Source organism: Schistosoma haematobium, chromosome 3 (assembly GCF_000699445.3).
Source record: "Schistosoma haematobium chromosome 3, whole genome shotgun sequence".
NCBI lineage: Eukaryota > Metazoa > Platyhelminthes > Trematoda > Strigeidida > Schistosomatidae > Schistosoma > Schistosoma haematobium.
The window spans coordinates 26,852,770-26,924,858 of NC_067198.1; the positions used below are offsets into that span (position 1 = coordinate 26,852,770).

Below are 72,089 nucleotides of genomic sequence, written 5' to 3' on the forward strand. Positions count from 1 at the left end.
AAATAATATTTAGTGTTTTAATAAACTACTCTCCACCTACCTATACATTTGGTAAACACTAGTGAAAGGCTGTAACATCTAACATTCATATGTAGCAACTGGTATTTAGTGCTTATTAACTTCACTTATGTATTAGTAAAAAGTAACAATATAATAATTGTGTCGTACTCTACTTCAAGACAGTTTTCTATGATTATGATAATGATATTTCTTCCCATTGAAGACTGTACCAAAATTTATGAATCTAATAGATCTTCGATAATTTACATATTTTATTTATGATTTCATTCACAAATTTTGTGGATGACTGATTTTTCAAAATCTTACAGTAATTCACTCTTCAGTGGTTTAGAAATAACTGATCTAACACATAGTCAACAAATATTTAAAAACTAAGATATTTTGTAAGCAGCATTATTGTAGTGAACGTTTACTAACATAGTTTAATCCATCGATTAGTTGTTAGTGTCTGTCTTTATCCCGGATCAAACAGTATTCACATAACGAGAAACGCCTCAGTTCTATTATGGAAGTGATGTCAATAATTTTAAGAGAAAGTATTTTTCTAGGCATACGGTGTAAATCAATATTCTATTCTTAGTGTTGGATATTCAACAGTATGATTTGACGTTCAGTGTAATGATTACGAATGAAAACTAATTATTGAAACGGATTTGCAAAACAAATCGACATATGAAAGCGTTCATTTCAGTTATATAAATCGTGGAATTCACAGTTTTATCTCAAGTTTTGTTTAATTGTTCAATAGTAGCAAATCTCTATACTTCCTCCAATTCGCAGTAATTCAGTGAATATCAGAATCATGCAAAACTGAAAAATGTACAAGCTTAATCTATTTTCAAATTGTACGGAGGTTATTGTTTTTGGAAATATCATAATGTCGTGTGCATTAACTTGAAACATTCAATTGTCTACGTTTGGGTAACAGTTCTTCTGTGACTTAATAAATTTCGTTCCATGTGTTTAGTCGATACCCTCATTCATTTAACTGTCATGATGTTAAAATTTTACCATTGTTTGGTGTTCTTCAAGACCTAATATAAGGTATTTCTAAGAACATATTAAGTTCTAAGACTGACATTTTTTGAGGCGAACCATCGATGTCTTACTAAAAACCAATCTTTTTTACCATGCTTTTTTCGTATAATTGCGTAAACAACTACCGCTTATTCAATCGAATCCCCAAAAGGTAAAATGTATGGTCAGTACACCTGATGTTTCTAAAATAAATCTTGATGATTTTCTTTATAGGTGAAGAAATAAGTATGTTTTCAAAGTCTTCTAACTGTTCCTATGCTATACTAGAGTTCTAATATATGTTTACACCATACAAGATCTAACCGTAAAAGAAGATTTTAACCCTGAATTGTGGTATTTCTAGCTCATAAATTAACCATTTTATACTTTAAAGTTTAATAATATGACAGAAATTAGCATTTACTGACATTTTGAAATCTCCAGATATTTCATTCAATCAGGCAAGTTAGTTCATATGAGATACAAGTAAACCAGATGTAACAGGAAATCAATTCTGTTTATTAAGATTGATAACCCATTGCTTCATTTCTTTCAACAATCTAGTTTTTAATAATTTGAGTAGTCAAACACAGAATAGTGTCCTAATATTATTGCTCTAAACAAGAAATATATGCGTCTTGGATTAGACTACATGTGTGATTAAGAGTGTGCCATGGCGAAGAATAGCACAAAATATCAATCATGTATATAATGATTTTCGATGGTTTGACAAACGATGAAGGTTGCGGTAACAAAGTACCATAAAATACATATGTCCTTTAAAAAAGTTCCATCTATTCAACAACTCAAAATAACTAGTTTATCAGTCCAGAAGTATGGTTTAAGAGCTCTGAACGTATTCATCTTAAACATTATTATACATATAATTTGTTCTCCTATTTTCAGGTTTAATAATTAGCAGTATCACCAAATATCTTTTGATAGAGAATCCATTAGTTCAAAAAATAAATAACTAGAACGATAAGAGAACCAACATCTGGGATCAAGCTTTTTTGTATACATTATAAAATAGGTCTTACAAAAGAAAGGATACGTTTTTACTATAAACATGAATGAAGCAACAAAAAAAAAAGAAATTATCGTTTCATTTCTCTTTAGTAATTAAAATGTAACAGAAATGCAACTCAATATATTTCGATTAATATAACGAATTAATTAACAGGCTGCATAATGAAGAGTGTTTCACCATCAGTATTGTATCATACTCTCACATTTATAGTATGTTTCACTTGTCAGTAAATACAATTTATGAATAATGATAGTGAATGAAAAAAATGTTCATGAATGAATAGTTCAATTTAGAATCATTTACAGAATAAATAAAGTATTAATTATTCTCTTCTAATATCATGTATATTATCCCTTTTTTATTATTGTAACTCATAGGTCTTGTTGATTTGTTTGTTTTTATAGATCAATTAATAATATTTTTAAATCGATTTTATGAACAATGAACAAATATAATGACAACCGAGAAGTGTAGATAATTACTATTTACAAAATCAAACAGTACAAATTGTTAATTGTACGGAGTTAAGTGTTAAATATTCTATTGGCTTTGTGATATAAATTTGTTGATGTTTTAGATTTATTTATATTTCAGACATTTTTATTGTATGTAGTAAGTGATCAATAAAATGTTCAATGCATATACTTTACGGTGTACTCAGGTGTAGTAGTAGCTATAGAGGTGGTGATCGCTAAGCTATTGGAATTATTATTATTATTTACGTTACTACAGTCGATTTCTTTAACACTAGATAATGGAGTATATACATGAACTAAAGATAAATTGACTGGTTGTTTGTCATAAATATCATTCATTGCACTATTTAACCAAATCGATTGTGTTATAGGAATAAAAGACATAGTTGTTGTTTCAAGACTGTCACCATTTCCACTATCTTGACCAAGCGATGTGAGACTATTTCGTTTTGACTAAAATCAGAATAAAAAAGAAACAAAGAAAAATATCTATGTATCAAATTCACTTTAGTGTTATAATACTATAATAATGTTAAAAAGGTTTACATGTAAACAAAATACAAAGCCATATTTACTAAATGGCAAAGTGGGAATTTTCACTATATTGAAATCCATATTTATGTTATATCCCGATGAGAACAATGAATGGTAACTTTTGGGACTCAAATATGGAACAATACTATACTTATAATTTTATCGTATAATTGATAAATAACTGTAGTGCCAGTCATTATTTTAAGCCCATATACCTTATTCTAGTTTTTGGACGAAGCATTCTATTCATTCTACTTGAGTCATATTTTGACCTTGTCAATTATTCGCTTGTCAGTCTTGACTGTTTTTATATGAGCGTATATGTGTGTACACTTCATATCCCATGACTCATCACATGTCTGTAGCTTTATTTTGTCTGACTATAAATATTGAGTAACGCTTGACTAAAATGGAGTTGGCTTCCCAGCCATCTTCCCTGCGTGTCATTTTGGTTTGCTCTGTTTCAATCGCTTCATATACAAAATATATGTATTCTCAAGTCAATTCTCGTTATTCGACTTATTTAATTCCGTTATTGGATAACGCGATTTAAGTCGACGATGATATACGAGAATAGGCGATAACAAACATTTATACGATCTAAATAGGAATCAGATCACGGGCCACTAAATAACTAAACTATTCATATTCGTATTCCTTTAATCATAAGCTTTATTCTGATTTATGAACTGTTATTATGCGATTTACCATTCTTGAATTATGCCCAATTACTACCAAGTACTATCTCCCACATTCACAGCCACATTTGGCCAAATCCTGTACAAATGTTGTTTCCCATTTTATGATACGATGTGGTCTTTCTGGTTTGTATATAAACCTAGTATATTTGAAATAAATGATTGATATTGCAGAGGTTGTAATTGGTGTTCTGGAGTTAACAGGCTGGCTGAGCTAGTTTGTAAGCAGGACGGATAAGGACTGTAGACTGCTCGTAGTTGTTTTCTGCGTCATTGGTCCGATTGATAATTCATTGTTCTTTAATTGGTGGTATCATTATATTGTACATTATCAGGGAATACAGGCCACAAGTTATGTCAATTTCAGTCATTTTTTGAAGATAAAATTAAGATATCTGATTCTTATTGATAACATCTTAAAAACATTGTGAAATACTCTGGCAATCAAATGATAACAGGTCTTGTCTGTGTATTACTGAGTAGTAACAGACTAGAAGAAAACAACTATTGAGGATTTAAACTAAGTTAATTAGATAAAATAATGATAAGTGAGATAATTACAAAATCAATCCATCATATCTATGTGGGTAATATGTTTTAAGACATGAATCCTCTACAGTAGTCTACAATTTACAATTCAGTTTCTTATGTAGTCATATATGGATAAGAATAATATAGATTAGGCAAATTTACAATACAGATTGGTTATGTCGAGAAATGAATAGACATTTTATAATGACAGCATATTGTTCAATTTATAAAGTGGTTTTGATTATTTAAATTATAATATCATTAATACCTATGATACTATCGTAGGATATTTGCTTGTGTTTATTGAGTTTTTAATTCGTTAAACATGTAATATCAATTAAATAATTTTCATTAACAATTACTTGTTGTAACATAAGTTGTAACCATAGTCATTTGTTATTATATTGATTGTAAAAGTGAGTACGATGCAAAGAGACAATTGATTATGCCTTGTACTTTCAATAGAATAAAATCAATAGTTAAATACGTAAATATTTTAGTTACTGAAAAACAGTTAGAATCATTGAATGAGTCAAAGATAATAAAATGAAAAGACTAGATGGAATAAAATTGAGAAAGTTGAAACATAAATCATTTTGAAGTGGATGACCAACATAATAATAATTAATGATAGTAATACATACATAATAAAAAGAAAAAAAAGAATAAACTAAAAGTACAATACGATTTACTATTCTGTGTGGTAATGCATAGTTCCGGATTAGGCTTCAATTTGTAATCAATATTTCAATTCATTTTTTCTATATAACTCAGTAACATGAAAAAACTCGTGTTTGACTGAACGGTATGTTGGAAGGATATTGAAATTTATTTGATTATAATCACTGGTACCAGAACACTCTACTGTATTTTAATTATTTAGTAACATACTAGATATAAATAGGTAAGAAATCACATACACGTTAGCTGTTAATTGCTTGACAAAGAGAATGATGTTATCAATTTATTATTTCCTTATGGAAGTATTCACACAAAAAAAAAGATATTCTCATTATTTTAATACAAATAATTACACATTGTTTATATAAAGTAAGAAATTGGAATTGATTAAATGTCAATTTCTATGGAATCTACTGATTAGGATGTGTTTAAATATTGTTTAGATCTCAATTAATTACTATGCACAATTTTAAACTGTCGGGAATTATAAAATTATGTAATATAAGATTTTAAGTCCATCTGTTTGGGTTAATTTACAAAATTTTCTATGTCGTCGTATCGTTGTAATTATTGTACATCTAATTTTTAATATATTGATTGAAATTAAGCATATATACCATTGGATCTCGACTTAACCATCTAAAGGATAAGGATTTGTGCTCAAAACGGAAGGCTCAGGGTTCGACTCCCAGCTACGATTTCGTGAGTACCTACAGCTAAGGAGTCCAATGCTAGGACAAAACGGCTATTTAGCTTTTCCATGTTTTTAGTAGTATTTTTTAGCTTAGATCAGTTAGTTATCTTAATGAAAATATTTAAAGCTTCCTAATTATGGCTATTACTTTTGTTATTCTCTATTGTAACTTGATACTGTTTAGGAATATGTTTTTATGTACTGTTTTTAGCTTTAAGCTATTCTTAAATTATAACCAATGATGGATGGTTGCTAGCAGTGGAATCCAAGGCGCGAGTTCCGTCCTATTTAGGACTCGTCAGCCGGATGTACCTGTATCCTAGTGTTGATGTTTACTCCACCACTCGAATCCAGTACTGTTCGCTTCAAACACCATCGAGTTATCCACTTAGCTACTGAGTTCTGATAGACACTAGCTTATGTAATGGGATGAAGAGTGAATTTATTTATTTGCTGAAAAATTATTATTACCTTTGTTTTTACTATTCATTTCTCAACATAAATATATAACTTGATTAATTTTCATGTGTTACATATTTACCTTCACGTGTACCTACTTTTGTGTTTAAAACTGTATTTCGTTAAAAATTTTACCTACCAATATACAGGAAGTAATAATGCGTTTCCAACATAATTCCTGACAAGTGAAAAACAACCTGGTTGTCATTAATCGTGAGGAAACATGGAAAAATACTACTCATCACACTGTGCTGAAGTATTTGTGATAAATAAAATTAGCTGAAATTATTTCACAATAGTATATAGATACGTAATATGCTATAACAATTTGATTGGCATATAGGATGAGAGTAGTATTAAAAAACCGCTTACATTCATGTATCACGTTTATGATTAAATTACGCATTAAATAATAGTTGTCATTTAACAATAGTTCAAATATCCTGTTATCTATCACTTTAAAAAAAAGATTTATTGTATTATATAGAATACAATGGAATATATCCGATTAATCATTGATTACTTAGTCAATTATAAGAGATGAATCACATGAGTACCTGAAATTTGTCATTCATTGAAAACTTCATAGCTATTCACAGTTTTAATTTAATACTTGACCATACTCTTCAAGAATATCGTATAATTGGTAAGTTTCGATAAAGCTGACATTACAAAACGAAATATAATTTTAAAACAAAAGCACAATGAATAGACCCATGTCATAAAGGGAGAGCAACCTTTACTGATAAATATGCATACGACCTTCAATAATTAAGTCTATTCAATGTTCTGCATAGATTAACCTACATGAAACTTTGTTCTTATTCATGATCACAAAAATCTGGAGTAAAAACATGATTTATTACATTTGACAAAGTTCGCTGTAGAGTAATAATCACAATGAAATTGTTGTAACTGTATTTGGATGTGAGAAGTTAAAATACAGACAATTAAAAGCTTGTAAATGAAGGATAAGCAGCGACTGATCAATTTAGTACATATATCTCTTTTATGTATTTGATGATGTTGATGTTCAGATAGTGAAAACTTTACATTTAAACCATCCTCTCAGAGAAAACAATGCTTCCGACAAAGTTATCCTAAGTCACAAATATTCCACTTCATCTCACAAATGATCATCTCGTTAAAGATTTTAAACAACAAGTAAACTTTATAGATTTTTCTGACGACTCATAAGTTTACGTTCAACCATGGATTATATCGATTCTAAATTACAATTGATATTTTGAGTTGAAATTGTTTGATATTTTACCAGAATTTTTTCTCTTTTCTCCTTTTCTCTTTACTTCATTTATCTCTTTATTATGCCATCTATCTTTGGTGTGTTGGGCATAGGCTACCAAGATTAAATTTCATGCTACATAAGTAATATTTCAGTTAATTCGATACAAAGTTATTAGTCAATTTGATAATTACACATTGTACATCAAATTAACATTTTTCTTTTAAAAGTTGCCTATTTAGTAAATTAGTCAAGCTATTATTTGTTCACTTATTTGTGATGTATACTTATCATAAGACTTAATCAAATTTAAATAATTCTCTATAGATAAAACAGAAGCATCATATTAACAGGAGAAAATGGTAATTTTTTCATTAAAATCATGAACCGATTGATGTTAGACCACCATTGAAAAGTCGGGAGCACTGGACGGCCGTTTCTTCTTATTGTGGGACCCCTCAGCAGTGTGCATCCACGATCCCGCTCACGGGATTCGAACCCAGGGCCTTCAGTCTGGCGCGCGAACGCCCAACCTACTGGACCACTGAACCGGCATCCAATGGTGTTAATATCTAACCTCAAACAATCCACGAAATTGCGTGACCATCTTCCATTGTGCTGAGGTAGATACCTGTCTCTACCCACGAGCGGGATCGTAGATGCGCACTGCTGAGGAGTCTTACAACAGGACGAAACGGCCGCCCAGTGCTTCCAAGTTTTCAATGGTGGTCTAACATCAATCAGTTCATGATCTCAATAAAAAACTTAATAATCTCCACAACCCCTACACTGAAAAGGATAATCATTCAACTAAATAATGAACAAATCAAATAAAAACACAGTAACAAATAACAATAAAATAATTTTACAAATACCTTTCATTTTAAATAAATTATCTCAAATAATTAATTGTTATAAGAATTTAAAATTTGGTAATAATCTATAGAATGATACAGCAAGAACCTGGAAAGTTAAGATGAAAATGTTGTTGTTCAATTGTCAATTAATATTGTTCAGTCATAACAAGACTTTTAATTCTTACTAGAAAATTTATTGAGAAAGATTAAAATCTTAAGTTAAATTAAGAAAGTTAATAATAAATTTTAAGTCAATAATGTAAACCTACTATTCATAAGTTAACAAAGAAGTTACAAATGTTACATTTCATTAGTTATAAAAATGTTAATCGACGAATAATCAATGTTTATCAGAGTTAATTAGTTTAAATAAAGAGATACACAAATTGAAAATAGGATAGAAACATACTAAAGTTAGAGAATATTTTTAAAGGGTTCCAGATTGACTGAAGTTAAAAGTACAGATCAATGGACTCTGATCAAGCAGCTGAATGCTGTAATGTCGATTACAGTACCTAAATATCTTAGGTTCCACTCCTTGTATGTTAATTAAAATACACTATTAACAAATATCAAGTTTAACGGAAATAGTCACTCATTATAGCTTAGTTTACAATAGCTTATTGAAAGTGTCTGAAAGTTCCGAATTGAGTGATTTTACCAGTAGTATACTGATACTGAGTTCACTTTATAAATCATTGTACAGTGTAGTTTGTGAAAAAAGTAACTTAAAACTCATTCTCTCATTCTAATATTTATAGCAGACGTTTTAAAACAACTAGTGTTTGTTTCTAATAACGTGCCCTCTTTCTCTTCAGTTCAATGCTAATAATGATGATTATTATCAAAAGAATAGAGCTATAACAATCAATCTAGCATCCATCATTGGTAATAGTCGGCATTAGTATATGTGATTTTCTGTTATATTCAATTGTTAAAAAGGTAGTTGTGGTGAACAGGCTGCACGCCTCGGTATACATTCTGTTTAATCATTTATACTGTCTATGATTTTATACTACAATTATTATGCAATCTACGCAATTAGATGTTTATATAGACCAATTATCAAATATTGTTTTGCCTAACAAGTTGTTTCCTTTATATAACACTTAAAAACATTTAACCATCTGTTATATATAATTTTGAGGCTTATTTGCTAAAATGTCATTTTAAATAGACTTCCTCTCAAGGTTTACGTTGATTGTGACTCATCAGCAAAGCATATCTGCAATTTTCAGTAAATGAATTTTCTCTCATTTATTCAAACTGAAGTCATCTCGTACGACACTCAAAATTACAGAGCCATTTGTTAATATAACTAAACTTATCAACTAATATATAGCTACATGAAAGGTAACAAAATACATTGAATTCATAGTATTCTGTAAACATTATTAGTTCCTGTGCTGTTCAGATTGTTGAAATGAACAAAAATGTATGAAATAAATGAATTAAGATCAGTTTTTCTATAATTTTTCTCATTGAAAATGATGAAATTGTTGAATATTCTCTTAAAACCTATTGAATACAAATAATTTTGGAATTCCTCTGAAATTAGAAAGAAATTACTTCTGTTTTATTTGTAGTATATAAATATGTGTGCATAAAGCGAAAATTCCAGATGACCATTTAAATTTATGAGGAATATCTGTATACATGAACATAATACATATTGTGAATACATTTATCATAGACGTATGTAATTCTCTTTGACTTCATCTTTAATTTCTTACACGTTAAACACAGTATTTTATTGTGTGTTGTAAGCATTAAATTGTGAAATGTTACATAATTCCCTATTTTGATATCAGAGTAAATGATGCCAAAAATTACATCATAACAGCTAAATAGATTAGTTTTATTTTCGTAAATTTAAAGCAGGTTGTAGCGATCGATTAGATATTTGTGAATGTAAATGTTAGTTTTTTTGTTTTGTTTGAATACTGAAGTCATAAGTAAGTTTGTTCAACCATGAACAAAAAAACTATCAGTATAGGGGTTGTGGAGATTGTTAAGTTTTTGATTGAAATCATGAGTCAATTGAAGCAATGGAAGATGGTTGCGCAATTTCGTGGATTGGTTGAGGTTAGACATTAACACTGTTGGATGCCGGCTCAGTGGTCTAGTTGGTTAAACACCTGGCGCGAGACTGATAGGTCTTGGGTTTGAATCTCGCGGGGTGCGGGATCGTGGATGCGCACTGCTCAGGAGTCCCATACTAGGACGAAACGGCCGTCCAGTGCTTCCAGGTTTATCATGGTGGTCTAGCTTCAATTGACTCATGATTTCAATCAAAAACAAAAAAAGTAGACATAACAAATAACTTGTAGTTTAAAAGTTTCTGTTAAAGAATGGTTTTATTTTATTTCAAGTAAGATGAATGAGTTGATATTTTGTCTAGTTGTTATTTTGTAATTTTATAATTATAAGAGTATTTGTAATTATATTAGATAATATCAAATGCAGAAATGCTACTGTTAAACAAACATGATTAAAAGTAAAATGCAATGTCATTATACTAGTGATAAAACAGAATAAATTTAATGTAACATTCATTTAGATATAGGGAATTAGCTCAGAGGTCATGAAACGTTAATTTGAATCCTTGAATATTGGAATCACATATATTAGTTCAATAGTATTCTTATATATTCAAAACGTATTGTTTGTCTTTTGTCTATTAAGGTTAGTGAGTCATGAATATAAAGGTAATTGAATAGTATACAATAGATTTTATTTGTAAGTTAATTTTTTCAGACCAATTTAGTTTTGAGATTCAGTCTTGTCTGAAATTGAATCTAGTTTAAAAACCATTTTGAAACCAGAGAGAATTAAACAGTTGTTGCTTCTTGGCGTTTCGTACGCTTTATAGTTCAAGCTAACCATGCTTAAAATTAACCTAAGAAATTACAAAATCATTTTATTTTTGATAGGATTCGCTAATATTAAAATTCAGAGGGATACTATCACTCATATTGCATAACATATGTATTATACCGTAAATTAATCAGAGTTTAGAATGTGAGCAACTAGCTCAAAGACACTGCAGTCATCATAAGACATAAGATTAATAGGTTCAATCCTTTATGCACCATCGCAAAGCCAAAAAGAAGCACAAGAATAGTGCTTCATTTGTTTTGACTGATTCTCTAGTTTCCGTCAGTCAGGTTTATAGTATATAGTGCATCTAATCAACATTACTTTGAGTTACAAGCTAATTGGATTATTATTTTTTTAAATTTTCGTGATTTTCAGTCTATTGCGGCTCAGAAACGTTACTATGCTAATTGTCACCAAAATGATCGTCCCTCTTATGCTTCATCAGAAGTTTAGTCTTGACTAGTAATTAATAGAATTTATAGAACTTTTGCACATTTGTCTAAGTACCTCTATAAGAATTCAATATTCTTATTGATTGAATGGGTTTTTTTTAGAGTAGTTAAAGCGACAAACAGATTTCATGAATGAACGACATTACTTGGCAAGTTACTAAAAACTCTCAAACACTTGCAGCCGACACTGTCATAGTGCGGAGCTCGTCAGCAGAGTAATTTCTTTGGTATAGATCAATAAGTAATACACTGTAACTAATTATATCTATTAACTGCAACACAATTGTGTGATGTGCTTTAAATACAAATGGACATAATAAGAATTTTATGTCATTTTATCTTCACTAAATTCATATATGTATGAAACGATAGTGCTTCAACAAATGATGAACATCAATAATAAAATCACCTTACCACAAAAATATTTTTACAATTAACAATTGATCAAGGTTGTTCACCAAAATTATTTGGAGTAAAAAGTGACAAGAGGATTTTAGTTATTTGCAAATTATCAAGATACACATAACTGACACCGTTGTTATAAATGAATTACATTTTAACATTCTTTAAGTTTTCATGCTTACGTTCTATGACCAACGAAGATATATCTAAATATTTGAATAAAGACAAATTGTTTGGTATATAATCTATGGTATTATAATGTAATTTATAGTTAACTTCGAGGAAGTTATTTTGACTAATTCACTCAGTAGCTTGGTTCCAATCGTTACGTACTCTTGAAGATTTAAACTGATAAAATACCATTTTTATTTATCATACTGTTATTTACAACTCAGTTTACTTCAAATATACTTTCATTATGACAAATGTAGGTCTCAATTGAGTGCTTAAAGCAAAGTTAAAAAATCCAGAAAAATAATTCTAAAAAAGTTACGATTCAATATGCAGAAACTTCTCATTACGACATCCGTAACTCCTTTTCACTAGTGAAACAAACTTATTCTAAATCATCTCTCTATATGAATTACATTACCTGTATATTTTCTAGACTCTGGAATAATCTACGACGATCTATCTGTACGATAAAATCAATCTCCTTATTTCTTCACTGCATTGATGCATAGTACTTTGAAAATGCATTGAATTTTCTAGAACCTGTAAGTGTATCTTATTGCATAAGTGATATTATATGAACTTTAAATGTCTAGCCATTATTACTAGTGAATTCCTTAAGCAAAACCACCTACCTGCTGTCACCTTACGTTAACACTGTCCTTAGCAACCTTAACTAATTTGAACAATATCTAACATCAACAGTATATCACTGTGTCACATGACACATGAATTTTGGTAGACCTGATTGACATATTTAGGTAATAATTGCTTTGTTATTCCGTGCTCTCTGTTTTACTTTTTCTAGTCGTAGATAATTGTCATTAATTCGATCTGGCACAGGAAACGACTTTAATTACACCGTTCATAAATCAACAGGCTGTCCACTTAAGAAGGAATAAAAGTTCCCGGCTGATACATTGGATATCTGTGATACATGTACTACCTAAACAGTTAATGAACTAGTATACCTAAAACTATTTTCTACATTATGTTTGTTCCCTACAACTAATGTTACTATTTATATCAAATTGATCATGCCTGTAAACTGGCCTGAATTCTGTAATTATTATTTTCAGAATATATATTATATTATAAATTCACTTGGTGTTGTTTTACTTGTACCTTCCCATTGTTAATTAGGACTGCGATTGATCAGTCTCTTGTTGGCATATGTGCATCCTGTGCGGATTGCCTCGATATATATTATATTATATTTAATTGTGATAAAGTTACTGTAAGTAGATTATTGTATGTAGTTTTAATGAACTACTAGTTGTAAATTTTACAGGATAACTAGCAAGATCTTATAAAATTCTACAATTTGCAGCATTCAGGTTGCCAGTAATCAAACATTTATCTAAATTCCAAACACCCGCAATCTACTGACCGACAGCATTTTATATCATATAAATATGAAAAAATTCCTGTGTACTTTGTAAAAACTTAGTTGCTTTGTCTGAACATAGTTTGTTTGTCTCTGTCGGTATTTTGCTAAGGGTTTCTAAACCTATTTCATAATTACACAAAGACAATCTAGCATATAATTGAATATCTTTGCAATAAAGTAAATAACTGAATAAAATGTTACTTTTTTAGAATAAAAATACTCTGGTTACTCAATAGAAATAAATAATTTGGTTTGTTCAGATTTATAACAGTAGTGACATACTTTTATAATATTGGTTAGATAAACAAATGAATTCTCGAAGTTCTTCTATTATTAGAAGTTCCCCGAAATCGCAAAAGAATAGTTAAATTATGTTGGTAATGTGACAGACTGTTAGAATGATCAGGAAAACTATGTTGAAATACAATCTTAGCTTCCAGTTAAATTTTAACTACAGATTTACATACTTAACCTGTTTGTTTACCTTGATAAAACAAAGTAAAATGTATTTTATAAATATTGTATAAAATTTTAGCCTCTTCAATAACAAATCCGCTAATTCTGAAATTCAAATATTCTTGATTACAGTACTGTTAAATATGTATTATAACGATATAGATCTATCTCTGAAATAAACAAGGTAATTCTAAGCGTAGTACATTGAGATACGATTAAATAAAACAAAAAAAGTAGCATATATTCATCATTCTAATTACTTAGAATGTCGATGTAAATGAAAATTTCATCTTTTTCTACAACAGAAGCTTATTCTATGATTATCGTAGTATTTTTTTAAAAAACATAAGTCCCCAAAATGTATATGTGTTCACATGGTAACCAATGTAAAATTGAAAAAACAAAAAGCTGACGATAAGAGTTTATTGACATTAACTTCAAGTATAGTAATTTATTTGACTCTTATTGGCAACTAATAAAATGTCATTTATCTAATGGTATGTTTTAAATCACGACTAACAAATTTCTAAGAAACAGTGAACATTTTCAATGATTCCTCATAAGATATATTATTAAAACTCCATGAGTTTAAATTGAAAGTACTAAATTGTCATAGTAAAAAACAATATTACCTTGTAAGAATATTAAAAAAAAGGATATTAAATTATTTAGATTGATGTGAAAGATTATTTAGCTAGCAACTATTGGATATCGATTGTCACTAAATCAATATGTATTTTAACTGAAACATTATTCTTTAAGGCTTAAATAATAATTAAACTTTAGATTTTTTAAAATTACTAATATTTTCTTTATAATGAATGATGTATAATAAAAATCAATAAAAGTAATAAAGATGGTTAGTTACCAGATTAATTTTACTGTGAAATAAAGAATAAATAATGTTTACTTCTAAATTTTGTTTGGAGTATTTTTATTTTAAAAAAAAGAAAAAAAGAAAAAACAAACTATGTCGTGTTTATCAAAAGAAAAAAACTCACTTGGTATTGTTTGGCTTGTATCTTCCGATTGAGGTTTAAGACTGCAATCAATCAGTCTATTATTGGTATATATGCATACTGTGCGTATGCCTCGATATTGCCTTAATTCACAAGCTATTTGTTAGCAATGATGGATAATGGCTAGCAGTGGAATCCAGGATGCACGTTTCGATACAAGCCAAACAATACCAAGTGAATTTAAATTCACCCTATTGCACAAGCAAGTGGCTATCAGGATTCAGTAGCTGAGTGAATAACACGATGGCGTTTGGAGCGCATGGTACTGGGTTCGAGTCGCAGAGTAAACAAAAACTCTGAGATGCAGGTACATCCAGCTGACGAGTCCCAAATAGGACGAAACGCGCGTCCTGGATTTCACTGTTAGCCACTATCCATCATTGCTTACAAAAAGAAAAAGCTGTTTCGTTTAGATAATTTAATCAGAATTGACTAAAATTAAGTTACTAAAGTGAATAAATATATTTGATTTAATGTTTACGTGTCAATAAAATATAATTAAATTTGTATCAAATGTTTAAATGAATAAATTCAATACAATTTTTTTTCACCTTCACAGATTAAGTCATTTTAAATATCAATAGTTGAAATCATGGATCAATTGAAGCTAGACCACCATGGAAAACCTGGAAGCATTGGACGACCGTTTCGTCCTAGTACGGTACTCCTCGACAGTGCGCATCCACGATGCCGGCCCCCCGCAAAATTCGAACCTAGGACCTATCAGTCTCGCGCGTGAGCGCTTAACCATTAGACCACTGAGCCGGCATCCAACAGTGTTGGTGTCTAACTTCAAACAATCCACGAAATTGCGCCACTATACACCATTGTCTTCAGTGAGCTGATATCTCACAAAAGACCTGGTTGAAGTCAGATACTAGTGAGCAGATGGTTATTATCAGAAAGGGTTTTACGGAGATTTTTAGAAATTTCAATAGTTGAAATCATGAGTCAATTGAAACTAGACCACCATTTTCATTCACAAGAAAATGAAACGATATTTAAATGGTCTGTTTATACAGTTTATTGAATACAATCAAGAGATAGTTTTAATTATGCTATTAACAAAAGATGTGACTAACTAATTTAACCATGTTGAATATGAGTGGTGATCCTATAGTATCTTATCAAATATTTATCATCCCCTTTACTCATATCTTCCTCCTTGTATATCTTCTGGTAGAATGAGACGCAACTACATCAAAATCTATGCATGGGAGCAAAAGTATAAAAGTTCTATAATACCTTACCTAGCAAATATACTCTGTGAAGAACAGGTTGTTAGAGATAACCTAGTCAATAACCTGTATTCTTAAACATGTCTCTAATTTGGAAAGTTGTACAGCTTCAGATTTTTTATTTTTAAAGATTTTTTTCAACTTTTTCCTTTCTTTTTTTGTTTTTTTTATGCAAAAGAAATTTGTTGAAATACTTTGTGTTGAAAATTCTATATTGCACCAAAATATACTATTGGATAAAGCCATCAATAATAATAATAATGATAATTTACTCAAGCAAGAATTGTAAGTAACTGGATTCAAACGCAATAGACAGAGAATAATATGCTAACCTAGAGGTTTGGTAGTTTAAGAAGTTGTAGATAAGGCCTGTTAATTAGTTTCATACTAGGATGAAACAAACATCTAATATTTCTTAGTCAGCCGATGATTTAAAACTTTGAAATGTATATCAGTTTAATTTTAGGTAATGGTTACATGAAAATTGAAATATCAGAATTGTCAACATAAACTATTAGAGATATCGAATCTTTTCTTTTGCAAAAGAAGCTTAATCATCGTTCAATTTTGATACGTTCAAAAGTTTTGTCCTATTAATCTAGGAAAAGACGAACTATTGAGTATCTGAAAATGAGTATTCCTTATGAGTTGTAGATGACCCAAATGGAAGATAGAATTTGTCTGTTAAGTTTCTGTAAGTCGATGAAAACAAACATAATGTACTATCAAAGAACGAAACGCAAGATAATCTAGTGACTCGACTAATCTGTGAAATGTTCAGTAGTAATTAAGTAGTAAGAAATACTAAAGATTCTAGAGCCCTTTTATCGTATTCTTTCTCATTAATCAAACTATTTCCTATTCCTATTCACCGTGGACCTTAAATATTGTTCTACTATTTGTATTTCATCTTTATTACGTTTTTAATCAATTCTTTTATATCTTGACTTTAAGTACTCGTATATATCTATAATTTGATTGTTTACATAGTCGTCTTCTACTATTGCCTAATGCTTAAAGATTATGTAGATAAATATATTTTTTTACTTCATATATATTTTCTAATTGGGAATATTTACTGATTTTATTAATCTGTTTCTGTTATTCTTATCAGTGTCACTGTAACTTTAATCTTGCCACGAATCTGATCATGATTAATTGTTTAATCTTTATCACTGAGAAAATTATCTAGAGTGGCCTAATATTTTCCATATATGAGTATAGAAATAAATGTTTATCCAAATCGAACATCATGAAAATCTAATTATAAACAATATTTTTAGGGGATATGTTTTACTGCATATGTGATCCAGTGATATCCAATCGACTTGAAGTATCATTCATGTCGAATACCACTTAAAAATATTTTTTAAATATACGATATATTCTAATTTGCATCCGATTTTCAGGGAGTTTGTATTGTTCAAGGTGTGTCATCTGTACTTCAGCAATTTCTGTTTTGCTTCCTGAAGTGAGCTTTTTCATCAGAATATTCCTGTTAACATGAAAAAAAGATCAAGTAAATCGACCTGTATAGGAAAGTGAGAATCCACATCCAGAGATTTAGCGAACAGGGTAATAGGAAGAACAAATATTTCTTTTCATTTAGTTTTCATCATGGTTCTACAGTAATATATATTTATGACTAAGTCATTAAAAAAAAGGGATGAGGTAATTACTATAACTGAAGTAATTATTAGTAAGAGTTAAAAGGTCCAAGGAATTGCGTGATAATTAACAAGATGGGTTGATAACCAATAACTCTACCGATAGTTACGCAAAAATAGACGATTACTAGGGCCCGAAATGTTAGAAAGATCATAGAAATCAAAGCTCTCTTTCAAGTCACGCTGTTACTACTTTCGTCGATGGCCAAGGTAGAGGGAAGGTTCGTAACAAGTTCCTTTGACTACAAAGGTTGATGAATATGAATTATGATAGTTTTAGTGGTATATATATATAAGACTAACTCGCAAACGGTGCGGTGTGATGCAAGACAATGGATTAATCGCAGTGTGCCAGTCAGTTGAGCGAGATTAGAACTTTTAATTAACCTTAACAATTCTTTATTGTGCAAGGCGGGATGGTATTCGACCGTACAAAGGCAGGCTCTTCTCACTGTTTGCTCTATGAAGATGTGTCCACTGATGTAATTGAAATTATAAACAACGGATAAAGGGATTATGCAAATAATTTCGTCTAAAAGAAATTTTATTTTGTCTAATTCTCCTTATTTTTATTTAGTGACAAGCAAACATAGAATTGGCGAATCCAGGCAGTCTATCTTTGTTGACAGTTGGAATTATCGAACGAATATAAAATGTCAAATTTAATTTGGGTATAGAGAACGATTTCTGTAACGTAAAGCTCACATTCAAATGGCACTAAAAACAGTGTATTGAGTTACTTATGCCTGTTACCCCTCATGAAGGAGCATAGGCCACTCACCAACATTCCCCATCCAACCCTATCCTGGGCAATCCTCCTGTTATAGCCCGAAGCCGCCAATCAGAAGCATCGAATTATCGACCAGATCAAGGACGCGTAAAACACGTGCGAGCAGCCTAGAGTTCTGATTGGTCCTGTTTTCCGCCTAGCTCAACCAGTTAAGTCCAGAACACCAATCCGAGCCTCTGCGAAATGAATCACTATATTTCAAACATACTGAGTTTATATACCAATCAAACAGACCACAAAGTACCAATAAAATATGAAACAACATTTGTACAAGAACTAGCCAGATGTGGCTGTGAATGAGGGAGGTAGTAATTAATATACTGGGTATAACTCAAGAATGGTCAAACGTGTAATAATAGTTCATGGGTCAAAATAAAGCTCCAAACAAGAAAGACATTAATATGAATAGTTTAGTTATTTATCAATTATACGACAAAAATATACGTATAGTATTGGTCCATAAATGGATCCCAAAAGTTACCATTCATTATTCTTGTCGGGACATAACACCTCCCAGTTGTTTTGCTGTCGCTATTCATTCCTTTAATTTCTGTTTCCAATTTGCGGCCCAATGTTTTATCTGACCTACCTCCTTCTCCTTCGTTTTCCTTCAAGACTCCAGGTTAGCGCTTGCTTCGTGATGCAATTTAATTTCCACAATATATCTCCTATCCACTTCCGGAGACTTTCCTTAATTTCTTCTTCGTCTAGAAGCTGGTTGATTTTCTTCCACAGTAGGCTGTTGTTGATGGTATCCGGCTAACGGACATGAAGTATCCTGCGTAGACAATTCTTTATAAATACTTGTAGTTTCTTGATTATGGTCGTCGTATTTCACTTTTAATGTTCGTACTGAAGTCCCTGACTTTGATGTTGGCTGACCGTTGTTTTAGGTTTCATTTTTTCTTCGTTTGCAGGAGTGCGTCTCTGGCTTTGCCAATCCTCACATAAACGTCTGCATCAGATCATCCTTGTTCATCGATAATTCTGTTGACCGGCTACATGAAAGTCTCCACCTCTTCCAGAGTTTCTCCATCAAGCGTGATTGTGTTGCATTTGAGGGTCCTGCTTTGTCTTTTGTGTATGTCGAGGCAAGCCGCTGCACCTATACTTTATTTCTTGACCTGTATTTGGTGGTGTGTATGAGATAAAAGAGCTTGGTGGTCTGCGAAGTCCAAATCTTCTAATTGATTCCAAGCTGTCCATTGTATTCCGCGTTTCCTCTCAATTGTAGAGGTCTTCATAATCCAGTCGACCACCAGAAGAAATAGTAAGGGAGGAAGTAAGCAGAGTTGTCTGACTCCGGTCCTCATTTAGAATGAGTCTGTCAGCTTTCCTCCATGCAACACTTTGCAGTGTAGTCCGTCGTACAATTTCCGTATGATATTGACAATCTTCTCACGTACACAATAATGTCGAAGAAGATTCCATAATGTTCCCCTATCCACACTGTCAAATGCTTTCTCACAATCAAGGAATTTGATGTACAATCACGAGTTCTATACAATTGATTGTTCAACGATGATCCATAGTGTCGCGATTTGATCTGTGCACGACCGATCGTTACGGAGTCCATCTGTTGATCTCGAAGTTGGGTGTCGTCTGAATCTTTCATTCTTTTCAGCAACACTCTGTACAAAATCTTTCCTGGTACTGAAACTATCGTGATGCCTTTGTAGTTCTCACATTCGCTCAGATTTTCGTTTGTTATGTTGATGAGGTGTCTTTTCTTCCAGTCTGTCTGAACTTGTACTTCCTACCAAATCATCCTGAATAGAACTTGGAGTATGCTTGCAGTTACTTCTATGTCTGAGTTCAGAGCTTCGGCTGGTATATTGCCAGGTTCAAATGCTTTCCCACCATTGATTTGTCTGGTGGCCATCCTGATTCCTTCGATCGTTGGTGGAGTGACATATATAGGAAGGTCTATAGATGATGCTTCAATGTCCAGTGGATTAAATGGAACTGGTCTACTCAAGAATTTCTCGGAGTGTTACAACCATCTGTTCCTCTGTCCTTGAACTTAAGTGATTGTCTTTCCATTTTTGTCCTTGACTGGTTTCTCTGGTTTCCCTACCAGTCTCTCCATCGTGTCACATGATTGTTTAATCTCTCCTTCTGTTGCAGCTTTTTATGCTGTCGTTGCTAGGTCTTCCATGTGTTTCTGCATGTCGGCTCTAATACTCTTCTTTACTTGCGTGTTTGCTTCTGTGTATCCAGGTTATGGCTTGACTTTCTCTGCTCTTATCGGACTGTTGTTAATTGCTGTCCTTTTTCTTCCTTTCTTGGATCTTGTCCAGGGTTTTCATATACATCCATTCCTTATGATGATGCTTGTTGCGGCCCAGCACCTCCTGATATGTTGGAGTCAGTGCTTCTTTGATCCTTTTCCAGTTGTCCAACATGGTAGCTTTTTCTTCCCTGAGTAGTTCCTGTGGGTCGTGGAACTTATTGTTGAGAGCTACCTTGAATTTGTTGAGTTTGTCAGTATTTCGAAGAAAGACTTCATTGAATTTTTGTAATGCTGCTTCTCCAGTTGTTCAGTGCTTCTTTACCATTAGTTTCATCTTGGCAATCATCAGTTCTGAAGCTATGTCAGCTCTGGTTGTTTGAAGGAGCGTTGGCCTCGTGACTTCGGAAGAATATCAACTTCCATCATGAGGCGTCATAATTCTTCCTTGAACTCAGAGGGCAGAGTTTAAATGGTTTAATTTGTTTTATCTGGTTAGTGTTTTTTAACAATTATTTTCTACGGGATAGACTTGTCGATCACACTTCCTACTCTCCTTGCTTACCCGGGCATGAAACCGGCAGTAACTCTAGAGGAGCTAAAGGCTAAGTTAGTGTATTGAGTAATATAACTTTTTTCAACCGATTCAAACTGTATAAGATTAGTGAGTTTTATACAAATAAGTACAAATGATTTAGTCAAAGTATTGGAAATTATTTTCGAATTAATAGAAAATTAATAATAATCAATAAATTTCAATAATAAACCCTATTCATGAAAGACAAACAATAAGATGTACTGTAATATTGTGTATATCTCAAATCCATTAAACAGTGAGTACTTTATGAACAGTTAGATTACGAATACTCCTAAGCTTGTCCGAATTTCAAACAAACCTACGTCTATTTATTTTCACATAAAACAATGTTAATTTTTGAAATAATTCTGTACAAAAAAATCCGCTGAATACTCACTAACACATTGAAGAAAAAAATATAGCCGATTTTTGCTAGAAGTATTTTTGAAAGTCTGAAATTCTATTTCTTCTGGTTTCTCCAGTTTGACATACCTTGCTCATGTTTTCTTTTTCAATGTACTTGTTCTATGTACTCATGTTCTCTATATAATCAGTATAATATAAATATATATTTATCGTTATAGTTAGGTTTCTTTGAGTTTAGCCAATCAATATTAAGAAAAGTTTTGGATCTAATGAATTTTTCAATAGTGAATTATTTATATTCTAATATCACAAAGGGTTTTGTGGAGATTGTAGTAATTTCAATAGTTGAGATTATGAGTCAGTTGAAGCTAGACCACAATAGAAAACCTGGAAGCACTGGGCAGCCGTTTTAATCGTTGGTTAAGCGCATAGCGCGAGACTGATGTGTCCTGGGTTCGAATCCCATGAGGCGGGGTCGTGGATGCGCACTGTTGAGGAGTCCCACATTAGGACGAAACGGCTGTCCAGTGCTTCCAGGTTTCCCATGGTGGTTTAGCTTCAATTGACTCATGATTTCAATGATATTTTAATAGTTCAAATTAAAATATGTCTTTATTGTAAATCCATGTAGATCAATAAGAGTTTACTTAATATTAACAGTGAAATTTACTTACTGGTTGTGAATAAATACATAATTGTTGAAATTCTGGTAATTTAGACTTAGTTAAACTACTCCATTCATAATCATTATATTTATTTAAAACATTTTCATCATTGAAATAGGATAATTTTCTTACAGCTTGGTTATAGACTACATGTAGATCTTCAAACTTTTCATTAGTTACATCAATAAATTTATCATCATTACTGGAACGATTAGTATTTGATGTGGATGGATAACATGTAGAAGTAAAAGGATTTACTGGATTCAAATTAATTTGTTCTTTAGAATTTGTAGAATACAATATGCTTATTGGTTGTACACAATTATTAGTTAAAAAATTTGTAGAAATAGGCTCTAAACGTACAATTAAAGGTTGTGGAAGAACGGTAGCTTGCGTAGTTGAGGAATAAGAAAGTGTGGAATTTGCTGTTTCATAATAATTATTTACATATTGGGAAAGTGATGTATTATATTGTAATGCATAATTTACTGTAGGCGTAATGTCACAAGATGTAATTGAATTATTTGGGATATCACTTATTAAGTTGGGTAATAATGAATCAATATTATGAATATTGTCATCGTGCATAAGTTTCGTTCTAATCGGACTCATTTCTGAAATAAAAATAAAATATAATGAAATCAAAAGAGATTATAAAAATTGATTTAAGCAATATTTAATTGAATGGAGAAAAATATGAATACCTCTTTTATGGTATAGTAAAGCGATAATAACATAATATGCGAAATTTCTCTATGATAGTGGTCACGTAAACAAGTCCTAGATTTTATCTTGGATCTGACAGACGGTCTCTGATACCTTTCTGTATATCCACATAAGCAAGAATTAAAGACACTAAATATGACTTATATCCTCAAATAAATGAGCGGAAATATTGTTTGTATCACATTATCATTTATGTCATTTAAAGATCTTATTGATAACGTAGTTCGTATTTTGCAGTTTTAAAATAATTTTACTGGAAACTACGACATCGGAAACCCCTAGCTAAGAAGTATGAGAGAGCCTTTCAGTCACCTTAAATTATTGCAATTTTAATTTGGTGAACTACAATGATGCGCCGCTTATATTTATACATGAAGCTTGTTTACAAAGGTTGTGTCATCAATATCAGATGAACGATATGGAGTCAGTTATAAAGTGTTCAGTATATACGTAAATATCTCAATGATAATTTGTTTGACAGATACTAAATGACTCTAGGACAAATACCATAGGATGCATAAGCTTTCTTAATTTTGTTAATACCATTTTCTGAGAATAACAAGCTACCCCGAAACCTAGAGTGAGCATTTTTGTCATATAATTTCTACCAGCTAACATTAGTTATAATAATTAAAAGCAACAAAAATAATAACCTTTAACTAGATCGAAATAAACAAAAGTCCTAATTGTAGTACTTCACGTAAATTAATGAATTGTTAATTTCAACAAATTTACTGAATGTAACTTTGGTGAATATCCGACGATTGTGGACTTTTTCAGTTTTAATTTAAAATACTTAAAATTGATGAAAAACTAATCCTTGTGATAAAATAATGTTCATAATCTTGAGAAATTTCAAATAAGCTAATAAGTAAATTGCTCATATAAGTCTATTTGCCGAATAAATTACATTTCAAACTTTCCGCTCGAAATTTCTGGATAATTTTATTGGTTACATTCATGTATTTGTACGTCAAATATGTTCAACCGTGATGTGGTTCTCGATATAAGAGAGCATGAACAGTAAGACATACCATGATTTAATATTATTTTTCAACAGGACTTACATAAATGTTAGTTATAATCATGCAATGAAGGAGTTACAGTAATTATTCTACATATAAATAATCTGATTTTTCGTTAGTAAAGTTTACCACTATTTATGAAACTTACTTATATTCTGAAATCCGTCCTCATTGAAAGAATAATTTCCTTTGATTTCATTTAGTTTGTTAGTATCTTTTGAATTGTGGATTACTGAATTGTTTTTAAGTTTTCTATATTTAATAATACAAGCTACAGAACACATTAAAATAATTGATAGTAGCATTGATACCACCACTGTAGACAAGATTATGTAATTATTTAAAGAAAAACGGTTATGATTACTCCATTTTGAATAGGTAAGATGATTACCTTCCCAATTTTCTATATGATCCATATCGTAATCATCATCCAATTCGTAATCAAAACTACCTTTTGTTTCTGATGGTGTGATGTTTACTGGCTTAATGTGAATTGTTATGTAGGAATATTTTGATATAGGTATACCTAAATCATAAGCTCTTATCTGAATATTTATTGTTTTGTTTAGATCTGATAGAGAGAACTGTGTATTTAAACGTAATAAACCATTCAATGGATTTAATGAAAATAAAGAATTTTTTAAGAATTCATAATTTTTAACCGATTGGTTCATTGCAAATGAATCTTTTATAGTTTTCATTTGATCATTAACGTTATTGTTCTTTATAACTTCTCGTGTTACCTGATGTATTTCATACCTGACAGTGCCATTTATACCTGCGTCGTTATCAATTGCATGTAACTGAAAATATAAAAATATAAATATGGTTATAGAACAGTTTTATTCACATTAATTATATTCGATTAAATGTTATTGATTGAGATCATGAACCGATTGGTGTTAGGCCACCGTTGGAAACCTGGAAGCACTGGACGGCCGTTTCGTCCGATCGTGGGACTCCTCATTGGTGCTCTTCCATGATCCCGGTCGTGGGAGTCGAACTCAGGGCCTTCAAAGACCATCGTTGGAAACCTGGATGCACTGGACAGGTTAAGCGTTCGCGCGCGAGACTGAAAGCTCCGCGTTCCAATCCTGTGGGCGGGATCGTGGATGGGTACTGCTGAGGCGTACCACAATAGGACGAAACGGCCATCCAGTACTTCCATGTTTTCAATGGTGGTCTAACATCAATCGGTTTAGGATCTCATTTAAATATTTCATTCATACAAACTTCAAGTTGCTTGATCTAACGCTATTTACAATTTAATGTATTTAATAACAATAACTAAAGAAATATTGTTATGTTAGTAAAGAGTTGGTTAACTAAATAAAACCATGCTTTTCACCATACACTCTAACATTTAAAATTTTATCTGTCTAATTTAGTTGAATATTGGGCACAAAAACTTGTGGGTGTTGTACATTATTCGTTGGAATAAGCGAATATAAGAAGGTAAATATCGCTTTCATTATCACGGTGTGGTGTGTGCTACTTATATCAACATAAGTAGTATATGACGTTAGTCAGGAACAGAATGTCTGGAAGCAGAGAAACAAGAGGATCGGATAGTAAACAATGGAAACAGATTTTAATTTGTATGAAAATGCAAGAACAATGAAGTCTGAGTCATTTTAAGACATTTGATGGACATTTTGCAAATTAAGCTTTTACTATATGATTGTTAGATTTTATTATCAAGTTCTGTAATTTTCTGTCAAATACTATTCGATTGTTCACTACAACGTTAATTATATGATATGAAAGACGTTCAGTTAAGAGATCCATATTTTTTTCTAGAATTGTTTTAAGGCATTGAATAAATTCAAATATTTCGAGATTTAGTTCACTTTACGTATGTTAAAATCTGTGTGGATTTCTGTCAACTTTATTTTTATTACAGAGAGCTGGATTCTAATTTACGACACAAAAGATCATGTCCAGAATATAAGTGTTGTGTTTAATTTTGATTCTTCCTGAAATGTGAAATATGTTTTAAACTATGTTAAATGTAAGTTGTTAAATTATAGAGGTCAAAAGTAAAGTACATTTTGCTAAAATCTCAGTAAAATGTAGAAAAATTCTCAAAACACTTAAGGATTAAAATAATTAATGAAGTAGAAACATGACATTTGTCGGAACGTTATGATATTCATATCTGCATAAAACATTTGAAGCAATGTGATCACATAATAATTCATTATATAGTTCATATAAAGCGTAAACAAACTAAATGAGTAGGAATACCAAAACAACACAGATATGGAAGCGACAATATTACATTTAGTACACACGACATCAGGATTAGAATAAACAGAATGGAATGGATTTGCTCCAATTACAGATTTATTTTCATCACATAAATGTGACTTTAGTTTTTAGAGGGGAAAACCATAAACATATACGAGATATTGCGGTTGAGTGGATTCAGATCATATTGGTTTTGAGAAATGTATTCTTTTTAAACCTATTCATGCCGAACAGTTCTTTTGAATTTGATTTTATGTTTTACTTTGATCTAAGTTTTCTTTCATATGAAATATATGTTATAATTCTGGTTTCATCATTGAGAACGGATATTACATTTTTGTAACCATAGCAACCAGTTACGTTCAATTTTCAAGTGTGGATCCATCATTAGAAAATCATTTCGTAATTATTTCGATTACATAAACTTTTGAGAAGCAAAACCGATCTTGGCCATTTGATCTTCAACTGTGAGATCAATCTAACAACTTTGTAAGGTGTATTATATTTTCTCGTGTCTTTTCTTATTGAACAATATCACTATTTCGTCTTTTAATTTCATTATTCATTGTAGATAATAGTTGTTAATAGTTAATGAAAAGCAGAGATGGATCGTATATAATTTCATTTTCTGTTACGGGAGATAAATATACAATAAGTTCACTTTGAATGTCAGTTTTGGTGAGAATGATTATCTTTGTATGATGGTGATGTCAAAACGTTTCTTTTCTAACACCATGCTAAATGAAAGATTTTTTTTCAGAGGATCAATTTAACTCACCAATTTTTCTAAAGTTATTAAATAACACGAATTAGTTTAAGTTGAAAACTATCCGTCAATTTTGTAATCCTGGACCATGCAATTGAAGAAACATCGATTCATAGCATTCTTTAAAGTATTGAAGGATTACTTAAACAGACGTAAAATTATACTATTTAAACTAAGAAGATTAGGGAAGGTTGATTTACAGACAAAAAAATCACCACAAAGAAAATGAAAATGAAACATTTTCTTGGTTATGATAAAGAACTCACGTCAGATACTTATGTTTAAGAATTCTAAAGAAGGTGGAAGGGATTTTTGCTGACATAGATTGTGATTAGTAAAGAAATGTTCTTTGTATTACAATTATACAGAGATTAAATATGTGTATTCATGTAGATGCCTTAAACTATTTCGAATACATTATTTTACTACTTCCCTTGACGGAAATACAGCGTATTATGCTTTTTGTATCGTGAAGTAAAACAAATATGAAATACTATTTTAATCATACTTTTTGAGTGAGAAAAATAACGATTCAATCAGTCTACGTTAAGTTGCATAACATTTACGATTAAAAATCGTGACCAATAAAATTTGTATTCAACTGAATACAGGACATGTATGTAAAAATGCAAATTCTTTTTTTACTGAAGCACTTTTTAAAAACAAGAATAAATTATCAAATCAACTAAAATGAATAATCCATAGCATCTTTGCATTAGGTTTCTATAGTGAATAACACAAACGTATACATGTTTAGTTGCAAAACGTTTGATAAACTGTAAATCTGAAGGTTTATTCACCTTTTTTTCAAAAAGATAATGAACTAAATATGGAAATTCTAATTTCATGTACCTTGGTCTAGATCCTATTCATATCATACAAAAATGTTTACTAAATAGCAACTATTTGAAAAAATTTGCCTGGAAACCATTTGCAGTTAAGTTTTGAGTTGAACTAATAAACATATATAGAAATAAATGATAATATGCATTAGAGTAATGTGTTTTCTTATATATATGTTGAGAACAAAATTTAAGTGTTACTAAGCAAATACGTAGAAGTATAAAACTTGCTGTTTGAATATAAATATTCAATGTCACCTTTTGATCTGACAATATTTGTGAATTGTATTCATATGGTATATTTCTAACTTGTAAGTGGTGTGCGGCGGTCGGTATTCAATATAATCCTTAAACTTCGTATACAGTTCGTCTTGATAACCGTTATTAGATAACGTCCCAACGATATATTAATCAGAAGGCGAATACAAAGTGTTGATTACGTTAATTATGGGACCACACACAGATATCCAAAATTATAGGTGCGTTAAACAAGCATGAAAGAGTTGTGCCGAAAGGCAAGCGAGCGAGTGAGTCAGCAAATATGAGTACGAGTAAGCGAGTACAGATAAGCAAGAGAGAGCAATGAAAATGAATAACATGGACATATATAGACATAATGAAATGAATGAATCATCGAATCAATTAAGCGGTTAATAGTAAGGCTAGCACCGTGGATAAATGTGTAGACAGTAAGTTACGCTCAAGCATACATGTTCATTAATTTAATTTTAACCTCACATTGATTAGGATTTAAGTAAGTAGTATTTCTTTACCTTATCAACAACAACAAAAATACCTCTGACGTCTCAGTTTTGGTTGGTCATATTTACAACATATAAGTAAAATGTTTGTTGTTTAAACCTCAACCTTTCAAACTATTAAATTTGAGCATACTAATCGACATTGGTTTTTATTTTTGTTTTTGATTATTCAATAATATGCGAATAATCTGTAATATTAAATTTTACATTGAATTTTCTCACGGACAAACATTAATTACTAAGCAATTTGTTCAACTAGTAATCTATTTTTATTTTGGATTGCGTTTTCTAAAACGTTTTGCAAACCTTTAACAGGTCAAATAAAGCAAATATTATCATTCTCTTTTAAAATTTAATCAAATAATTTTAAAGAATAAAATTTTGAACAAACAAAACAAACTGTCAATAACATATTTATTTTAAGATTGACCTTGAAGAAGTTTTCTAAACACCAATTTATGTGTTTACTTAATCTATGAGGCTTTTTTTTGACCTGGTATAAAATTTTATTTCTTTTTTTTTATAGGAACAAAAAATCACTTTCTAAAACACCTCAATTTACATAAATCTCATAATTCAATTATGACCTTATTATAAATGAAACATGAATTCAAACTATCCCCATCATCATCATCATCATCATCATCGTCGTCATTCTCTCACGTATTCTTAATTTATATAAAGTTATAATCATTTTTTCTATTTTCTGTGTTTCAATCCAAATATAAAATTAAATTTGTAAATATTCTGTTTTGATTTTTAATTCTTTTTTAGGTTGATTTAAGTGTTTCTTTTTCTTCTCTAAAAGGAGATAAAATATAATCACTTGTTTTGATGATGACAATAACAACAACAACAAGAACCATTTAAGTCAACTACAATAATTAAAGTGGATTGTTCATATAATTTAATTGGATAATTATAACTTTCATTTTAGTTTATTTACTTTCAATTCAATTTTTATAAAAATTATTAAAGATAAGAAAAAGAATAAGAATAATAAGTGAATTCACTGTGCCATTTAAACCGTTTATTCATAGCTGAGTTGGTGTTAATCTACGGTGAATATGACCCTAAATATAATAAGACCCATGTTTTTACACTACATTGGAATAGTTAAATGAAATTAATGAATAAATAACAAAATCGTTGGATTATTACTAACATGATGATTTTAATTATAATATTCAACTCTATTTACTAAGTTACAGTAATAAATTCTTAACATTAATTAGACAATGTCTTTGTAACATATATTATCAAGTCGTAATGGTATTTCACAGTTAGTACCTATCACTCATCCTTATTTATGAAACACTTGACCATTTTATATGGAACAACTTTTACTTTGAATGGTTATATTTCGGATACATGAATTCTAGTCAAATGGCTTTTCATCTCTTCAAACATCAGAAAGAGAGAAAAATATCCCGACAATTTTGATATTTCTTTCTAATAGGTTATAAGCTTTACATAGAACCACGCAATTGTATACAATTAGCACTCAGAATTAGTCATTTAAGAGGAAGCTGGAACTAAGAAGTTTTTTAACCAATATTTACACAGTTGGAAGAAAGGTTGTTCAAATGTTCAACCACAATATTTCTATTGATGATAATGAAAAGCAATAAGGATGGAGTTAATTAATTAAGCAAACAAGAAGCGTAAAAATGATGGAAAGTCAAATTTCATAGGGGGATAAAGAATGAAAGCATGTACGACACTACTGGCGAATTTGTATTGGTTTAATAAATGTGAAAAGAAAAATACTAACTCTATGAAGTAATAAAGTGAAGCAGTGTGCACAGCTTTCAGAAGAACATATATATATATATATATATATATATATATAATGATTAATCTATTGCAACATTATTGGTACAAATAATTAGTAAGCGACGTTTGAAAATTAATCTCTGTACTTTGCAAATTGATCCTGTGACATACTCAAGCTTTCCGATACTATGCTGTTTATTATTATCGCCAGATGATTGAACTGTAAATGAAACGTGTCTTGTAACCTACCTTGAAATTCTGTCAGTACGATCATATACTTCTTTTCCTGCTGATATTTTACACCAAAACTGTCTCTGATAAAATTAACTCGTTTGTGTAATATCAATTCTAATTAGTAGATCATAAAATAATTAGGCGCATATATGATGACAAAACTATCACAGTAATTTTTGTTGCTTTTTTCTGTGCTCCCTTTTTCATCTATTATCTAGATACAAATGATTACCATTACTTTAAAATGGCAATGAAAATGACTTTAGATATACTATCCATTCATCAAGAGGATGTCTTAGTTCCCCTTTGGTGAAATAACGGTTACCGATTGATGCCTCCTATTGAAGTAATCTATGCGACCAATGTTGTCTCAAAGCAATTTCCGAACTAAATTATTGAAAACAATTTGAACTCAAATAACTGTTTTAGACATTTATTTGTATCAACTTAATTTTGTTTATAAATCGTCATTCATTCTGTGATTTTTTTCAAAATATGTGGTCTACTTATTTACTTGAAAGAATAATATGAAAGTTGATGTTTCAAATAATGTGACCGAAAAATCACTCAGACCTCCTTCATTTCAATTACTGACCCAATATTTGTGATGGGTGTATTTTTGAATCTTTGATTGAAAATATTCAGATAAAATGAGAAGTAATAGTGTAGTGAACGAACACTGAGGTACGGACAACCAATTTATTATTTAATACTTAATTATAGAATATCTAAGCAAAATATGAAAACCATACATTGAATACTTCATTTACAAATCTTCCATCAATTGTCTTTCAGATTCTGTATGATTTTTCCAAGTCGCAATTCCTATTTATTTTCCTTTCTATATTATCCAACTCAATTTTCTTAGCCTTCTGCTGTCAGGTTTTTCACTTCCGATTAGTTTTACATACTACTTATATAGACAATCATAAGTAGTATACATCACAATAATACAGTAAACATTAAAATGGAATTATTTGTCAATTGCATATTATCAACTAAGATAACTAGTGTTTTCAAGAAAAAATTGTTGTTGTTAATATGCTCATATAAGGTAGAATGCACCGAATTGACATTTAGAGATTCTTCTATAGTTGAGACCCTAAGTCAATTGAAGCTAGACCACCATGGAAAACCTGGAAGCACTGAACGGCCGTTTTGTCCTAGTATGGGACTCCTCAGCAATAAGCATCCTCGATCCCGCCCCCCCCCAGCGAAATCCGAATCCAGAACCTATCAGTCTCATGTGCTAGCGCTTAACCATTAGACCATTGAGCCGGCATCCGACGGTGTTAATGTCTAACTTCAACCAATCTATGAAATTGAGCGACACATCCACCATTGTCATCAGTGAGTTACTACCTCACAACTGACCTGGTTGAAGATTTATCCAAATACGCAGAAAAATAGAATTAAACAAAACAAAATATTATAAAATCATAACTTCTTCATAATCGAATACGATTATTTGTTTTTGATTGACTTTTATGAGTTATGAAGTGTTCTACTTAAAGATTCTAACAGATTGATTCATTTGCTTAATGATGTGAATGCATGTAAAACATATTTTTAAAAAATTCACTAAATTTTAGTGATTTAAACATTACTAAATCTTATCATCAGTAAATATTCACTAAAATAAAACAAATATTTAAATAAAGTGATTTCACCAATTGTATCTGTCCATTATATCAATTTATTTCCTTGTTTATCAGTAGTACAATTATACAAAAGAAAATTTGTTAGCAATCAACTAATTTAGTAAGTTTTAACTTCATCTGAATCAAGTATTTATCACTTCATACAAGTAATAATAAGTAAACTAACTATATCCTGGGCTTGTAAAAATCAACAACACTTCATAATATTCGAATGGTTTGAAAAAGGAAAAAAAAATCTATCACAAGGATGTAATAAAATCATTCAAAGTAACTAGTTTATTCTATTTTAATTCGATACACTAACTACGTTCTGATTGGCATGGTGTTAATGCCATAGTTCTGTTTCATTCCTGGCGGTGTGGAATTTGTTTTCATATAAACTATTTAACTTAGAATGATTCTACACATATATAGTCGATAACTATATTCATAATATATTACTATTTATTTATAATTTTTATGTTAAAGTGATGTCATTTTAGATGGTACATATAATGATGATCTCAAATTAAAAAAAGATTAATCATGTAGGGGGAAGATGATAAAAAAATCACTCACTTTAATAATCGGATATCGTATTATTTCTAAGTATGAGAGTTCAATAAAAGTGTGATCTTGTTTTGGTAAGATAAAATATGGTTCATTATCATTTTCATCTTCGACAATAATGTGTATTAATGAACGTCCACGTTGTTGAGGTTGACCTTGATCTTCACCTACAATCCAAAATTTATATACAACAATGTCTGTCTTATCAATCACTTTTGAAGTTTTAGTTTTCATTCCATAAGATATGTGTGATAATGTAGATGATAACGAGGATTGAGATGAGGATGTAGATGATTTTCGTATTTCTGAAATTTCTTTTAACTTTTCACGGTCAATTTTACTCTTCGTATATATCTTTACTAAGTAAATACCTTTTTGTGTGTCGTAATAACTAAGTAACTCAAATGGTAAATGCAATTTAGTTGATATATTAACTAGATTTCCATTTGCTGAATTCGCTGCTTTCGACAATGAAGATATAGATAACGACAACTCGCTACCATGATGAGTGTGTTTATTATAAGGCATTGATTCAATTTCGAAGTGAATTAACCCATTACTGCCTAGATCATTATCTGAACAAGTAATACTTCCAATATATTGATTTGGTGGATTGTTTTCAGTCATATGAAATTCATATACTTGTTTTGCGAACGTCGGCTGTTCATCATTGTAATCACGTATGATAATCTGAATATTGATTGAATTCGATAAAGCTGGTAGACCACAGTCTCGTGCAACAACAGTAAATTCATAGCGATCACATATTTCTCGATCCAAGTTACCCTTGGATTGAATAAGCCCAGTTAATTCATTAATGTGGAAGTGATTAGCAATTGTACGGTCATCTACTATGTAGTACTTTATCACAGCGTTTATCCCAGTATCATTATCTGTAGCTAAAAGTTTTATAACTTCATAATGCATCTGTTTCCTTTTTGGATCGCTGTCTTCCATTATTGCTAATTGTAATTCACTGGAATTAAACATAGGTTTATGATCATTTTTATCAGTAATTTCAACGTATATTATTTTACTTGACATTAGAGATGGTTTTCCATGGTCATGGCATTCGACTATCAACTTAATAAAATCAATCTGTTCACGATCAAACGACACGGTTGCAGAAAGTTTATAAATCATTTCTGATTGCGACCACATTTTTTTTTCAAGTTGCATTTCACCACCATGGTTTTTAGATAAGCCGCTACTAGCAACACTAGACAATGTCTCAATATTACTGTTAGTAATTATTGAAGTTAATTTAAACTGGTCCCTGTACTTTTCTTTGAGAAAACATGAGATCCTGCCATTCAAACCGTCATCATCATCGGTTACCGAAATGATAGCAAAATCTAATGGTAAATTCTTTGAATGTTCGGGTATACTTAATGTTGTATTCCCATCAAGTGACTGGAATGTTATTACAGGGGAGTTATCGTTAACATCGATAACCTTTACAATCAACTTTGCAGTTGAAAAAGAATCTGTTTCAATTTGTTTTGGACTGAAGGAAATGGAGTTATCTTCATTTGATTGACTTTTAATTGACTCTTTTGAAACATTCACTTCGTAACTGTAAGGATTTCTTGCGATAATTGGAATAGTATAAATTGAACGTGATCTGTGATTTAGTTTATTTTTAAGATATACAGAACCATTATTAGGATTTATGAAAAAGGTTGTTTTAATTAAATCTGGCGCTTTGGAATCTAGTTCGTAAATTATTTTGCTGTATACATCTCCCAAGTCTAAATCAATCGCTGAAAATGTGTATATTGGTAGCGCTGTATTGAAATTTTCAGCGATGTTAATTTCAGTATAATTCGTTGTAAAATATGGCTTATAATCATTTCTATCTTGCACCATGATAGTCAATTCAAGGTAGCATCTTTGACTAGACTTACCATACTTACTGTTTGCTTCAATTATCAAATGATATTCAGCTAACGTTTCATAATCTAGTGCTTTTGTTATATAAAGATTTAATAAATATGGTTTAATCAGTGATCCAGTTGGTAAGATGATTAAGTTAAATGGTAAATCAAGTTCACGTGGTTGAAATACTGCTGATTGATTTATTTCAGTAGTTTCATTTTTTGTGTATAGAAATATTTTATCGGAACTGACAGTATGATTTGGATGAGCATCAAGATCCAAAGGTTGATGTAGTGGTATGTTAATATGAGAATGAGGTTTAATATCTTCAGGTAAGTAAATAGTCTGTTTAGAATCAGGTGTAAATGTACAGTAATTATCATCAATATCATTTACAGTTATATGAACACGAATTACCTCAATGATATCTATTATATTATTTATTATTTTAATTAAACTTACACCAAATGTTAATCGACAATCATGTGAATATGAAGCATTGTATATATTTAATGTAGATTGTTGTTGAATTTGTACATTAGATGATATTTCTACAAAATGTTGATGATAATTGAATTCATTGTATGGACATAATTCTTCACGATCAATTCGTTTTTTTACATAGATTCTACCATCTTCTGGTGTTACATGAAATAAATATGCATGATCTTTATTAATTGGTCTAAATAACAAATGTTTATGTTCTGCAATAATATAATTAGGAATATATTTGATTAATACTCCAATAAGTGTTGTATTTTGTTGTTGTTCTTCATGCATTTCTAAACGTACTACAATTGTACAATCAATATTGATAATTGATAATATAAAAACACTAAATAATTGACATAGAAACAATTTAGAATGTGAAATTTTTTGATTACTAATAAAATTTGTTTTACGTGTTTGACAAGTTCGTCGTTTTGTTATAGTAATAGTACATAAGTATTTTGATTTATATCCTTGTCCTATTTGTTGGTTGAATTGTTTTTCAACCTTGTCTGGAGCCAAAATCATTACGTTTAATCATGTTGATTGTGTATATGTGTGGGAATATGATGTTTGGATCCACTTACTTTTTTAAACTTTCCATATTTTTTACATGAAAATATTTCTTAGAAAATTGTCTAAATTTAGTATTCCATTCGTTGAAATGCTTATCCAAATTTGAATTGCTTTAAAAATGTTTGATAGAAATGCTAAAATTAATTAAACAGCAAATTGAAAGTCAACCAATAAACTAATGCATATAATATTCAAATTTATTATATATACTTAATCATTATTATACATTATTCTAATCGTATTACCATGTTGAGTGTTCATTTATTGAGGTTGTTGTGTGTCTCAATACTATTCAAGTACATCATCCCATTTTACGTCTCATGGATCGTTGAAATAAAGAAGGGTCTCGAGTAACTAATTTACCTACATAAATTATGCGATTCTATGATTGATTTACATCGATGAGAAGGCTCTCAAATGTGATTTAATTTCAAGACAAATTAGTAAGTAGTTATATTAAGATATTAGAGGTTTAAAGCCAATCACCAGAACGATGTAGATCTGGATTTTATGAAACTGTCACTCATCAGAATGGTGATCTGAAGTACAATTAGAATGGAATCTTTTCATTAGATTAAAAGAAATATCATTCAGTATCACAGTCATTACAGTCCCAGAGCTGTACTTCATTATACCAACAATTCTAAATTACAAACATCCAAATTATATGGTGAGTACAAGTTAAATTATAAATGAAGATACGTCTTGCTACAAAATGCCACCGGGTATGAAACAGACATCCAGATATTTCTTCAGGTCACCTAAAACAATCTAACATTCAAACATAGGTTGGGGGATGCTGAGTATCTAGTTTCCCTTTGTTGCTCTATTTATAGGACTTGTTTAGCACTGAGGACTAAACAGACATGATATAGGTTACTAATTGGTAACCAGTTGCACACTAATTGCATGGGAAATGAAAGCAACTAATGATTAACAAAGTTAACGGCGAAAATTCGTGATGATAAAATATCATTATCATAAAATCTTTTCTTAATATATTTATTACTAAGACAACTCTGTACATGAATAGAAACTTTATGTTTCTTCTGATATCTGAGATGGTCAGTAATGCCATACAAAGACTTATGAAATAATTACGCTTTATCTAAAGGTCTCTTATAGAATAGAGCTCGTATTTAAGTAGTTTCATAATCATAATGTTATATCCTATCGAGAAATGAATGAATGGTAACGGAAATCAATTGTTTATGGGCTAATGTCATGCATATGTTCTTATTATATAACTATTAAATAACTATATTATATGTATATTCATATTCCTTTCATTATAAGCTTCTATTTTACCTGTTGACTACTATTATACGATTTACCATCTTTTACTTATTCCCAATTTATTAGTTACAGTACCTCACACGCACAGCCACTTTTTTAGCATGATCTTGTATGATTGTTATTTCTATTTCATGGTATGATGTGCTCTGGTTTATTTGTATATAAACCAAGTATGTCCAAAATACATGATTTATATAGCGGAGGCTGATATTAGTGTTACGGACTAAACCGGCTAGATTAGACGAGAGGTTCCATTTTAGGTAGACCGATAAGAACTCAAAGTTGACTCTAGGCTACTCCTACTGATTTATGCGTCATTGGTCTGATCAACAAATTGGTGTCCTATTTGGCGATCGTATCACGTGATAATTAAGAGGCCATGAAGACATAACACGTAATAAATTAGTTTTTAAAGATCGTAATATCTTTTGTGAATTAAGTAAAACAATCTGATCGAGTATGACGGGAAATAGTATAAAATTAATTTACTGTCTGACAATTTTAAGAATGTGTAAAGTAATCTGTTAAATGAATCTTAACGAAAATGTCGAATAGAAAATTAGGTATTTCAGAAGATACTAAATTCAAGTTACATGTCTCTTGATAATAATCAAATAATTAAATTCAGGGAGATTAGAGAACGAATAACAACTAACAATCAAACAAGATACAAGCCTTGGGTTTCATTACAATCCTCTATTCAATCAAAGGGCTTTTGTGAAATTTATCCTGGTGTTGTTAATACTATGCTCATTAGATAATAAAAAGTTGAGGAAATTGATGAAGATTTTAAAACACAATACTTAATAATGGTAATTATGAAAAGAATTTAAGTGATGGTAATTCCGAATTACATTTAAGAATAGAGTTATTACTTGATTAATGAATAATGATCAATTTCTCCAAATGATGATTAACGTGTTGTTAAGCTGTCAACTTAAATCAAATCACTTGTTAACTTGGTGATGATGAAAATCACTCATTACCTTAGTAAAGTTTATAAGTTAGTTAATACATTCAGTCATGTGTGATATAGAAAATGCATGATTTTTGGGTGGAAATATTATTTGATCCCTTTAAAAGTATAATTAAATAGACTTTTTCTCACAGAATCTATTGGTAATGAGAAAATAAAGTCGTTCGATTTTTCTTTCTCGTTTAAATAATCCCTGAAGGGAAAATGGTGAATTAAATCACAAAGTACTGTGGGGTGGAAGTAATTATATAATGTCTCAATTTTCAAAGGCCACAGTGTACGCATATTGATCTTTTATTTATTTTCAGTCCTTAAAAATCAACGCAACACGTTTGTGGCTTTTGGCATGTTTAACCATACATCGTCTTAAAAGAATGATTATTTATTACTTTTCCGTTAAGTTTTACTGTACCACTGAAGGATACGTATCAGTATAGGGTTGTGGATATTGTTGGATTTCATTTGAACCATGAACCGTTCAATGTACAACCACCACTGAAAACATGGGAGCACTTGACGGCATTTTCGTTTTAGCACAAGACTCCCTAGAAGTGCTCATTAATGGTCTCAAGCGCAGAACTCAAACCCAGAACCCATGGTTTTGTAAACGAACGCTCTAGAGAACGGCCTCAATTTCACAGTGTTAATGCTTGAAATAGTCACGCAATATCGTAGATTCGTCAAAGTTGGACAATAATATCGTCGAATGTCGGCTCGTTGGTCTAGAGGTTAAGAGTTGGCAAGTAAGATAGAAAGTCCTGGGTTCGATTCCCGCATTCGTGATTGTGGATGCGCATTGATGGAAAGGCTTGTGTTGGATGAAATGGACGTCTAATGCTTTCAGGTTTTCAATAGTGTTTTTACATTGATCGGTTCATGATTTTAATTGAAACTAATGACCAAATTCATAAACGTGAACCAATTAGGTTGTATTCACAATTCTTTTTATATGACGGTTTGCAATTATAAGTTAATATTTATATCACTAGAAATAAGTAAACTAGAGGTTCATCTAAACTCTTAGAATTAAAATGTAACTTTTTTTTCAGCAGGGGTTTTGTGGGGATTTTAGTAATTTTAATAGGCGGGGTCGTGGATGCGAACTGCTGAGGAGTCCCATAATAGGACGAAACGGCCGTCCAGTGCTTCAAGGTTTTCCATAGTGGTCTAGCTTCAACTAACTCATGATCTCAACTGTTTTCTTTTCATTCATAAAATTTTTTGAATCTCTCAATCAACATATATAGTTAGATTATGGTTATTAAATATGATTCATTTAGTGATAAAAAATATTTGAATTTAGTTTTAAAGAAAACTGGTGAATAAAATTTGTAGTTTGTTTCATAATTACAGACTTCTGATTGTAATCTTAAAAAATGTATTACTATTATAAATGTTAAATATTTTATATGAATTAGAAATAACTGTGGTGTTTGAATGAACTAATGATTCCTTTGTACTTGTTGAATGCTTGATTTCTATTTCGTTCATGCTTATATAGTACTTCTTGATCCAACTGCGTTATTTTTGGGATTCTTAGTTCGTATTATAATTCAAATACTCCTAATTATCACAGTAACTCAATATAATGGAGTCTGCGAATAAAGACAAGATGTACGTCATTAAAAGTAAAATACTTTATGAACTTAATTCTAATAAATAAATCACAACATTGAATTGGTTTATTTATTCAAGATAAATCTGTACATACATTATGGTAAATTTTTATAAAAAACCCCGAGCAAGAATTAAGGGTAATAATTTATTATTCAACAACATTTAATATTATTTACATAATATTCAATAAGTTTCTTCTAAAGAAAGATATTTGATAGTCGACTTATGATTTCAAATATACACTTGTTCTTAAAGAGGAAGAATGTATTTGTAAAATTTTAGCAAATGAATTTGAAGTAAATCTGAAGTTTTGCCTGGTAATCTGGTACACGTTTTTTCAAGGAAATATAATCAAACATCAAAATTATCGAATATAAATAGGTACATAGTTCTCCAGTTTACTGTATACTGTATAAATCATCCAATCAACGTTAGCAATGTTTAAAATAGGTATTTACATTAGTGTGTAAGAAACATGTGGTATGAAATTAGCTGTCCCATGGCAACTAATAATTAATAAGTAAACCTGAACACCTTATTCCATTCTATCTATATCGCATTACTTTCAACGGTTCAAATCAGTTACCTTATTTGAATATGTTAAACAGTTGACTGAAACACTCAAAATAACGCAAACTTTCAATTACAAATACATCATTCCTCTTTGAATTCATTCTTTTATCTTGTTTACTTATCTTCATTTAATGCATGCTGTAACATTTTTGATTTATATCATATATAAAAATCAAATGTTTTCTTAATATTCACCGACCAAAGACAATATATAATGAATGAAATTTTTTCGTCTCATGTATACACACAATCTGTTATCTTAACACTTTTCGTTTCACAACACATGTCTTACACAATAATGCAAATACCTACTTTAAACATTGCTAACGTTGATTGGATGACTTATTCAGTATACAATAAACCGGCGAACCATATTACCTATTTATATTCGATAATTTTGATGTTTGATTGTATTTCCTTGAAAAAACGTGTACCAGATTACCAGGCAAAACTTCAGATTTACTTCAAATCCATTTGCTAAAACTTTACAAATACATTCTTGCTCTTCAATGTCTCACATTAACTCGGCGCCCAAATACTGTGAAACTATTCAATCAAATTTAGACAAAAGTTCTTATTTATACGATTGTTCTGATTAAAAAACCAGCCTAAATATATTCAAGACATCTTCACACTGTACATATCACTTATATGCATTTTGAAATCAATAATATATATATATATATCTTCCTTACACAAACGATTGGTGAAATTTGGTTATCCTTTCTTAAATTCATTACTATAAATGATATAACAATGATAAACGTGTAAGTTTTAGGAAATAACAATGTCGTTCTGATAATAATACTGCTACTTCTAATAATAATAATGATAATAATAAAACAGTGACATAAATGGGCAAGTGAATATAAGCACTTCTATTTTTTCTTGTTGCTTGGAACAACAAAAATCAAACAGTCAGTCTAAGTAAGAGTATACAAATTTCGTTATATTGTAATATTTTCACAAATTTTAGCTTTCATAATGTGAAACTAATCTAAGCATGTAAACTTGTTGAGTAGCATATAGTGATTACAAACTAGATATAATCTAATAAACAATTTGTTGAATGATTTCAAAAAAAATATCTTGGATGTATCGTATTCAGTATTTTAAAATTGAGAACATATGTGAACATTTTATAAGTATTGATCTCATTAATTTATTACTGTACAGTTTTACTTTGCAAAACATAATACATCACAAAACAATCATTAATTATTTTTGTTGTGGAGTCAATTAGTTAACAGTTTCGATCATTTAAATGAACGAAATCATCTTCAATCGTATTTGAGTACTCATTTTTGACTGAATTCATTAAGATAGAATCTGATGTCTTATTTGTAAAATAAGTGTTGTTTTAAGATGATTTGTTATAAATAGTCTTTCAAAAAGTAAGCGTCAAGTAGATCTTCCATATATATGACGAAATGGTTGGTCAATAAAGGTTTATTACTCATAAGTGGTTAGATGATATAAAATACTTTAGAGGGGTTTAACTACATTTAAGAGCACGGTTTTATGGGCGTAACTGAACTGTTTCTTCACAAAAGTGACTTATGGTAACTCTGACTAATGTAAGCAGTATCACGCTTTTTAATTTACTTATAATAAATACATTATATCCTTAAAGTTACAATTTTATCTATGATATTTTGATTGTGTAATATAGATAAATGTATCGTGTCTACGTAGTTGCTAAAATGATAGAGTAATCAGTGAGATAACGTTTTACTTAAACAATGCTTTATCTTAACTGTTGTTTAAGGTTCAACTTCATTATTTATTATTTACTTTTCTCTCAGTATTATAAGAACCATTTACTAAACTGATATATTTTAATTTCACTTTTAGATTTGACATTTAATATTTATCTGATGCCATGATGGCAATTGTACTTCATTTTGTTAATGTTTATTTCACACAAACAAACTCTGTTATTATGGATTTATTTCAAACTTAATTCAATTGTAAACTGACAAAAGTCTTTGCCTACTAATTTAATCATTAAAAAGTATGATTTCATTCAAGTTTATTGATAATTCATACATGAATTCACAACGTTACATATTATCAGCTTCTTTTCATCAACATTGAATCACATTGACTGATTTGGAGTTTTTTTATTTTTGCATCATTTAGACGACGGAAAGTGAATGGCAGTTGAACAATGTGATATTTGTATAAGGTTTTTTTCTCTGTTAAAAATATCATATTCATTGTTTAGTAATTATACCATTTCTAATATAGACAAAACTTGCCTTGTAATTATTCATTTTGACTGGCAACTATTAAAAAATAATGAAAATATATGTTTATATCAAGGACTGTTAGGCTCCATTTTGGTGTCTACAGAACAGATTGAAAATAATCTCTTTGTAACCAAATACATAAAGTGGCTTGGAGAATATATATATATATATATATATTTGTTGAATACAAAATTAGTGTTTGGGTGCTATGAAAACCTTCACATTTAAAACAAAGGCCTGAAGTGCTTATTAAAGCAAAATAAAAACAATAACTAGTGTACGAAACACATTTAGTTTTTATACATGTCATCTTTAAAACTATACAATCACAACAATGTTCTATGGTGGCAATAGTAATTCACAATATGTTAGTTTTCAATCATTTTAATTGAACAATGTTGCACAAAACTATAAATAGCACGATAGGATTATTCCTAATAAGAACTGACAAAATTATTTGGAAAGGTGAATACTGATCAATTATTGGCAAGACGGATTCTGTGATATGATAATGTAAATGAAATATTTTCAGAAAGGGATATTATAAAGAAGAGATAATTGGTTGTTCGAAATCATTACCGAATATAACAATAGTTTGAAGAAATAGTTTAATCCGTTTTCTTTGATACACAATTTGGGATTTTTTACGAAACTTATTAAATTACGTCTGTTACACCTTGAATAAGAGCATAGACCACCCATCATGATTTTTTATCCAACTTTGTCCTAAGCAATCCTTTCCAATTGTGTCCAGTTGCTATTTATCTTTTTCATGTCTGCTTTCAATTCCACTTTTCCATTCCCCTTCAGAATCTCAAGCTAGAGTTTACCTCGTGATTTAGTTTGGTAATTACTGAAATGTATGTCCCGTCCACTTTGGGCGTCTTTTCCTAATTTTCTCTTCAGCTAAAAGCTGGTTTATTTTCTTTATGACAAGAGCCTCAACAATATAAACTATATTTCTAATCTTTCATGTAAAGCAAACTTCATTGTATTGTTAATTTGATTACGTTGTAACGTTTTCTGTAAATTATGGTCATTATTAAAAAAAACATATCCTACCTAATTACAGTAAAAATGCTATGTATTTGAAGCTATGTTACCTGAACAATGAATTCGACTGAAAAAACGATCACGGTGATTAATTCAGTCCCTAAATGAACAGTCTGCATACATTGCTTAGTGTCTACCACTACTGATGGTTTATTAAAACTTTTGAATATCGGAAATGTTTAGGTTATAACTACTTAGATTGAATAATTATGCTTTTTGAAGGTTTCAAAAATTAACAATATTCAATGTCTTATTGGGTGCTGAGTCATTCATTTCAATTTAAATTTGAAACAATTATTGTCATGGTGATATTTAACAGAATAGATTGAATTTTGAACATAAACTACATTAGATATTACATAGTTTTGTGAAACTAGAATTAATTCAGCAACATTTTAATCATAGTACAAGAATTCAGTAGAAGCAAGTAATGATTATAAAATTAGCTAGGTTATTTTATTTATGTATTTCTACAATATAATTATAGAAACATGAAAATAATAATATTACATACCATTTAGTAAAAAGATAGAATGTCTAGGCGGCCTGCTTGAATATCTGGGCTACCTGTTCCTCCGATCTAGATATTTCATCAAGTTATCTGTTTTGTTGTTTGTTTTAGCACATCATTATGTCTATTGTGCGCACAATTTATTCAGGCGCGCTTATGAAAAGTTTACAACCTTTCGCTATACGTGATACAAAAAGGTACAATCAGCGACATCATGGTGGCTGGCAATATGCATTGAAACGAATGAACATTAATCAAATGTGGATTACCGAACTCCTAACATCTAACCGGTCATCATTCAAAATTTATCGTCACAATAGATCAAGGTATAAGAAAAGGAAACTTGTTGAAATAGTTTATGCTGAGAATTCTATGTTGTACCAAAAATATAATGTTGAATAAAGCTTCTAATGATAATAATAATGTTGTCTTAAATCTATTTATTAAGTAGGTTTTTAATCAACAACTAAAACATTATTTGATTTTTGTCTAATAAAATAAAGTCTAATGCAGAAATCGGTAACTTATTGGTCTTATGAAAGATTAAGAACATGATAGAACAAGAGGTTGTACCAGTTTCTTTTTGACATATAATTCTGATTTTTCCAGGTATATAGCTGGTGCTTCAACAATGCTGGAAAGATGGAATATAATTGTCTTTGACAGTTTTCTGCTTAGTTTGTAGCTGACTTTGAACAAAGAGTGAGCTTTGATTGAATGACTTGTGATTACAAGATGTTCGACTATTGAAATTCTTGTCGAACCATTCTCAATTCTTTTCAGCTTAGCTGGGTTATGCTGTCGAGTTCTAATGGGTTAAATACGCATCAAACAACATGTACACATGGCTCTACAAGATCTAGTAAATTGATAAACGCACATAGATTTGGTCAAATGAGATTATTTGTCCTTAAGATTATTGGTGAACATTTATCTCATGGATCTGATAGTAACTGAAGAGCAATCGTTGTCACAGAGACATAATTTATTTCAAATTATACAATGTAATGAGAAGACGACATTTTATAGAAATCATGTGATCTCCATGTAATTAATTATAGATAAATCTCTGAACAATCTTTTTATCTAATGAAATTAGATATCCCTAACTTACATAACTTAACAAACTCATGTATCTCAGAAATTATACATTAAAATTAACTAATGAATGCATGCACCTAACCAGTGTTGTTAAGAAATTAGGAAATTCGAATCGTATTGTCGTCTGTTACAGTATTTTCGACAAACCTAAATGTTTTACAATAATATTAAGAGAATAATATTTCACTGTTTGAAATCATGGCTCAGTTGAAGCTAGACCACCATGGAAAACCTGGAAGCACTGGATGGCCGTTTCGTCCTAGTATGGGACTCCTGAGCAGTGCGCATCCACTATCCGTACCCTGCGAGATTCGAACCCAGGACCTATCAGTCTCGGGCCAGACGCTTAACCAACTAAACTGATAGGTCCTGGGTTCGAATCTCGCGGGTACGGATAGTGGATGCGCACTGCTCAGGAGTCCCATACTAGGACGAAACGGCCATCCAGTGCTTCCAGGTTTTCCATGGTGGTCTAGCTTCAACTGAGCCATGATTTCAATCAGTGAAATTTCTAAAATCTCCACAAAACCCCTTATGAGAATAATATTTATTAAATTAATTCCACCATCTTTCAGATTTGACAAGACAAGCTTAAAAATAACCGCTTCACGAGTTTGATGTACTTAACTAAAGAATCAGTCAGTCGGTCAGCTACAACGTAGGACCAGGCACATATATCCATCGGTCAAAGTTGCCATACCTCATTAACACAACAAGATGGACACCGGATTCATAAAAGTAGTTAATTCAGAGGTGGTAATATATAAAAGAAAGATTGCAATAAGGATATAGTACAGGAAGAATGGTCGAGTACATAGAAAGAAAGATATGAAGCGACTTTAATCTCTTAGTTTAAGGGAAGACAGGGAGTGTATACACCGATACCATTGTGATCGATTCTGAGCCATGTCACCAAGAGTCTCCAACCATTGGTTACAATAGTCACGTGGACCCCAACCAAGTAGTCTGCATCTACCAACATGTCACAGACTAGAAGTTAGTGACTTCAAGCACTGATGCCACGTTTTGGTTTGGCCGCCCCTAACTTTCTTCCAACCATACCGAACACCGGTCAGCATTGCACGTCGTGGTAATCAGTGTTCGGGCATACGTAACACGTGGCCCAACCATCTCAGTCGATGAAGATTCACAACCTCATCAACTGATTTACCATCATTCCCTAATACCCTGAGTCTAACCTCACTATTACTTACCCGGTGATCCCAGCAGACTCCAGCAATATTTCTAAGGCATCTGTGGTCAAATACTAATAGCTTACGAGTGTCTTCTACTCTTAATGGGCATGTTTCGCTGCCGTAAATTAACACAGAACGGACTGCCGCGCAGTATACTCGTCCTTTTATTGATAGACGGATATCTCGCCTTCGCCATACGCGACGTGAGTTGGCAAAAGCCAAACCAGCTTTTCGAATCCGTGCTGAGATTTCGTCAAACACCAACCCATTAGGGCTGATCAGACTTCCAAGATAAGTGAAGTTGTCAACGAGTTCGACTACTTCACTCCCTATCCTTAGTTCAGGTGTTGACGCAGACCAGTCCTGAAGCAGCAGCTTGCATTTAGAGGGAGAGAAGCGCATTCCAAACATTCTGGCATTGTTGCTTAGTGCTACCAAAAGACTCTGCATTTATCAGCGTCTTCACCAAACAGGACTATGTTATCTGAGTATTCTAAGTCGATAAGTGGACCTCCTGGAAGGAGATCGATAATCGAGAATTCAGTAGACGAGAATTTTATTTCCATCAATAGGTCTATGATGAAGTTAAACAAAAATGGAGAAAGTGGACAACCTTGACGGACACCACTTGAGGTTGCAAAAGTAGATGACAGTTCGCCATAAGCTCTGACTCGACTGGTAGTGTTCGAGTAGAGAGCCTTCACAAGGTTTACGTACTTCTGGGGTACGCCTTTCAATGACAGACACTGCCATAGAATCTCGCGGTCTACAGAGTCAAATGCTGCTTTCAAGTCAGGAAAGACCACCATTACCGGACGTCGATAAGTATGCCTATGTTCTAGAACCTGACGAATGGTGAATGTGTGGTCAATGCTGCCACGACCAAGTCTGAAGCCAGCTTGGTTTTCTCGTGTTTGCAGTTCACGAGTCTTAGTTAGGCGTCTGATAATTATCGAGGCTAGTATTTTAGATATTATATTAATTAAACTAATCCCTCTGTGGTTGTCACAAGATGATTTTGACCCTTTCTTATATATTGGGACGATAACTAATTGAGACCAGTCAGATGGAATAACATCTAACTCCCAGATCTTAGCTAAAATATTAGTCAACCTAATCGCTAAAATTGGACCACCATCCTTAAAGACCTCTGGAGCCAGTCCATCTGGACCAGCTGCCCTTCCTCGTTTCAGATTAACTATAGCCTTTTGAACTTCAGCAAGAGTTGGGGGACCTAATTCAATGTTCCATTCACACTGTCTGGAAATGTAGGGTAGTTGTAGAGTAGCTGAAGGCCAGCTGAACTGTTCTCTGAAATGTTCCGCCCATCGTTCTAAACGTCTGAACTGAGAGCAGATGAGGGTGTCGTCTTTTTCCGAAATAGTCAGACTTACACTTGACTTATTAATTCCAGTTTCTTTTATTAGTCTGTAGAGATGTCTTGTGTTCCCTATGGCCGCCGCCGTTTCCACCTCATTCGCTTTCGTTGCCCACCACTGCCACGGTCGTTCCTTAGACTTTTAGTTAACCTAGATCTGATTTGTTGTCGCTCTTCATCGTGTTCAGAGCCTGATGGGACGAGTTTACGAGAATCCATCAGTGCGATAGACCTAGAGGAAATCCATTGGTTCTTTGTAACCCTGTGGTTTAAATCACTGATAGATGTCACTGCTGTTTCCACAGCTGTTTGTATAGCTTTCCAAACAACATCTGGGTCAACCTCGTTTTCAGAGCTACCTAATTGTGACCTCAGTTGTTCCTGGAACCTACTTTTGGTTTTCTCGCTACTCATTTTTTTCTAATGGGTCTTTTTACTGTGGCTTTTTTACATCCAGTGGGGCGCAAGCAGATGCGTGATAACTAAAGAATAATCATTTGCACATTCTAAATGAAGTTCAGTGTTTGGTATAGAATTCACAACGTCATGTTTTATAAAGTGTACCATTTTTCAGGGTATTTTAACTGTGTATACTTCTCAAAGGTATTCCCCGACGAGACTAAAAATTTAAATTTACATTACATAGTCTTTTATGAGCTTAAGATTTTTAATTTGACAGTAAAATATGTAATTAAACATTTTCTCATTGAATGAACGTTTTCTAGTCTAAAGGATGTAGTTGAAATAAATCTTTTTCATTTTAAGATTGATTCTTTATTTAACTCAATTTTTTTCTTTTAAATTGAAGTCATCTTTTGATCTACAACCGGATTACTTATCTGACAATTCAGAACTCTGTTTTAACTATCCATAAGTCATTCTATGGCCCAAGATAACGCGACAATTTCTTATTCTTTTTATACGATGTAAAATTGTTTCTCTCCCCTTTGTTACTTTTTATTTGAACTTTCATTTAATTAACGTTTATTAATTTTCATATCAAATGCCCTGACAAGTATACGTGTGACCAGATTGTTCGAAATGCATAGCGCAAATACATGACATTTTTTAGATCAACTCTGTATTCTCATTGTCCTATCGAAATTTATAAAAGGGACTAATTGCTTTATATTATCTATTTATTTAAACACATAGATATTGGTACAAGGAAGCACCAAATAGATATGCGACGCATAATTTATTCGATTTGTGTGAGGGCTGGAAAACTGTCCATGTGCCCAAACCGAAGCAAGTGCTTTTCTTAGTGGGCCACACCTGGAGCCTTTGACCTAAAGGTCTAATCCACAAGACAGTGGAGCAACGTCAGGAGATGCAGTCACATGGTAGCCGGTGACCTACGATTGGTTTATACGCCAGTTGTTCCCTCAGGATACTGGATCCCATGTGCACCTTTGGTTTGTAATCAGGGTTTTGCAACTCCCCTAGGTGTACTCTCCATGTCCATCGACCCGGTTAAAGCGCCGGATAATCGGTTTTCGTCCTCTTAATTTTTCAGACAACAGTAATGCCGCGAGGAGGTAGTGAGTATACACGTGGCCATGTGATCCATTTCGAAGGGGAGAGCTGACTCTTTCCACTCTCTGGCGTACCAGAGCATTTGGAGGCTAACACAGTTAAAAAAACATCAGATCATTTCTTTTGAAATTTATCTATATTCTCTCACGAAATCCTGTATATACTAATACAGTTTGGATTCTTTTCAATCGTAGAACTTTATTCATGGCTATAGTTCCTTCAACTTACTGTTCAGTAAACTCTGACGAAAAATGAAGTACAATTTAGGCTACCGATACATATCTTACCAATAATAGATACATAAAAATGGTAAATAAACGTATAATAACTAATTATTGTTGAGTAAAAGATACACAATTATGTGGTAAAATAAACAAGTATAACATTTATACGGATTAAAGTTTGCTCATGTATTTAAACGTTACGAAGCATCTAATCCAGTTTTTAATTCCCACATCTATCGGATTCTTCTATGGAAATCATTTCACATTTAAGTTAAATATAAATCTTATGTCTAAAAATATCCAGGTAAAAAAACAAGTTTATGTTTAGGTATAAACTCCCAACTTACCCTAGGTAATACTTATAAATTTGTCTACAGTTTATGTATGTGTTCAAACTGTTTATTTAATAACATTAATTCGATTTATATCAAACTTGATTTATTTTGGAAAGTTTTTCATGTTCCAATGTGAAAAAGACAGTATAGTCATATTGTTGTCTGTAACTTTCCCATATTTTGTGTTGATTCGCAGTGAATTAAGTAGATTTTTTAAGATAATTTAATAACTTTAATTTTTGAAATAATACACAAGGTCCTCAAATACAATACAGAAAACACCAGCCCAATTAAACTTGATGGCGAAACTCAGGAAAATATGGAATCCTCCACGTATCGATGAAAAAGGAGGATCAGATTTAGACGTAAAGGAGAGGATTGGCAAAACAAGGGCCGCATTCCCACAACTGAGGAACATATGGAACTCAAAACAACTTTCAACCAATATCAAAGTCCGAATCTTCAATACGAACGTTAAGACAGTTTTACTGTACGGAGCTGAAACTTGGAGAATTACTGCAACCATCATCACGAAGGTACAAGTATTTATAAATAGTTGTCTACGCAAGATACTCAACATCCATCGGCCGGATAACATCAGTAACACCCTTTTGTGAGAGAGAACAAACCAGCTTCCAGCTGAAGAGGAAATTAGAAAAAGACGGTGGAAATGGATAGGACATACATTACGCAAATCGTCAAACTGCATCACGAGACAAGCGCTAACTTCGAATCCTGAAGGAAAACGGAAAAGAGGAAGGCCGAAGAGCACATTACGTAGAGAAATAGAAGGAGATATAAAAAGGATGAATGACAACTGGAAAGAGCTGGAAAGGATTGTCCAGGACAGGGTTGGGTAGAGAGTGCTGTTGAACGACCTATGCTACTTCATGAGGAGTAACAGGCGTAAGTATAAATATAGTTACTTTTGAACACATTAACAGAATACAGTCCAATTAAGTATCTACATGTGAAGTAGAAAATATTATGTAACCATACCTCAAGGTTGTTTTTTATCCTCTCTTTTCACCATTTTAAATTCTATAATATACTGTAACAATTTTGGTTACAAATTATTTGAACCATTACATACATAATGTCTAGCATTGTATTTTCATATTTTAGATAAATAATGAAAACTTGAAATTTCAAATAACTTCACATATCAGTTTGGCATGATTTATGTTATCCAATGTTGACAGCAAACATCCAGAAATAAACAAAAACGTAAAATAATCAAATATAGTTGTTTCGTATATGAGGACGGCCAAGTGAATAATATTTTTCCAAGGTAGTTGAAACCATTAGTATACATGGTATGCTACGCGCTAAGCCCCCAACTGACAAGAGTGATCGAGAAAGTATATTAGATTATCGAATGAAATGCACAAATGCTCATTCACACAAATAGTAGTCTATTCTTAGGAAATTGACCCAGTGACCCCAATGAAATGAACTTGAACTTTGGGTCACTTCTAATTGTCATCGATTAACCTTTTCATTAGGCTCCTTCTGATTTGCTCTCCATATCATTTTCAACAACGGTTTAAAAATATTTTACTGTTTGTAATATTCAATAGCACACCAGATATCCATTACTTATAGAATGTTTAAGTGATTTTAAATCATTTCCCTATAAAATTCAATGAGTTGAATCAAAGTAGACGCAAACTTCAGATCTCCTGAAAGATAAAAATGTTTATTTTATTAACGGTATGTCTCAAATTCCTTTTACTAGTGATAAGTCTCATTTGAGAATATCTAATATCGCAAATAAATAGTAATATGTAGTCTGGAAAAGAGATGATACATTATTGGTAAGTGACATAAAACATTTGGTTCATTTGGTAATAACTCATAACAGTAAATATATAAATTGTTTGTAATAAATTAATACAGTAGATTAGTAGATTAATTCTGTAAAATTAACAATAGGCTCGTGTTACAGGTTGGTGTTTATCAAAATCCTAAACTACGGTTTGTAGAATAGTACTGATTTACCATATTTTTTAAAATATATTTTATGGACGCAGAAGTGATGATATTTTTACATATTATTCAACTGGAGAAATGTTTTGTAGAAAAGCAATTCAATATGAATCGTATTCATTGCGGGAGTCAAATCAAAGATTGAGTATTTTGACAAAGGTTATGTGTAATATACATTGCAATATCATAGTAGTTACTCACTGATAATCAATAGACAAAAACAACGTTTCATGTTTTTTGGTCAAAATATTCACTTCATGATGTAGGTAACTGTTAGGATGCTTACCAAAGCCTAGCCACTTGATACTTCAATATGTAAATAAACGATATTAAAGTGAAGAATTTATTAAATTTGCTCTAATGTCGGAAATATCTAAGAAGCAACTGACCGGTATGTGTTATTTGCATTGATTTATAATACAAATATAGATCTCAACGATCTAAAGTTGGACTATAAAAAAATGTTTTGAGCATCTACATATTTCTGATGCCTCAAAGGTGAATAGATTTCGAAGCCCACGAAGAAATTTATAAATATTCTACACTATTATTTTATGATTAAATTATTATAAATGCCGTTTACCACAAAAGCTAGTGACGAGCTGACAGAAAATATATTTTCACAAACAAGAGAGCGAAAACAATGTTGACGTTTGACGCCCAATCCTGTGTGTCAAGGATATTTAAAACATCCATGACATCACCGTTAGTTATCTAAATTAAATGCTTTAGATTCTATTGATATCTTACATGATTTTCTTTCCTTTCACTTATTCTCGGTAAATTGGATAACTTCGGTTCGTTATAAGTTTTTATTTAGTTGTCACTAAAAATTTGTAGCAACTGAATTCCGTTACTCAAGACACAGTTCCTCCTGAACCAGACACTTTTGACATATTTGCATAGGCTGGCTTCTTCATAGCACAATGATACATATAATTATATGCATTCACCGTTTGTTTATGTTACACTTCATTATGCTTAGTAAAATAATATATATATGACAAATAAAATGCCTATCAACAAACAAAACAACACCGAAGAATATTTGCAATTTATTTTAAATAATAAAACCTAAAATCCCAATGAACTAGTTAAGAATGAAAAGATGATCTCGGTAATCAGGTCTAAAAACAAACTCAATCACTTTCTTTGCTAGAGTTTTGACTCTTCATCAGAAATAACTATGAAATAATCCAGATAAATTATTCATAGATTGATTATAACATAGCGGGAAGTCATTTTAAATAAAATGCATATCATGTATGAAACTTAACAGCTTATTGACAAACCTTTTTTTGATCCGATTAAACAATATTGTGGTAGTTAAGTAAAATATAAAAGTGTACGTTTTGGATACCTAGACAAAATAGAAATTTACTTTTTGTTATATACAATAAAAAAATGATTTCAAGCGTCCTCTCTCGCTATTCTCAGTTATTGTTGTTGTCGTTGTGTTGTTTTTTTTAGTGGAAAAACACACATGAAGCATAAATTTCGTCTGATTGTCTGATAGAAATTCTTCAGAATGTTAACATAAAAATGAACAAAGTTCTTGTTGTTGTTTTTTTGTTCTTTGTCATTCTGCATGAATATTTAATTTCGATAAAATGATTCTCTTTCCGAATGTTATAAATTTTAAATTTATTCTTCCCGCTATATGCTGTTGCTCAACTATAAAAAATTGGATATAGGAATCCGTTTTATAAAACATAGTAGACATCAGATAAATAGCAACAAATAAGAAGAAAAGAAAAGTAAAGATGTTTAAAATTTTATTTTTAACAAATCGATTGGTATTAGCTATAGTTAGCAGTTTCTATTTTGAATGTGACTTAGAATTTCTATATTTTACCTTTACCGTTTTTAAAGAAATCAGATCAAGTAGAATGTGGTATTTCACAAGTATATTACTTGAAATGGTTGTATAAGATTATTTGCGAGATCAAGTTCATAAGACAATCTGTTAAAGTTAAAACTCTACGATGGATTGACTCAAGTGTGTGATTAATGTGTGATAGAAAAGATTTATTTAAGTGACTAGCAGAATAGTGAAGTAATAACCTATTATATATTATCCATTTACTCATATCATATCTTGACCACATTGAAAATTTCACCCAAGGGTAACTTATTGACCAAATCTATCTTGATAAATACTAAACGTTAGTGATCTGAGTTGGTTTAAATGCAAAATCTTATATTGTCACCTCGAATACAATCAAATTTGTTAAAAGAAGGCATATATTGCTACCTGGTTATTAATGCTTTTTTGGTTGATGTCAGTTTATGGCAAAAATTTACCCTCAAATATGAATTAAGGAACACTCTTCATAGTTATCAGATTACCCTTAATTAATTGTACTCAAATATATTTAATCTAAAGGCTAATGTGTATAACTATCTTTCATATGAAATTATATTTCTCTCTTTGATTTGTAAACTGTAATCACAATTTGAAACTATATTGAAACAAATCATTTTATTGCAAGTTTTTTTGAACTATGCAATTAGGTAATTACGGTGCCTAAATTTTAAGTTTTGTTTGAATCTATATTCTGTATTTAGACAGATAATCATTGCTAAGATTAATCCATGGATCATTTATTTAAGATTATTCCGTGACTACCATTCCAAAAGATAGTTTTTTTCCGTAAGAAAACAAAATACTTCTTTGGGATTTTTTATTATCCATCATTTGGTTAAGAAAACGTTGAAAAATATTTTTTATCCTATGCTTTCATCATTATGTAATACTCAATCATTAAATGTACCTAAATAGGATTGCTTAGAGTTATATTAATTAATTCATAAATTTCACAGGTTTTGATTTTGTGAAAGAAGATCCACTGACGTAAAAGTGTTCTATCAGTGTAGTCGAGGACAAAGAAATATTATAAAAATAAAATTTCTATTCACTGAAGCTACACCATAGTGTATACTGTTTACGTTTAGCTGAACAATAATATATTTTCAATAATTTATGTAGCTATTAGATATTTATTCACTGTTAACTGTTTATAAAATATACGTTTGAGCTTGAATTTAAAATAAATAAAGAAAGAAAGAAATTAACCTAATTACTCGACAAAAATAAATTCCCAATTTTTAAATATTTGTGAATTAAATCTAATAAGAATATTAGCAAATATATATATTAATGCCATTTAATTAAAGTCAACTGTATGTGATTATGTTATTTTTGATCAGTGGACAAGACCTCAACCTTATAAACAAAGATAGATGGTGATTAGCAGTGAAATCCAGGACGCACGTTTCGTTCTACTTGGGAGTCGTCCGCTGGATATACCTACATCCCAGCGTTGATATTCACTGAGTTCTGAAAGCTACCTGCTTGTGCAATGGGGTGAAGTTTAATTCACTTGGTACTGTTTGCTTGTATCTTCCTATTGATGTTTAGGTCTGTAATTGATCAGTCTCTTGTTTGCATATGTGCATCCTGTGCGGATTGTCTCGATATTGCCTTAATTCACAAACTTTATAAGCAAAGATGGATAGTGGCTAGCGGTAGAATCCAGAGACTGGTCAATTGTAGTCCTAAACGACATTTGAAAGATACAAGCAAACAATACCAAGTGAATTAATCCCCAATCTTATATTTTAAAAATATTTCTACAAGTCGTAAGTAATCATTTTTTTCTGACGGTATTGGCTTCATTCTTTTACACTATGCGCTGCTTAAACTCTAATAATAAATTCATATTTACAGTCCATGTGTTGGACCGAACACTATACTAGTTCTTGCAGCTTATGGTATATAAACGGTAAATATTATACTATACAACCTATTCATTATTCAGACAGAATCCATGTTGGATGGTAAAATATGAAATACACAACATGTTGAAATATCTACCGAAAGATAACTACCTGATGAATGTTTCTAAAAGTATACGGCGGAAATTATTGGACATGGACTTAAAGGAAGAAATCTGGGAGGTAGCAACTCATTTAATAGACTGACTAAACAGGAAATTTCAAAAACGACTATAAGCAGTATTCTAACATTAAAAACCAAATCAAACTGGCATATTCAAGTTATATTTGAATTTATTTCTTTAACTGATAACTAATTTATTACCTTCCAACTTTGTCGGCATCTTATCAATCGCTAATTACGTAAATAATAAGCCTACAGAGACCAATACGACGAAATGATATCATCTGTCTATTTATTTACATAAATATGTGGTCAGTCATGTTTACATTGATGTTTAAATGTGAGTGTCTTAGTTTTATTTTATTGGTTCCATACAATGAGATTAGTTTAAAATGTAATAAAATCTAAAAAAGGTATTCCTACTCGGTAGAATAATAACAACCTCAATAAATATTCAAAAGTACATTAACTGAATTTATATTTATGAAATATTTATTGTAAAATCAATAAAAAGTGAAAATAGTTTCAAACAAATGAGAGAGTTTAATTACTTATGTCTTGTATTAAAGAGTTTTAAAGTGTTTTACGAATTATAGAAACAGTCTACAGTTTTAAACTGAGATAAAGCTGTCTATTATGAAAGTAAATCAATCCAAAAACCCATTTCTGTTTTCTATCATGTATTCTTATAAGCAGCCGAGAATTAAACGTTCATACTTTTATGGAATAGTTTATGCCAGACATTAATACCGTTGAATGATGGCCAGCTCAGTGGTCTAGAGGTTAAACGTTCTCGAACGAGACCAATAGGTCTTGAGTTCGCATCTTGCCAGGCGAGATCGTGGGTGCGCACTGCTGGAGAGTCCCACAATAAGACGAATACTTCCAGGTTTTCCATGATCTCAACTATTGAAATTACTTATAATATCAACAAAAATTCCCTTCTGATACTTTTATATATGTCCAGTTTGTTTGTTTTTTTGTTTCAAGAAAAATATGCATAGTTACATATTTTGTTTAAATATCTTAACTATTAAAACATTTTATATAATTTTTTTTCAATTTCATATTTACAAAACATAAATAAAATCAATGTTCAAATTTACTTACTTATATACAATCTAATAAAATTCATTATTATGTAATAATCCAGTGGAATATCAATAGGAAAGCAAATGAATTGTATATAATATTGTATATAATTTGTTTTACTGTAATATTATTTTATTCAATGAAACTTTGTTCAATATTATTATTATAGTCTGTAAAATTTTATAAATATTTAAATTATCGAATAATTTTTTCCCATTTTCAAATTAGTAAATGAAATCAGTGAATTTATGTAAATAACCAATCAAAATATTCAATGAAATGATAAAATATGATTGGTGTGTATATGCACACACACACGCGCACACACAAAAAACATATCATTAATGTAGTGAATTTGTTATTTTTGAGGTAATTATATTCTTTAATGTATATTTGATGATTATAAAACGTTTAGATAATTTATGTGTACAACAGAGTGTGACTAATTATAATGGAAATCTTAGCTGAATATTAATAATTCACTTAATGTTAACTTTGTTGGTACAACTTTAAATTCGTTCTTAAATTGTAATTTACAATATCAATAATGGGTTTCGGAGATATTTGAATATCATTGAAATCATGAACTAATCAATTTTAGATCACTATTGAAAAATTCAAAGCACTTGATGGTTGTTTTGTCTTAATATGACAATTTTCAGCAGTGCTCATCTACGACTCAAACACAGGATATTCGGTTTTGCTCGCGAATGCTTAATCTCTAAATCATTGACCCGGCATTCAGTAGCGGAGCTAATCCATGACGGATGTGAGTCAGTGATTCCCTGAAAATAATGGAAAATGATCGCGCGGTGCCGTGGACTTATTGAAGTTAGGTATGGACGCCGTTGGACCATGGCTCAGTGGTCTAGGGGTCATGTGTTAGTGTGCAAGACCAAAGGTCTTGGGGTTCAATTCCCATGTGCGGAACCTTGTATTCGCACTTTTGAGAAGCTACACGCTAGAACGAAATGGCCGTCCAATGCTTTCAGGATTTCAATAGTGGTCTCTCATTCATCGGTTCATGACTTTAGTTAAGTTTATAGCATGGCTGATATTTCTAATTAATAATCCGTAATATTGTACTACAATACATAATCCAACATTTACTGTTTTTGTGATTTCGAAAAACTCGTAAGCGATAAAATGTTTGTGTTCGAACAAGATCTGTTAAGACCGTCCTACTGAACTTAGCGAAAAAGTGGCGTCATATGCGATTAATTATATGACCACAAAAGTCATATATATAATGTTATATTGGCTTTTCAGTTGAAGCACAAATGCTTAAGCTATTGACATTTTTATGATATAACATGTCAAAAGAACCCATCAGAAGTGATCGAATCCGAGTACTTCAAACTACATAAGTTGTAGCCTTTTGAAGCAATATAAAGACATATCTAAAAGACGCTAAAACAATCATATTAAGCCTTCTTAATTTGAGCTTCATCAAACACAAGTAATCGATTTACTTAAGTTATCATTGATTCAGTTTATAAAAAGGACGTGAGTAGCTTAAATGTGCCTTCATCGGAATCCTTCCTTAGTATGATTGTAATAATATTTAACAAAATAGCAGTATTATATTTTACCGATTTCAAGATTTGAACTTTCCTATAAAAATAAAACTCCAACCTTATTGACTTAATTGGTGAAATACTTACAAGAATCAGTTTTAACGAGGTTGTCATCAAGTTCAGCGGTGTGATAAAATCAGTCAGACTGGATGTGACGTAATAATGTATACTTCTTGGAAAATGTGTCTAAGAATTACAATATTAATGTAAATTTTATTAAATTAGTTGAATACAAGTAGGAGTGTGAGTAATGAATCACTTAGACCAAAAATAACACCATAACTTCATCATATTAAGCAAGATCAAAGCTTTTTACTTTAGCATAAACTAAAATCCATTTTCTATTTCATTTCAAAATGACCATTTAAACAGATACTTATATAAACAAAACACACACACATATGACGTTTATTTTTGTAATTTTCATCTCCTCTTTTTATATTTCTTCATCCACGTTGTTGTTTACTCAAAAGACTTTCAATTTAAGTGTCAGATTTTGAATTATTCTAATGACCAGAAAAACAAACAACTAAGTGATAAGTTATTTTGCTTACATATAATACACTCTTTTAGGACATTAAATTGTTTGTGGATATTGTAAATAACTATGTTTGCTTAACAACATACATTTAAACAAGGTTATTGATTCAGGCTTTACTTTTCAATCAAATGTTTCGATCAGATATAGTTGTTGTTTGTTGTGTTACATCAACAAAATTATAACAAAATAAATAAACAGATAGGTAAGATTTATCCAAATTTGATAAACTAGTGTCTTTTGATTAGATTTTCTTCTATTTCATAAATTTGACCGTTTTGAGTAAACATTTAACTATTTCACTTAAAATGAAAGAATACATTTATAAAATCTTAAAGATTGAATTTAAAGTAAATCCAACATTTCGGTCAACAATCTGATTCAAGCTTTTTCAAGGAAATCTTTAATGTCTTACATGAATTCAGTGCCCAAATACTGTGAAACTATTCGTTCAAATTAAGACAAAAGTCCTTATATTTCACTTCGTTTAACTGAACTATTAGTAAAATTAATAAACCAACAGTTCAGCTAACAATCATTTTCTGAATTATTTTATTCTACGATAACAACTGGTTGTCCGAGTCAGAAGTATATTTATTTGAAAGACTTTTTTATATGGGTCAGCCAAATTACTTTAGTTACTATAAGAAACACTTCGATTAATTAAATTGTTTAACAGCTTTCGGTAGTTAGATATAAGTAACGTTCGATATATTTCCCAATATTATAGAAATCTTAGAGTGATTAATTAGTTCAGTTAATTATAGGTTGTGGGATTTTGCTCAGAATGATAGTAATAAAGTCACATGAGAATAGAATTTATTTTTAAACAAGTTTTGAAATACCTGACAACTTAGTTACTTTTAACCAACACAGCGACATGACATTTTCGTCGAGTTTTTTCTTTTAACTAAAAGGTTATTTTTTTATTTTACAATAAGAATGCAAGAGAATTACTATAAATATTATGTATGTAAATGCACTATAAAGTATGCAGGAATTTATACAGAGTAAAGTTGCTAACTAAGCATTAAAAAAAGCGCATATTAAGAAAAATTATTTTTTTTCAATGTGCTCATCATCAGTTTAATCAAAGTCGAAAAAGCATATGATTTCTGTCCCAATCAAAATCGTCTTTTAGTTTAAGAAACCATCCACGTTCAAGGCAAACTTTCAGTTCTGTGATGTTTTTACTGACTCATTCAATATTTGACATTTTCCTGTCATAAAAATGGCCTGAAATTTCATAGATTTCATTAACATGGTATAATATATTTTTGACCAAATAAAGGGTCGATACATATACAAACCATACCATAAACTAACAAGTTTTTGCTGTATCAGGTAGCTTTCTTAAAGATAGAAGCAGATTATGAACATTAAGAAATTTATAAGGTAAACAAATCTACTAGGCGCACTGAATTTTCATAGCTGATTTTAGTTACAATTTCTTGATTTTAATGATTTTGTATACGTCCTGACTACTCATTAACGATATAAATATGAAGATTATCTTTATTACTGCTCAATTTCTAGGCGCTGTATGGTTTCGATAATATATTACTAAAACTATTTTAAATCAGTGATATTAAGTATCTTGTCATGATAGTTTTTATTCAAATAATGAACATAAGAAATTCATTGCCATATTATGAAAAGTAATGGTACTTTTTATGTCTGTCTACCATTCGTTTATAATACTTAAGAAGGAAACCTCGGGAGACAAGTACGTGTAGTCGCAGTTTTAATAAAGAAAACTGACATAACGCCAATATAAACATATTGTGGTATATTCAACTTATGTCTGTCGACCTAAGTAGTATGTAACGCCAATCGGAAGTGAAAAATCTGGGGACAGAAGGCTATGAAGGTCAACGTGAAGAGAACAGGAATGGAATTAGAAAAGAATTGCTAATCGAAAGAATCATACAGGATGTGAAAGGATAAATGATGGAAATTTGCAAATGGAGTATCTAATGTACGGTTCTCATATTATAACAAGATATTCTGTAATTTCGTATTAAAATACATTTAGTTGTTCCTCACATGAGTTCCCGTGCATTTCATTATCACTGATAAATGTGCAACTCAATATTGATGCAAATAGTGCCGTATTATATGTATAAGGTTTTGTTCCGTTTCTTTGGTTCTCAGTAAAGGGCTGGATGCAAATACGGTCAGGTAAAAAACAGAAACCCTAACAACGACACAAAAATGAATATTTAAGGCCAAGTCGTTTGGATTATTCTGTTTTACTTCAATGGCGACTGTTGAAGTCTAAGGAGAGTTAAACGACTATGTTGTTTCATTATCGGACACCTAAGCTGTGTAGTCATAGACTTGAACTTTTAAACACCAAGTTAACATTCAACGGTTTATATTTATAACCCCAGTAAATTCTCAACTTTAAGCGACTATTATTCATGGCCTTTGGTGATATTTGTTTTTTTGCTTGATATATCTGAACTTCACCAGACAAGGCTTTTCAATAAAAATCCGAGATCTAACTCTGATTTAGACACTGGTATGCTCATGATAAATTTTTTTATAAGCCTACTTTGGATTACTTTATTTTAGTGAAAACTCCAGGTCAAATCTGTGGAAGTAGAAATCTATGTAATGTTTTGCAATTATACCACATGTATATAAAAGAAATGATATATTTATAGTCTCAGAAGATAAAACGATTATAGTAGCCGAAACCGGCAAAGAAAGTACAGCCGTTGGTATGAACAGAAATGACAATGACGAAAAAGCCCTTGAACATTTATCCACTGGACCATATTTAAAATGAAATCAAAACTTCTTCTAATGGTTAAAAATAAAGTTAAACCATAAACAGACGAACTTTTTAATGAACCTAAACCATTCATTGGTGTCTCCTTATGGTTTACTTAATATCTCAAACCTGATAAACCCTTAAGACCTATGGTAAATTACACAAACACAAATACTCTATCTAAATACCTAGGCGGTATATTGAAACTACTTCAAAATAGTCTACACAACACCCTGAAAAGTTCCCAAGATTTCAAATTTAACCATCAACGAAAACGGATCAATGGTGAGCTACGATGTTGTATTTTTATACACTTGTATCTCTATAGGTTGATACCTAGATTTTATTAATGATTTACTAGAGTGATAATAATCTATCTAGCGGATGAGCATTAAGTATTAGCTAAATAATAAAATCACTTAAATTCTGCTTGAATTCAACCTTATTTACGTTCAAAGGGACTTAATAATAAGGTAAGTAAAAGTTTGCTGAAGGCAGTTATATTGCATCCTCTTAACATTGCCGAAGCAATAGCTATACATCTGGGAAAACTAGAATTTTGTGTCCAAAAGAGATTGGTAGAACCTGTCCTTCTGCTATGATTTCATAATTCCTTTTCTTCATACTCTTCTTCTTTTGCAGCCATCTGCTTCCTCTTTCATCTGATCCTTGAACCTTGTAACCCCAACAAGTGTATTCCTGTTTCTATGATCCTCCTGATTAAATTTCATCTCAATTTCAACATTTTATGTAATCGTGCTGAACCATCCTTTCCCAATGATAATTTCCCTGTCTATTTTTATCATGAATATTTAAGTCATTAATAATCAAACTATTATTAGTTTTATTGATTGAAAAGAATTCACCGAAAAGAGAACTCTTCGCTGAACCAATCTTTTTTTATTTAATATCATATTTAACACTTAGAGAATACGCAGATTCTATACCTATGTATATGTATATCAGCCCGAATACACTAGTAAAGTGGCATGAAATCCGAAGTAATTCCAAGATTAAACAATATATTATTAAAAGAAATCTTACTGTTATGTATTTTGTATGAATTAAGTAGCAAGGCAGAGTATAAATTACTAGCCATAGTTTGAAACGTTAAGCATTTTTCTGTATATATGACCACCTGTTATATAATAGATTAAACAGTAAGATAATGTAGTTCATTAACTAAGCGTATACCATTATTCGTGCTGTCTATTTATATATAATAATACTAGGTTTACTGTGAATTGATCTATTGAATTTATTTCTGTATTTTCCTTCTGTGATTTATACAAGAAAAATTTTGTGGAATGTTAAAGAAGTATCTAAACATTCAATGAATATTTACTTTAACCATACTTTATCTATTACAAACATTCTATGAACTGACAGTAAACTGTTCAATAAAAGTTTATTGAATGCATGTACATATTTTTCTTCACATACATTTAGTCAAAAACAAAATGAAAGTCACAGTCTATTTTTCTTTCTAAACCATCTTTAAACTGAAATCTAGTAAGAATAATGATTGATTACATTGACAAAGAAGATAATACTAATTTGTAATTGCATCTAAATTCAATACAAGGTAAATAGTACACAACCCACTACTGACAATCAACTATATCATAAATAAGGATAAAATAATTAAACTATAATTCAAGATTAGATAATTTATTATCAGTTACCCTTCTCAAAATGTTCATTAAATGTCAGTAGAGTATTCCTAATAAATTGGTTCTAATATTAAAACCATATGTAAACGTTTAGCATTTCGAATTATATGAGTTATAATTAAATAAAGATTATGAAAATGTCATTGTAAAAACAAAAACCCCAAAATTGTGTACCATATAAAGTTATTAATCGTTTACAATTTCTACTTATTAATCAATCAGTAAATATATTACAGAGAATTAGAATTTTCTTCAATTATTTTCATTAACAAACGGAAAATCATTCATCACAAATATTTCTAAGTATAGTTATGTGTATACAGTTTGTTCTCTTATTTCTTTTTTTGCATTGAAATGGTCAGTCTGTTATGATACAGTATATATTTTTTTCTAAAATAAATAATTATAGTAATTTTAATGGTTAAGATCACGAGTCATTTCAAGCTAGACCACCATGGAAAACCTGGAAGAACTGGACTGGATGCTCACTGCTGAAGAGTCCCACAATAAGACGAAACGACCATCCAGTGCGTCCAGGTTTTCCATGGTGGTCTAGCTTCAACTGACGCATGATTTTAACCATTGAAACTACTATAATATCCACAAAACCCATCTGATGTTAAATAATTATACTTAAATACTCTTTCATTGTAATTGACAATTATCACCATTATATGTACTGCTACATCACAAAATATTAATCAAACGTCAAATTGTAGTAATATGATACCATACATTAGAAATATTAAATAGTTATTCATATCACAGTAATTTGTAACAATTTCCATGATGGTCTAGCTTCAACTATTTCATGATCTTAACCATTGGAATTTATTTGATGTTTATGATTCCTGAAGTTTCTTTTTTTTAAATGATGTTAAGTTAGAATTCCAATTAGTTTATTAAAGTAGATTTATGTATAGGGAATGGATAAACATTTATTCTGTACGATTATAACTGAAGGTACTTTATCCCTGATGATAACATGGAAAAATAAGTTTATCCATTCGTGATTAGTTTGAAATATCTATAGTATATTCAACAAAATAGCTATTAGGATTCAGTAAAATCTTATCGTTGTTTTCTTTTCTTTAATGCTGTAAATATTGACACTGTAAAATAAGTAACACTTTACTTGATAAACTAGAAAATTCATTTTCAAAGATTGAAGAATAGTAACAGTGAGATTAATTGTAGTAAATAACACCTTGGTGGTGACAACCAATTTACTGTATACTACAAAATTATGGAGTTCATTTTTAAAAAATATGAAAACGATACATTAAATACTTTATTTGTAAATCCTCAATCAATTGCCTCAAACTTCATCATTCCCTTTATTGGTATTACAGTTATTCTCTGTTTACGTTCTTTTTGATTCAATCTTCTCAACTTTTTGCTATCAAGCATTTCACTTTTTGATTGGTGTTACAAACTACTTATGTCTGTTAACATAAGTAAGACATCCCACGTAATGAGTAAAAAACATTCACTGAAATCAGATATTATAAGCTCATTTCTAAAATCAGTGCATCTTGATATTCCAAAGTTTACGAGCATAATTTTTCCACTAATCCCAATACACGAAAATACATTTTTCATGAATTAATCTAAAATAATACTAATCAACAATGAACAATTGATCAAGTAAAGATTGAAGAATAAAACAAAATAAACACATGAATGAAAAATTCAAAAATAAATTTCTTTACAAAAATTATTACAATAATAGTTTTTTTCCGGAGTGTTTTTGTCGATATTATATTAATTTCAATGATTGAGATCATGAGTCAATTGAAGCTAGACCACCATGAGTGAACACTGTTGAGGAGTTACACAATAGGACGAAATGGCTGTCCAGTGACTTCAGGTTTTCCATGATAGTCTAGCTTCAATTGACTCATGATCTCAACCAATAAAATAATTTTTCTCCTCAGTTACTCTGTTTTTGTAAACATTATCCTATCTTTGTACCTGTAGCATAGTATTCATGATAGATAAAATACTAAAATAGTCTCGAATTTCAGATTGAGTTTTCAATTTTCATTTATTTTACGGAATAGCCGATAATTCATACGTGAAAAAATATAGTCACCACTTGATAATTGTTTGCACAATTTCACTTACCTTTTCTGTACTATATTGATGATGAGTTTACACATAGCAAAATGAAATATGGGGTTATCCTAAAAGCGTACTCTGTTTGAATAATTTGTGAAATGAAAAATATACTTCAAAACTAAAATGTATGGAAGTTTAGTAGAAAATTAACAAAATTGATCCACATAGGTAAATCATCTTTTATGTGGGTTTATCTAACAAAATTAACATTAGCATATTGAACGTCGAACTGTTTTAGTATTCGGAATTGATGAAAAATGAGCTGTTTTGACCACTCATATTTTGGATAGAAAATTTTAAACAAAAGTTATGTAGTCAATGAGAGAAAAGTAAATGATGAAAAACACTTTCTCGAGGCAATCTAATTTTAATGAGTTATGAATGGATTATTCCACATTTATATACTTTCTCTTTTCCAAAAATTTGAATTCAGTCAATTAATTATTCAATTTACATTTTTGATAATGATTAAAGGATTGACTGGGCAACCAACAGAATTACTAACTTTAAATGGTAACTAAACATACACATAACATTTCCTAAAGGCAGTATCTAAGGTATTACCCATATAACTATATACGAAGAGATATGGATCAATGTGATCCTTTGTTAGGAATTTCAGTATGAATTACATTTGTTGCTATGAATGTACAGAGCAACCTGTTTACCAGAAACAATATATTTCAGTATTCAGTTTATTTTATTCATCATAAATATTTCTGATGTAACAGTCTTCATCAAAGTACCACTCATTACCTTTAAAATAAAATAAAAACTAAAATATAAACACAACCGAAGAAAAAAGGCTTGATTCCTAGCCTAAAATTCTAAGGGTAGTAATAAACAGGATTATATCAACATTTTTGATGCAATTAAATGAATATACTTATAATTTAATATTTCCTTGTAAACTATAAGTTACAGAACAATGGATTATGTTCATCATAAAAGTATATTTGTGTTATCCGGATAAGTAGAAAATTGAATTTGTGGCTATTCGCAATTTAATATATCCAATTTCATCACAAAATAGATAACTGAATCAAATTAACTTAATCAGAAGGAGTATAGAGGAATAAATCAAATATTGAGAATTAATAAATAAGTCTGATCATGTTAATATTTTATCACTTAGATCAATAGTAACTGTTACACGCTCTACAGGTAGTGCGAACTTTCAAGACCCAAACTTTTCTTTTATCGGCTGGATTTGTGACAATTTTGAACGTATGACTCAAATGTAGAATTATATTTCAATGAGTACAAAAATAGGACATTTTGAATGTCAGGCTACGTAACGGTTAATTAAAAGATAAACATGTAATCATGTAGTGAACAGAACACGGGTGGGGACAATCGAATGTATTTAACACAAAATTACAGTTACTTTATAAAATAGAAAAACACTATAGTAAATCGTTAGTTTGCAAAATATCAATCCATCATATCAAACCGGACTGTTCCTGTTGTAATCATCGATCCACTGCCTCACATTTCATTGTTCATGCGCTTTTTTAAAAATCGCATTGCGTTCCTGCTCTTCCTTTTGTGATCTTCCCCATCTTCTGCTGCCAGACATTACGTTCTTTAACTTGCGTCATATACTACTTATATCAGTTTAAGTAGCACACAATACAATCACTTACTAAAAAATAATTTACAATTAGGATTGAATAGAAATATTAAATAACACTATATTTTTATGAATGATATACGTCTGGAAAATATGACATGTACAAGTTATAAACTGTCAATGAACCGATGACATTTTATAAAACAACATCTACAGTGACATTTTACGATGATACATAAGTTTCTATTGTGAATATGATGGACAGGATAATTTATACCATATTTTCAGTTTTTGACAGTCCTGAATCAAAAAAATTCATAAGAACTTCTTATTAATAAAAATGATCAAATTATTTAACAATAGAAATGAACTGTACTGAGTTTGATGGATTTTGTTTCTAAAGACAGATTTATAACAAAACTAGATGTTTTATAAATAAAAACTTTAGGTAGGCGATACAGCGATACATAATCTATTCGTATTAATTCTAATGTGACGTTTAAGTTACTCAGTAAATATACGTAGGTCAACGCTGAATTGATAGTTATTTTTTTAGAGAAGAAGAAGACGTGGGAGCCTAACATTCAAGTTTGCTTTGCTAACAATGCTCAAACACCTTTTTTAACGAAATCATAAAAGATCTCCAATTAGTTGCTTTCGAAAACAAGAAAAGCTGGAAGATGGGGGCTGTGGTCATTTTATTGGTTTAAAGTGATCTTCATAAACATTCAGATTACAAAAATAGTGTGTTTGAGTTTCTTCAAGTGAGGTTCGCAGTCCACAATTATATGAACTCATGTGAGTTACTCAAAGAGGTATGCCCCAGCCGGGAATCAAACCTGGAACACCTGTGTGGCAGGCGATCATTCTACTGTCGAACCGCCGAACAACAATAGAGTCACTTAAGGTATGATGAATTATTCAGTAAACACCAAAACAGATGTTAGTTTGTTTAAACAACAACTTCACCTCAGGGCTACCACGGATGTCAAAAGCGTAATCGTATTACCCTATTACATAATAATATTTGTTTGTCACCTAGACAATTCTCCGTGAATAGTTTAATTAATTGAATTTTAATGTCAATGCTTAGGACACAATACGGACGTTCGAACAACCACTGACTTACCCTTAACCTGCCCAGTTGACTTGAGATCGTTTAGATAGGACATTGTGGTGCGTAACCATACATTTACTGTATGATGAAATATTTTATGTTGTATTTAGACTTATCATAATGATACAATACAATTTCATACTGTGTACTTCAAAGTTGAGTTCTTGATTGTTTCTTGTTAAACTTCTATACTTATTGGGATAAATTCTAGTTTGTAATATTATTTTAAATACACATCTGGAGTTTCAATACAAATGGATTCAAGAAGCTTGGAGAAATCACCCATGAACGCATGACCCTGAGAAGTGGCAGATTATTCGAAATGTTTTGATGCTTTTTATTTATTTAAACACATAGATATTGGTACAAGGAAGCACCAAATAGATATGCGACGCATAATTTATTCAATTTGTGTGAGGCCTGGGATACTGTCCATGTTCCCAAACCGAAGCAAGTGCTTTCCTTAGTAGCCACACCTGGAGCCTTTGACCTAAAGGTCTAATCCACAAGACAGTGGAGCAACGTCAGGAGATGCAGTCACATGGTAGCCGGTGACCTACGATTGGTTTATACGCCAGTTGTTCCCTCAGGATACTGGATTCCATGTGCACCTTTGGTTTGTAATCAGGGTTTTGCAACTCCCCTAGGTGTACTCTCCATGTCCATCGACCCGGTTAAAGCGCCGGATAATCGGTTTTCGTCCTCTTAATTTTTCAGACAACAGTAATGCCGCGAGGAGGTAGTGAGTAGGACTTCCTTGACATTGGGTGTATACTCGTGTCCATGTAAGAGCATTTCGTGAGGGAGTGTTGACTCTTCCCACTCTCGACCATACCAGGGCACTTGTTGGCTTATTATTTGTCACATAACGTTTTTATCATTGCTATTGGGAGAGAAGCCTATAGTTTATTAAAGAATCTCGCATATCCTGACAGACCCATTTTACTTTCATTCAACAAACTATAGAAATGACTACCAGACCATTTCCACGTAACATTATTCGAAACGCGTGAAAAAAGCCCAATTCAGCAAATTAGTTCGTGCTCCGAATTAAACCATCAAATATTTCATACTACAGCTTCAAACACAATTTCATAGTGTGATTTCGATTAACAGCTGTATATTTAACTTCAAGACTAGCTAATTGCTGATATAAACGATTCTAAACTAGAGGTGCATCTCATGTAAAATCCCTTCCTGTACTCTTCAGACATCTAAAGAATTCTTATGAAGATGTTAATAATGATTCTTGTAACGACATTACAAAATGTTTATACAAATAATCACAAATATGGAGTATATAAATTTGAGTACAGTGTAAATTTACCATTGTAACAATTGTACAATAAGTAAGAACTAATGTCTTCTGTTTATCCTTATGATTTCCATCCCATTTCTAACATCCATCTCAATGTTATTAATTAATACCATTTGTAGTGTTTAATTTTTTTCAGATAACTACGTTAGATATTTTTTTAAAATATTCTAATTTCTGAATTTCATACAAATTAATTAACAACAAACTCTTTTTTTTTAACTTACCAATATAGGGGTTGTGGAGATGATTAAGTTTTTGATTGAGATCATGAATCAATTGATGTTAGACCATCGTTGGAAACCTTGAAGCATTGGATGACCGCTTCGTTCTATTGTTAATGATAATATCTAATAGTTTCTTTCGAAATATCATACATTATTGACCAAACATAAAGTGTCGTAATACAGTATTCTACAAATTCAAATTTTTGACTTAAAACAAAATTGTACAATTTTGACATTAACAAACATTGTAAATGAATGTGTGAAATCTTTCTTTTATCTAAACTATATTTAATACAAAATGAAACATTAATCAAGTTTATAAAAGTATTAACCTACAATAATAATTTTAATCATATACACTTTGTATTGTGAAATCTAAAGTCATGCTGAACCTTTATTTCTTTTTGTAATCTGTATTTCACAATAATGTTTTGTGACTATAGGCACACAGTCTTTCTATAATCCAGATAAAATCTGTTTGTTTGTTTGATTGGGTTTTTTTCGTTTATTCTCATGTTAACGTTAAGTTCACAAACATTGAAATGTTGTTTCATAAAAAAAACACGTTTTAAAATATGATACCGTTCTGATGTTCTGTTTTTTCATTCTAGAAGTTGGTTGTATTACGGCTGTATATTTTATAGATTGAATCTGAGGTAAATTTATTTGTCTCACTATTTCCCCGCCCCCAGAAACTTGTACAATATTTTAAAAAAACATATTTAGCTATCATTATGATCATTTGTTTTAATGTTAGAAATATCTGAAAATTTCATGATTACATAATGTATTTCAAATTAATTATGTTTGTTTATAGTTTAACATTTTAATTTCGGTTATAGTAAGAAACAAACAGTCTATAACTTAGATGAAATAGAAAACAGGTTTCATTACAGACATACAATGTCTAGTCTGATACATGTGATTTATTTTTTTCTTTTACAATATGGCTGAATGGTAATATGTTTTATGCAAAAACACATTTCGTAATAATGACTACTAGAATGATTATAATATAGATATTCGGTTTAAAGCATGCAATCTTAATTTCAGTTTAAGAAACTTACAAGTTACACTTGAAAATATTTTACAGTTTGTAAAGTATAAACATTTGAGAAGACTATGAATCGATATTTTTAGGGACATTGAAGGAGTTTTTAAATACACTACTGTTTATATTATTATAAATTTATATAACTAAATGTAAGGAACAGAACAATAAAAGCTAATCAATAATGTCAGAGGATAAATCTTCATTATTTGATACAGGTAACAAACTAGTAAGATTGTTGATTATCATACCGTTTTTCTAAATTCAGAAACGTTTATACTAATAATAAACTGACTCTTCATGAACTATTATTATCAATTTATCAACAGAAAATCTGCATAGAACAAGCAGCGTACACAGAATTTATTCATTAATATCAAATATTAAGTCTATACTTACTCTCTGATTGTTAGTTTTCTTTCATACTTTCTTAAATTTCAGAATTTCAGATGGATGGTCAATTCCATAACTTATGATGTAAAGTTAATTTCTACCTAAATGAACTTTGTATTCTAAAAGATGTAATCATTATCCTATAATTTATTATTTAACCTCTTTGGGATACATAAAATTCCTGAACACTCAGTGACGCAATCGTTATTTTTATCAAGGTAGTGTTATTGTTCCGATGTTAATTATTTTTTGCTAGGCAACGTTCAACATTTTATTCTTGAAAAACTAGTTGAATAGACTTAACGAAACTTTACCCAATAATCTAATTCATTAACTATTATTATAAAAAAATCAGATAACATTGATTTAGTGATATTTCTTTAAAAATGATAAATAATATTAAAACGTAACTAGGCATTAAACGAACTAAAGTAATATCTTAGTTTTCAGATCTTTAGTAGTGAAAATACTCTTATTTTCAAAGCAGATGGGAGGTGGGGAATGTATTTAGTAAAGTGAAAATGATTTCTAATTCCTGTGATAAATTATTTTACCGTATAGCTGAACCAGTCGAACTCACCGGCTACAACTTATCACGTTGTGTAAGTATTATAAGAC

General features: G+C 30.7%; 1 protein-coding gene across 1 annotated transcript; it reads right to left on the bottom strand.

The window, feature by feature from the left end:
• Positions 1-2,034: 2,034 nt before the first annotated feature.
• CDH24_3 (Cdh24p) lies at positions 2,035-57,299 on the bottom strand. Its single transcript, XM_051219007.1, has 5 exons — positions 57,126-57,299; positions 33,144-36,211; positions 24,444-25,098; positions 22,554-23,158; positions 2,035-2,997 (listed from the first exon to the last, which is right to left on the bottom strand). The coding sequence occupies exons 2-5, from the start codon at positions 36,027-36,029 to the stop codon at positions 2,701-2,703; spliced, it is 4,443 nt and encodes a 1,480-aa protein (XP_051069449.1). The 5' UTR covers positions 36,030-36,211; positions 57,126-57,299; the 3' UTR covers positions 2,035-2,700.
• Positions 57,300-72,089: the final 14,790 nt, after the last annotated feature.

Excerpts from the sequence above, each read along its gene's own strand:
- CDH24_3 (XM_051219007.1), bottom strand. The coding sequence starts at position 36,029 with ATGATTTTGGCTCCAGACAAGGTTGAAAAACAATTCAACCAACAAATA. Across the intron at positions 23,159-24,443 it reads GGACGGATTTCAGAATATAA|AAATGAGTCCGATTAGAACG; the intron begins GTAAGTTTCATA and ends TTTTTATTTCAG. Across the intron at positions 2,998-22,553 it reads TATGTATTTATTCACAACCA|TCAAAACGAAATAGTCTCAC; the intron begins GTAAGTAAATTT and ends TTCTGATTTTAG.